Source organism: Erpetoichthys calabaricus, chromosome 12 (genome assembly GCF_900747795.2).
Source record: "Erpetoichthys calabaricus chromosome 12, fErpCal1.3, whole genome shotgun sequence".
NCBI classification, from domain to species: domain Eukaryota; kingdom Metazoa; phylum Chordata; class Cladistia; order Polypteriformes; family Polypteridae; genus Erpetoichthys; species Erpetoichthys calabaricus.
Window position 1 is genome coordinate 12,024,544 of NC_041405.2, and position 54,365 is coordinate 12,078,908.

Sequence of the window (54,365 nt, forward strand, 5' to 3'; positions counted from 1 at the left end):
AGAATCAACATACTGTAAGTCCTCTCTAAGACATCAGTCAAGGGAGTTTATCCTTTTAATTCTATTAGACTGCATTGTAATTCCATTTTCTTGCTTTTACTAATAGCTACAGCATCTCTAGAAATTAAAGAGCCACCAAATTAATTAGATAGATAGATAGATAGATAGATAGATAGATAGATAGATAGATAGATAGATAGATAGATAGATAGATAGATAGATAGATAGATAGATAGATAGATAGATAGATAGATAGATAGATAGATAGATAGATAGATAGATAGATAGGTGCTTTATTAATCCCCAAGGGGAAATTCACATACTCCAGCAGCAGCATACTGATAAAAACAATAAAAGCAATATTAATTAAAGAGTGATAAAAATGCAGTGCAAGTTAAAAAATGCAAGGTGCAGAGTGCAAGGCAGGTGTAACAGACAATAATCTTGTATAGTGTTAACGTTTAGCCCCCCCCCCCCCCCCCCCCCCCCGGGTGGCAATGAAGAGTCACATAGTGTGGTGGAGGAGCGATCTCCTCAGTCTGTCAGTGGAGCAGGATGGTGACAGCAGTCTGTTGCTGAAGCTGCTCCTCTGTCTGGAGATGATCCTGTTCAGTGGATGCAGTGGATTCTCCATGATTGGCAGGAGTCTGCTCAGTGCCCGTCGCTCTGCCACAGATGTCAAACTGTCCAGCTCTGTGCCTATAATACAGCCGGCCTTCCTCACCAGTTTGTCCAGGCGTGAGGCATCCCTCTTCTTTATGCTGCTTCCCCAGCACACCACCGCAGAGAAGAGGGCGCTCGCCACAACATGGGGATGGAGAATTATATTTTGTTCAAACTCACTTACAGATCATTTGTAAAACTCCAACATTACAATGTGGTCAGCATCCACAGGGTAATATTTACAGATGTTAAAGATGTTATTTTAAGTTGACAAAAAGGGTGCTGTTCTGAACCTATGTAATGAAAGACAGAATGTGCTTTGGTTATTTATGATTAGGGATTCTGCCAGGACACGTTCCTTCCAGATCAGACCTGCAGAGTGTTCACCTCTTTAATCTAATTTTCTTAATAGCTGACAGAAAGCCATGGCTCCAAAATAATTCACTTACCCAGAACACATTTTCATGAAAGATTAATATAAGCTCTGAACAAACAAGATAGCATGCAATGGAAAACCAGTCCCTTGGCACAAAATCTATGTGATTAGCGTTTCCAGGCACTAACAACCATCCCATAATAAATGACCAATATAGTCAAAACAACATGTAAATGCATTGTTTGCAAAACAAAAACAACCCTGAATCAGGCACTCAAGACCATACATGCAAATTAGAGAAGAAGACTGGACTCCTTTGGTACTGTGTCTCTCCAGAAAATCCTTGGGTACCACTGGTTTGATTTTGCACATTACCTGCATTGTGAGGGAGTGTCAGTTACGGCACTACGGCCATGTGGCGCGTTTCCTTGAGGGTGATTCAGCTCGTAAGATCCTCATTGTTGGGGACCCGAGTGGCTGGACCAGACCAAGGGGTCATTCACGTAACGCCTGGCTGCAGCAGATAGAGGGTCATTTCTGGAGGGTGGGACTGGACCACGTGTCTGCCTGGGGGGTTGCCAACCGGGATCCTAAGTTGCTTCGTCGTGTAGTGGGTGTGGCAACGTACTGTACCAGTGCATGCTCCCCAACTTGACTTGACTTGTGTTGAGAAGTGTGAGTTGATTAAGACAACAGTGAAACTCCACAGTGATGGAGACTGGACAGGGATTCAAATTTAGTGAACATAAGATTCCTGTCAACCGGCAGCACTCAGTGATGCGCCACCATGCCAGTCCAGAAAGAAAAAAAAAAGAAAAAAAAGCAACAGTATCATTAAAATGTGAAAAACATTTGATCAAATGGAAAGTCCATGCATAAACAAAAAAATTGACTATTTGCCCCCCCTTCTCTAATTTACTTGGATATCAGCAGTAATTACACCAAGCAAACCTACTGTTACTACTGTTTGTTAATAATTAACCAAGTCTTTGCAATTCATTAATTAAGTGTTTCATTTTGTACACTTTTGTATGTTGATTATTTATTTATTTATTGCAAACTTGGATCTTTCTGCAATTTTCTTTATCTTGCATGTGATTCGGATCCTGCCGACCTTTACCTGCTTTCTTTCACTTTTTGTTCTTGAACCAAATAAACATGCAAATGTGTTCTATGGTTCACATTATTGTCTGTAGTGGTTTGTTTGCTTTAACGGCCTAGTACTAGGGTGTTGTACCGTGTTAGCCATTATGAATGTAGAGACAAGCCAAGCAAAATGATACCTTTGATTGGCTAACTAAAAACAGCCTATAAACCATTGACACTAATGCCAGCACCATGAATATAAATAAATAGGTGAACAAACAAAGTGTTGGGTAACAGAATGGTCTGTGCCAAGTGAACTGATAATAGAACAGATGCTCTGTTGTCTGCTCTCAAACCAAACCAAAAACAGACATCAAAGAAGGCCACCTTAAACCTCACAATGTCTTCAAAAGCCGTCTCAACTCCGTGCCTTACAGGTCTTTTATGATCTAATTCAGAAAACCCCTTTTCAGGTGCTCAGGTTGTCAGTTTTTTTTTCCACCCCAAAGCTATTTTATTGTGCTTGATCGGCTTATCTTGTAACACTGGTAATACAAAGTTTTACAACAGATGGCATTTAGGATTTTTTTTCATTACTTGTAAGCACGCAAAGTACCCTAAATTCAGAGAAAAATGAATTTATATCTGCGATGGGCTGGCGCCCTGCCCGGGGTTTGTTTCCTGCCTTGCGCCCTGTGCTGGCTGGGATTGGGTCCAGCACACCCCCGTGATCCTGTAGGTAGGATATAGCGGGTTGGATAATGGATGGATGGGTTAATTTATGTATATGGTGGCTCAGCACTGAATTGAAAGTCTTTAAAATGTCCTAAATGTGTAGCAGCTGTGACATTTGGAAATGTTTTGGCACTTTCTGAGCTAAAAAAATGACAGGATCCTGTATGGCTGGGGTCTCCAACTCCAGTCCTGGAGAGCTACTGTGGCTGCAGGTTTTCTTAATTAGTGACCTGATTTTGCTGCTAATTAACTGTTTGCTTTAATTTTAATTGGTGCACATCTTAAGACTCAGGCCCCTTAATTATTTCTTTTTTCCTTAATTAGCAACCAAACAATATTAAGACACAAAATGAACCAACACATAAGCAACAACCTGCGTCCATAACTGAAAATAAAGAAAGGTGAAGACCTCCCTAATGTTGATCTGCTCAGGTCCACAACACATTTTGACAGCCAGCGCTCTTAAAAAAGAAAATCAATAGTTTTGGAAATGTCTGCCATGGCAGAATGAGCGCCATGGAATTAAATAACGGGTTTAATTAGCAACGAGAATTGGCTTCAATTTAAGAAACTGAATAAAGTGAATTTGGTTGGTGTTTGAGGCCCCAACTTAGTTGCTCATCTGTTGGCTCACTTCACATCAAATTTATGTTTAGGTGCTGCTTAAGGAAAAAATCAATTCAGCGATCAGAGTCTCAAGAAAAGTCAATTCAAATAAAGGGAAATAGTTAATTAGCAGCAAAAAATGATCACTAATTAAGAAAAGAGTTAGAATGAAAACTTGCAGCCACTGCGGCCATCCAGGACTGGAGTTGGAGACCCCTGCTGTATGGGTTACAAAGAAATAAGTTCCCGAAAATGTACTGGAGGATCCATTAAAGTCCATGGTGGGTCAAAACTGAACTAAAAGTCATTGAGAGGTAAAAATGATTTTGAAGCTGTAAAAATTCTTGGATGTTTACCTTTTTTGTTTACTGTTTGTAACTTTCCCTACAGATGGAACTTAGGGTGTTTTTACTGAATTCAGACACAAAACCGAGTTAAATGTGACCCGAGACATTGCAAGAGTTAAACTCTCCATCTGAATACAGTGATCCTCCGCCTATCATGGAAGTTACGTTCCAGACCCATCAGTGATAGGTGAAAATACGCAATATAGAAAGACCATATAAATAAACATTTTTTTTTTATAGTTTAAGCCTTAAAATACCCCTCCCACATGCTTTAAACTTATTAAAACACACTTTGTAAACACATATGATATGTGGATTTCGGGCTAAGGATATGAGTAACATAATAATAATAATAATAATAATAAATCTACGATATAGTGGGGGCGTGATAGCTGAACTGCGATATAGCGGGGGATCACTGTATATGCCAAAGGATATTCCAAACAGGATGTGCATACTATACAAATCCACACCTAAACTAGACAATTTGTCAAATGAATGCATTTGAGGATTTTCCAGAGAGACGCATTACCAAAGGAGTCCAGTCTTCATCTCAGGTCACTGGATAGCATCCATGTCTCGCAACCATATAGCAAGACAGGAAGCAGCAGGACTCTAAAGACTTGGACCTTCATCCTTTTGCATAGATATTGGGAGCACCACACACCCCTTTCCAGCGACCTCATGAACCCCCATGCTCTCCCAATCCATCTACTGACTTCATAGGTTCAAATCCCGTAAATGCCAAAAGAGACTCTGCTCTGTTGGGCCATTGAGCAAGGCCCTTAACCTGCAATTGCTGAGCGCTTTGAGTAGTGAGAAAAGCATCATATAAATGCAAAGAATTATCGGACGAGTCACCAGGGACATGAATGTCACTGCCAAGGTAAGTAAACCTCTTGACACCTGCAAAACAACTGAGGTGATTTCCAAGCACATAGTTACTCTTTTACTCTCTGTTTAATTCTATCTATCGCTCTGTCAAGCTGAAAATGAAAGAGAAAGGAACGCAGATCCAATTACAACGCTTGTGTATATTCAAAACCCGAAAAAAAATCTACTTCCTTTAAAGACTTGCTCAAAAATTCCCACAGAATTCCAAAAAAAAAAAAAAATTGTGAAATGCTTTGAATTGTTTATGGGCAGTTAAGGTGATTAAGGTGTAAATGGGATTTACAGTAAAGCAATTTGTGGAGAATAAAATGACGCTTAAAATGTTTAATGCAAGGGTGATAATTTGACTGCACTGCATTAGGGAATAATGAATTAGAGTTTTGAAAGGAATATTCTTCTGTTATTCATCTTTCAACATACAGTACATATCCAGTTGAGGGTCATAGAGAGTTGATGTTTCTCCCTACAGTACCAGGTGTAAGGAATGAACTAACCCTTAGACAGAGTGCCAGTTAATAACAGGGCACACATGCATGCACGCATGCACACACACCCAAACACACCCACACACGCCCACACACACACACACACACGCACACCCATACACGCACACGCACACACACACAATTTAAAGGAAAATGTGATATCATTGCGTTTCTTTTATTCTTAAGAAATCATCAAAAAGTTTTTCTTCAGTTTCGTCCCATCAGTTTTAGAGGTGGCCTCTGATATAAAGGAAGGCTGGATAATCCTCTAAAGACTCTCTCACAATGTGTGATATTTCCAGCTGTCTTATTCACAGACTTCAATTACATGATTTTAATGAGTCCTGGGCAGTTGTGACATACTCTTGTGACCATCTATCATGAAATTTGACATCCCCATAAATACAGTCTGACCAGTAAGCAACTCGCTCAGATCAATAAAACAGGTTTTGGACAGACTCTGTGTATGTGAGAGCTGACAATCAATGAGCATTTACCTGAGAATATAAAGCATGTAATGCACCAGCAAGGTAATAGGGGAAGAGTGGCTCATCTGTCTGATGTCTCACATTTTATGTACCATAACAGAATGGAAAACTGCAAAACAGGACAGAGACTGTGGCAGAACTCACCATACCTCAAATGCACTGGTAGAACACTGGTGGAGTGAAGCAGAACACTATAGGCTGTTAGAAAAAGGAGCAAGCTTCTAATATTTTGTAAATGTGAAACTGTGCTAGTTGTGTAGATTTTAAACAAATGCTTACCATAGAAATTTAAAAGATAACAGTTATTTCTATCCAAGCATGGATGATTTTGCACGAGCTTTTCAAATGGGAAGGGATTTTTTTTTGTAATCTTTTTCATGTACTTCTTGGTTTATGAGTTCAGAGGCTGATTTTATAGCCGATTACCGAATGTGATGTTTTTCCAGAAACAACAGCAGTTTGATGTTATTGGATAAACACACTTTGGAGTCATCACTGACACACTGGAGGGAAAACTGGAATAGAAAAAAATAATGCGAACACAGGGAAAATGAGAAAAGTTCACACAGACAAAGGCAGAGCTGGGGTTCAAATACAGGACTTGAGATGTGAGGTCTTCACATGTAATGAAGTGGATAAACTCCCAGAGGTAACAGGGACTACTAGGGAGTTATTGAGTGATTTGGAAATTGTAGAGGGGGAAGCACTGCTCAGATTAAATAGGCTGAAACCAAACAAATCAACAGGGTCAGGTAGCATTTATCCTCAAGTTCCTAAGGACTGACAAATCTCTCATCACTTGCTAACAAATGATATGCACATCAATATCTACTATTTATTAAATATTGAATTTAATAATATGGATCATTTTATAAAAGATACTTTAAAAGTCTTCACAAGGCAGTTTGTGCTTTTGTAATGGCATTCAATGTTCATTTGCAAATGACCAAGGCCATCCTTGCTGATGAATAAACTGGGGAGGATGTAGTTAAATGATGATGATTTTTTGATTGATTACACAGGGATTCGTTGAAAAAATTGTTTTGATGATTTCATGTGATTTTTGTATATTTTTTGGGCACAGAATTCAAAAATGATATCAGTTTTTCTCCAACACATATTATTTAGATGTCAAGTCAAGCAAAGTTTACTTATAAAGCACTCAGGATGCCAGTGTGTCCACTTCTGCATTGGCATCTTCTGCCACCCTACTGGCCAAGTCTTTTTTCCCATTTGCCACTGGGCCTTCCAGCCAGGTAAGAGAAGGGAGATGACCTTGGCCATCCATTACAATGCGAGCAAATTGTGTGATGTCTGTGTAGTGTTTCACCAGGCATTTTAGCAGAATCAAAGGATCAGCTACGTCAATTAAATCAGCTAGCTTTAAAAGAATGGCATGCTAATGAGAGCGAGATCAAAACAGACAGAATAAGGCGCTCATCATGTGCATATTGAATGTTTGATTTTTACCATACTGCAGAGCAAATGTTTAATATTAAATTAACATTGAAGTGTATACTGTATGTGTAAGGTTCTCATATATATATATACTTAAACTGATAAACTGTTGATTTTAATGTGTGAAATTATTCAAAGATTTAAATTGAATATGTGATTCTAGAGCTGGTTTGCAGTTACTTTAATGAAAAAGCAAAATTAGAAGGATTATTTTTGTATAGATAACACAACTGATGTTTAACGTGTGACTAATAAAGTGTGTCAAAACAAAGGCGGTGGTTTCCTCAGTTGGTGAGATCAATGATGGCTGACAGTTCCTCTGCACTTGAAGTGTTATTGCTGTGCAAAACGTTTCTGTTTGTGCATGACTTAGGAGGTTCATGCACCTGCAAACAAACACACAGGGATGACAATAACAGACGTTGAGAGGAGATGCATCCATTTGCAAAGCCGTAGCACCACACATCACCACAGGTCTAGACCAGCACTTCTACAGCTGCCCTTTTTTGGTTTATTTTTCAGTTTGTGGACGAGGTTTACCTTTTTATTAAAGAATGTGAGGTGTAATGTAAAGCAAAAGAAGGAATAAATCGTTCAACAAGGATAGGCACGATGTCTCTTCATACTCAAGTCCAACACAGAACTTATTTGCAATGTCTGGCTCCCGATTTATAAAGGCTTTCAGCAGAAAGGGGTTGGTCATGGCAGGAGGACAACAGAAGTGACATCAGCAGTGGAGTGGCCATTATTGTTAAGTTCTGCAGTAGGAAGGCATTAGAACACAGTGCCAACCTCTGGTTTCGGAGAGTAATTACCAATACTAGAGGACTTCATTTGTTTCCTGAGCACGCAGATGAGACAATGTTAGAGTCGACTGCACGTTTAATGGGATTTGAAGATCGCACTGTACAGAAGTTTCCTGTTGCTGTATAAATAACATTAGCTGCTTTCTGTGTAATGTCCTGTTGATTATAGTTTCAAATATTTTGATTTGTTGCTTTCTTTTGATTTTTATTAGTAGGTACTGTATTTTTGAAAGGATAAACAATTTAACCAGATGCCTTTTTTGAGTCTGCCTCTTATTTTGAAATATTGATATTACTTTTCATTAGTATTTTTAAAACTCCTTTACTGCTATCAAAAGGCTTTTGTAAAACCTTACCTAACAGAACAGATATAAATTGTTTGAAAAAAAATCTGGACTTTGAGGTTTTTGTTTGAGGGAGGAACAGAATCTATTTTGATACAATACTGAGAGATTTGTGGCCATCATGGAAATTATGAAGATGCTGCTCTCCAGTTTAGTATAATGTAATACTGTGTTTTTACTCACCAAACACATTACTCAAATATACTCAAAGATAGTTTTGGATAGCCTCCCACTTTTAACATTTGTCTTCGAGAAGCATGAAGATAATTTGGTTAATGTTGTATTCTACACAACTATCAATCACATGCCGCTATGATACTCATTGTTATTTCTGGTTTTCTCCCCACTTAATCACTTACTTTTAGAGCTGTAGTGTTTATTATAACTCTAGTATGTGTTGAAGAATAATCTTACTTAAAATGTAACCAGCAAATATTGAAAATGATAACCATAATGCAACATATGACACTATGCACCAAAAACGTTAGACGACGCACAATTGTTGAAAGTTTGTGAACTTCTGTCCAGAAACTGCTGGCCCAGACCTGGGTGACATCTCTGAAAATGGATGATACTAGTTTAGAGCAGAAAACAAAACTGATGTTTGACTGCACAGTTGTATAAGATGTGACCGTCTCCATCCAAAATGACTGGAAATTAATACATATAAGTATAGATGGAATGAACATTGAACTAATAAATCTGGAGTGATGATACTGCCTTAAAATAAATATTAAATTGTTTTCTTCCAGCTCTCTGTCTCTGACTCTCTCTGTTCTTTAGTCACAACTGCCACCTACTGTACAGATAAGAGAATAACAACAACACACTACGTTGTTGTAAAAGGGATCTAGAAATTCTAACAAGTATGGTAATTTTGAGGTGTCAACCAATTATGTTTAAATAACATGGGATATAGAAGGGCAACATAAAAATAAAACACTTTTGTTTATACATATATTTAATATGATGTTATTACTGTTGTTCTATTCAAGTAGACAATTCAATTCATTTACGGTCCTGTATTTTGCTTAGGTTAGATTAGGTAGACTTTTCAATGGTAGAGCGGATATAAAGATTTAGAGAATGTTACATCATTGTGGGGTAGCATAGTGGGTAGTGCTGCTGTATGACACCTCCAGAATCACATTGCTCCCAGTTTAGGAACTGCATGTTATCATCAGTCATGATATCTCCAGATTCATCCAGGCATAAAATAGGAGAAATCCTGGCCTACCAAAGGCAACCTTGACTTCAGCCAATCTCCAAGACAACCTGCCGGTTTCAGCTGGAACAGGCCTTAATAATAACACACTAGCAAGACAACTAGTAAAGTCCATAGAAAAAGTTTATGATCAAATATTTGAATATGCTGATCCCATCTCCACTTGAAGTTGACAGAAAACTGAGTAAACAATCCTTTAATGTTAAAATGTCTTGCTACTTCCTGTAGCAACCAATTCACACAGACGCACAACTCCATACCAACGAGAAAGGAGAATCAGACACCAAACAGAAATTCTGATATGCCCAGTGCGTGTGATTGCATGAGCATTTCTGTTCTACTTCTAAAAACTTCAAAGTTATCTGAATAAACTTCTAAAACATGCCATATAAAATGTAACACATCATGACTTTGACCAGACATTGATGTAAACCCTGTGCACTGCTTAGTTTTCTCATTATCACCAGCTTTCTCTACAACACTGGAGATGCTGAACATATCAGTAAAGCGACAGCAATGTAGGGTGAACACAAAAGTGTGCCAAGCTCTGTACAAATAATTTATGTTGTCTCTCTCAGATAGAAACCATCAACCACCATCTAAACGGAACTCCACAAAACTGTGGGCAGCTTAATCTCATTGAAACACAAAACTGTGGGCAGCTTAATCTCATTGAAACATCTGGCAATTCTGAGTAACAGTTACTAACAACAGACTCACTGGTGGGACAAGTTGCCAAACTTTATCCTTTCTGTAAAGTCCCTCACCAGATTAAAGAAACACCTCTGAAGACTCTTCTCTTCTGGAAATACTCGCATGCTAGTAACTACTTTCAATGCTACATTTTGTAATGGTACACGGTAACAATATTATTTCTATATTGCATTGTACATTATTTGGTTGATTGATTTTACTATTGTCTATAGCTCATATGACTACTAAGTTAGTCCCGCTCCCCAACACACATACTTTTACTAATTTAGGTAACTCGTTGTGTGGCACTTATAGCCATAATAACCATAACAGATGATTATTAATTATACTTTACCCCTTGCAAGTTACTTTAGATTAAAATGTCTTCTAAATGAAAACATCTATTTTAGAATTTCAAAATGTACATCTATGTACAACTGGAACACACATCTGGACCAAGCATAAATGAGGAAGACTGTATGAATCTTTTCAGAGTATCAATGTGCAGATAGAGAGAGTCCAAGTGTACAATGTCGATTTTAGGACATTCCCCTGCACTCAACGCAACTCTCAGAGTAAGTGACCAAAGAGTAGGAGCTGTTCCAAGTTTTCCTATTGCAGATTTGTATGTGAAAGTAATTAACCTTTGGTCTCTTGTGACTTATAACAACACAGGGCTCATTGTGGAGAGAATAACCAGCATCTCCCACAATACTACTATAATGATCAGAAAAACTGCCTGATTGAATACTTAACTTCATGGGTCAAGCACCTTTTCTGATTGACTTTATGGATTTTACACTTTTCTGATTGCATCTTCATTGCAATAAATATGTCCACGTGGGTTTCATCCCACAGTCCAAAGACATGCAGGTTAGGAGCACCGGAGGTGCTAAATTGGTCCTAGTGTGTGGTTAGTGTGTCCAGTTACTGTTCCTACGTTGAGGTCAATGTTGTCTGAGATAGGCTCCAGCTGCCACACCACCTTTCCCTGAATAAGGGGTTTAAGAATATGGATGGAAGAATGGAATCCAATGCTTGCTTGACTGCATATATCACTTCACGTAGGGTAACAATATCATCGGGGTACACTTTGCAAAATACAATCATTTGCTATGCAAACTTTACATGGATTTCAATTATTAAGATCTTACGTATTCACAATGTTAGTAATTACTCTCTATGCCAGTAGTTCCCAATGAAAGAGAAAGGAACGCAGATCCAATTACAAGGCTTGTGTATATTCAAAACCCCAAAAAAAATCTACTTCCTGTAAAGACTTGCTCAAAAATTTCCACAGAATTCCAAAAAAAAAAATTGTGAAATGCTTGAATTGTTTATGGGCAGTTAAGGTGATTACGGTGTAAATGGGATTTACAGTAAAGCAATTTGTGGAGAATAAAATGATGCTTAAAATGTTTAATGCAAGGGTGACCCAAGTTCAGGACTGAGGTTCCCTATGGCAACCGGTTTTCATTAACTCCAACTTTTGCTTTTAGAGAGATTCCTTAATTGAGCAAACTGCAGTTTTCCAGTTTCTGTTTTGATGGCAATATTGAAATTACAAAACTAGGTTTCCTAAACTTTTATTTGAAATTACCATGCTTTTTTTTTTAAATTACCATGCTTTTCTGTGTGTTGTATTTAGATTTTCAAAATTATTTTCATTTAAGATATTTATCATTGGGTGGCGCAGTGGTAGCACTGCTGCCTCACAGTTAGGAGCCATGGGTTCGCTTCCCAGGTCTTCCCTGCGTGGAATTTGCATGCTCTCTCCGTGTCTGCGTGCAGGCCCAGACTTAGGTATTATGGGGCCCTAGGCGAAAGGGGGGGTCCAGGGGCCCCCTGGAAGCTCTGTGAAATGCATGAAAATTAGACCAAGGAGTCGATCCGGGGCCCTAGGCGGTCGCCTACTTCGCCTATGCCTAAGGCCTTTCCTGATTGGGACAAATAATGCTGTAGTATATTTAAGTATATATGACATTTGCTCACTCGGACAAATTGTTTTGGGGTCCCCCAAGAAGGTGGGGGCCCTAAGCTATAGCTTGTGTAGCTTATATGTAAATCCTGCACTGTCTGCGTGGGTTTCCTCCCACAGTTCAAAGACATGCAGGTTAGGTGCATTGGCGATCCTAAATTGTCCCTAATGTGTGCTTGGTGTGTGCGTGCCCTGAAGTGTGTTGGCGCCCTGCCCGGGATTGGTTCCTGCCTTGTACCCTGTGCTGGCTGGGATTGGCTCCAGCAGACCCCGTGACCGTGACCCTGTGTTAGGATATAGCAGGTTGGAGAATGGCTGACTGACTGACTGTTTAATCGTCATCATGATTTTCATTCCACTTTTCTATGTGTTCTGCTAATTTAAGCCGTTATTTACTAATGTTAAGTGGGAACAACTTAACTGCCGCCTTCCAGTATTCAGTGATGTCAGCTCTGCTTGTCCTTAATTGTTATTATCGGGATACAAGTAAAGGAGGAGAAAAAGGTGACAAATGATATTTAGGCAGAATATCAAAAATACAAATATTTCTTCATTTGTTATAAATTATAATCTCACGTTTGTGTTCTTTCCGGCGCGCAGACTTAGATAAAAAAAAAATACCAGCTAAATGGACTATGAGATCAATTAGAAGTAAAATAACTGACGATTGTGAAAATGGTTGGAAGGAAAACATGCGGTCACCTGAGGCGCCGAGATCTGAACAGGGAAGCCGCTGCTCTGAGTCATCGTCATTTCCCTTTCAGCTGTAACTGTACAGCACTGCGCCTCGTTTGAGAGATTTGTCAACAATCTTCACGCTGTGCCTTCAGCTTCAAGAACATGTTATCCATGTCTGAGCTGCTCTTGAGTATTCAACTCCTGGATGATTTGAAAGTTTGCCATGATCGCACGTAATTCCGTATCACTATAGCCCTGTCTTTCTCCATGAACCTGCTCGGGATAAGCAGGTTTGTTGAATGGATGGTTGATTTCTCGTTTTTTGAGATAATTCCTACGCTTGAAAGTGCGCGATTGAAAACCGGAATTATTTTTGATAGTCAAGATTTTCCAATCTCTCCTTTTCTGGCATCGATTCCCCTGCAAATGTTTTGAACTTTCACGCATCAGGACTTCTACAAGCAATATGTAGCAGCAGACGTTGCTAGGAAACGCGGAGGAACTAAAAACGCAGGCAGGACGATTTGACTGAACAGACAGACAGGAGGGCATGTGATACGACAGAAACCAGATCTTAATTGTAAAAGTTGTACAAACGAAAGTATAAAACGTACAAATATAAATACATCACTGCGTTTTCGGAGCATTAAGTGGGATACCAAATGTAACGTATGTAGAGCGGGCATTAGAAAGTAAAGTTAGTCGAAAATAAAGGCGCTGACGACTTGAAAGTTCAAGTTCACTGTACAAAACACAAAATTGCTGTTAGGTGAGTGAGCTTTTTTTGTCCATGTAATATAAAGTATGTTGCGACTGCAGCGATTGCCATTTCCACCTCCCAACAAACCCCCACACCATGGAAACCTATAACCATTGTCACATTATAATTATCAAAACTTCGGTGTTCATACCTTTTATTTCCTAAGAATGGCGTAAAACACGATCGTCCTTCTCCCCACCTCTTAAAGTCTCATTCACGGTCTTTCTTCCTCTGTCTCAGCCGTAGTGATGATATGAGCATGTGCCTGTAGAAGGTCTTTCCGGTACTTTTTCCTTTTTTATTTCCCCCAAATGGCATTTTTATAATCCACCTACAGGCTCGGAAACACACCACAGTCGTTGCGCTCAGGTGGCCTCCCAAATGTTTTTCTTAGTTCATCCATAAAGTACACTTTTCCTCGAGACCCTTTGCCTTCTGCCTCCCGTATCTTTTGCTTCTTCGAATGCAGATGTTACGAACACCGCAAAGGATGCACTGTAAGTGTGGTTAAAGAACGTCACCAGCTATTCATTAAGTAAGTACTTACTGTTTTAAGTACACACCGCTGTATTGAATAGCGCGTCCTGTAGAGTTTGTACTTTTTTAGGCTACTCCAAGGTGTCTGAGTGGTCAGCGCAGATCCATCGTCGTGTGTTCCAGTCCCGCACCCGACTGGCGACTCCAGTTTATGTGCTATACTGTATTCGAGTGCATGTGGGCTCTGACTGTATGTGTCGAGCTGCTTCCTGCTTTGCTCTCCAAGTACTCTGACGAAAAACACGGCGACCACACACACATGAATTAACTGGGGCTGGCAATGCCAGTTATGTTTGCAAAGCCTAAATACACGTATTTCAATACAACACTGCCATCTACTGTCCAGATTAGATAACATAAATTAACTAAATGCACGTTTAAAGATTCACCTTAATCTCGGTTTCTGGGTACTGCAATTTATCGCAGGTAGTCGTTTGACATGGTCGCCTATCTCTACATACTCATATGAAAAAGATTGGGAACTCCTCTTAATTATTTGGATTTTTGTTTATCATTGGTTGTGCTTTCAAAGTAGCAACTTCCTTTTAATATCTGACATGCCTTATGGAAACAGTAGTATTTCAGCAGTGACATTAAGTTTATTGGATTAACAGAAAATATGCAATATGCATCACAACAAAATTAGACAGGTGAATAAATTTGGGCACCCCAACAGAAATATTACATCAATACTTAGTTGAGCCTCCTTTTGCTCCTTTGACCCTCTAGATGCCTCCTATAGTCTTTGATGAGTGTCTGGATTCTGGATTTATGACCATTCTTCCATACAAAATCTCTCCAGTTCAGTTCAATTTGATGGCTGCCGAGCATGGACAGCCTGCTTCAAATAATCCCAAAGATTTTCAATGATATTCAAGTCAGGGGACTGTGATGTCCATTCCAGAACATTGTACTTCTCCCTCTGCATGAATGCCTTTGTAGATTTCGAACTGTGTTTTGGGTCATTGTCTTGTTGGAATATCCAACCCCATGCATAACTTCAACTTTGTGACTGATGCTTGAACATTATCGTGAAGAATTTGTTGATATTGAGTTGAATTCATCTGACTCTCGACTTTAACAAGGGCCCCAGTTCCTGAACTAGCCACACAGCCCCACAGCATGATGGAACCTCCACCAAATTTGACTATGATATGATTGAATGGAACTACCTTTTCACTACATTAGAGAAATTGGGGTTTGGCTCAAACATTTGTGCATGGATCAAACTACTGTATACCAATGCAGAAGCTTCAGTTTGTATTAACAACATTAATTCAGACTACTTTAAATTAGAACGTGGTACCAGACAAGGATGCCCCCTGTCACCACTACTTTTTGCAATCACCATTGAACCACTGGCAGTTTACTGTTGAAATGCTTATCAGATAAAGGGGATTATCAGAGAAGGACTTGAACAGAAAATTTCTCTATTTGCAGATGATATGGTACTGTATATATCAGACCCACAAAATACTGTGCCTGCAGTCCTAACCGCATTTACAGAATTTCAAAAGATTTCTGGTCTCAGAATTAATTTGAATAAAAGTGTGCTCTTTCCAGTGAATTCTCAAGCACACAATATTAGATTGGACACCTTCCCTTTTATCATTGCAGATCAGTTTAAATACCTAGGGGTAAATATCACAAGTAAACATAAAGCTCTTTATCAACAAAATTTGGCCGTCTGTATGGAAAAAATAAAGCCAGACTTGTATAGATGGTCAACCCTTCATCTCAATTTAGCTGGAAGAATTAACATTGTTAAGATGAATATCCTTCCTAAGTTTCTCTTTTTATTTCAAAACATTCCAATATACATCAATAAATAACATTTTAAGCAATTAGATTCAAGCATAACCTCATTTATTTGGAACTTAAAACATCCACGTATCCAAACAGCAACCCTACAAAGACCTATGGCAGAAGGTGGCATGACTCTACCTAACTTTTAGTTTTATTACTGGGCAGCAAACATACAAGCTATAAAAACCTGGACATGGACACAAGTAGATGAATGTACACAGGCGTGGTCTGCAATAGAATAAAATCCTGCAGTACTTCTTTATATTCCCTGCTGTGTGCCCCTATAAATACAAATTATCGACAGTATACTAATAACCCAATTGTGCTTCACTCACTGAGATTATGGAACCAATGTAGGAAGCATTTTAAGATGGGGAATCTTTTAAGTGTGGCACCTCTGCATTAGAACCATCTTTTTCAACCCTCGCAAACATATGCAGTTTTTCATATCTGGAAAATATTTAGGATTAAATTACTTAGAGACCTTTACATAGACAATATCTTTGCATCCTATGAACAATTATATTCCAAATTGTACTTTCCAGCAACACATTTCTTTCACTATCTTCAAATTAGAAACTTTGTTAAACAGAACCTGGCCAATTTTCCTCACCTCCCACTTACCTCTATGCTGGAAAAAATATTGCTCAGTTTCGAGGACTCAGACAGCATTTCTGCAATATATAAAATTATTTTACAGTAAATGCCTTTCAAAGATCCAAGAGGACAGTGGGAAAAGGATCTCTCATTCAACATATCAGAAAAGGAGTGGAAGGTAGCAATGCAGATAATTCATTCAAGCTCCATATGTGCAAAGCATACAATTATTCAACTTAAAATTATATATCAAGCACATCTGTCTCGCTTAAAACTGTCCAAAATGTTTCCAGGGCAAAATCCAACCTGCGAACGTTGCAATCAAGCTCCGGCCTCACTGGGCCACATGTTTTTGGCCTGCACCAAATTAACATCATTCTGGACAAAAATTTTAAGTGCCTTTCAGACAGCCTTGGTGTCATAATCCCTCCTAACCCATTAACAGCTGTGTTTAGTACTCTTCCAGATGGGCTTAAAGTGGAGAAGGACAAACAAACTGTGATTGCATTCACTAAACTATTGGCAAACAGACTTATTTTGCTAAACTGGAAGAATTCAAACTCTCCTCAAGTTTTACTCCGTTGGCCATGCTCTCTTTCTCAGGGGTGGGGGTTGATTTGTTTTCAATCCTGTTTTTTGTAAAAATTGATCTATTTGTATGGAATGATTACAATAAAATCAATAAAATTTAAAAAAAAAGACTTGAGCTTATTAACATTTGAACTCATAAGAGCTGTGTTGTGCTGGCATCCTGCCCGGGGTTTGTTTCCTGCTTTGCACCCTGTGTTGGCTGGGATTGGCTCCAGCAGACCCCCGTGACCCTGTAGTTAGGATATAGCTGGTTGGATAATGGATGGATGGACTAATAAGAGTCCTGTAAATTTTTGTTTAGCTTTAGAAAACCAATTTCCCTACCAATTTGTTTTGTTTTTGTCTTTGAATTTTTGTTTTGACTAAAAGCTTGTACAACTCTAGAACAACTCTTGAAAAGAAATCCCTCAGAGTCTCTAAAGTTTGCAAAATTAAGATATTTGCATAAATTATATTCTCATTTCAGTACACAGCCCAAAGGCATGCATCACAGATTAACTTCATAAATGAGCATAAATTTGCCATGCAATGGATTTGATTCCTTCATTTTTGTCTATTGTATTAAATGTGTTTCTAAAATAAGTGAAAGCATATCCATCCATCCATCCATTTTCCAACCCGCTGAATCCGAACACAGGGTCACGGGGGTCTGCTGGAGCCAATCCCAGCCAACACAGGGCACAAGGCAGGGAACCAATCCCGGGCAGGGTGCCAACCCACCGCAGGACACACACAAACACACCCACACACCAAGCACACACTAGGGCCAATTTAGAATCACCAATCCACCTAACCTGCATGTCTTTGGACCGTGGGAGGAAACCGGAGCGCCCGGAGAAAACCCACGCAGACACGGGGAGAACATGCAAACTCCACGCAGGGTGGACCTGGGAAGCGAACCCAGGTCTCCTAACTGCGAGGCAGCAGCGCTACCACTGCGCCACCGTGCCGCCCTGAAAGCATATTATACTGCATATTTATTATTAAAGGAACATTTTCAGGAGTTTCTGAGCCCAATAGAGACACCCTCTGTAGAGGAGGTAGAGCCAGAAGCTGATGGGGGATCAATGCCCATTTCCCTGTGGGAGGTCACTGAGGTAGTTAAATAAGCAACTCTACAGTGGCAAAGCCCCCTGGGTGGATTGGGATGAGATCTGCAGTGTTGGGCTGTCATGGCTGACACACCTTTTCAACGTTGCATTGTCATCAGAAGCTGTGCCTTTGGAGTGGCAGGCCAGGGTGGTGGTCCCCATTTTTAAAAAGGGGGACAAGAAGGTATGCTCCAAAAATCAGGGGATTAAACTCCATCAGCCTCCATGAGAAATCTCATGACAGGGTACTAGAGCAATGTGGATTCCATTCAAGCTGTGGAATGGTGGACCAGCCCCTTTACCCTCATGAGGATTCTGGAGGGGGCATGGAACTATGATCAATTGCTCTAAATTTGTTTCATTGGACTTAAAGAAAGCATATGACCGTGTTCCTTGGGGGATTCAGAGGAGAGTGCTGGGAGAGTATGGGGTTCTGGGGCCCCTAATAAGGGTTATTCGGTCTCTGTATAATCACAGCGAGAGCGGTGTTCACATACTTGGAAAAACATCAGCATCATTTGTCTTCCAACCAATTTGTGATTTTCATGGACCGGATATCAAAGCACAGCTGGGAAGGGGACGGGGTCCTAAGAATTGCACCATTGCTTTTTGCAGATGATGTAGTCTTATTGGCTTTGTGGGGATGAGAACTCCAGCACAAATTGGCATGGATTGTGACAGTGTGTGAGGTGGCAGGGAGAAGGATCAGCACCTCCAAATATGAAGTCATGGTCATCAGTAGGAAAAAGGTGGACTGTCCTCTCTGAGTGGGAGGTGAGTTACTGCCTCAAGTGGAGAAGTTTAAGTAACCTGATCTTGTTTATGAGTGAGGGGAAAGAGATGATGAGATTGAAGGATGGATAGTGGTGGTGATCAGTTATACCGTCACTATAGCAATCTCTAGTGGTGAAGAAGGAGCAGAGTCAGAAGGCGAGGTTTTTTATTTACTTATTTTACATCCCTACACTCACCTATGGTCATGAGCTTCATGTAATGACCAAAAGAAAGATTGTGGGTGAAATCGGCCAAAATGGGTTTTCTCTAAAGGGTGTCTAGGTTCTCCCTTGAGACAATGTGAGAAGACCAGATATCCAGGAGAGGCTTAGAGCTGACCCTATTGAGAGGAGCCAATTGAGGTGGTTCAAGCATCAGATACAGATGCCATCTGGACACCTCCCTAGCTTGCTGAGAGGATAATATCTTAAGATGATCTGGGAATACCTTTGGGTCCCACAATATGAGTTGGCAAGTGTGGCTGAGGAAACAGATGTTTGGGTATCACTGCTAAGACTTTGGCCCCCGTGAGCCAGCTTTGGATAAGCGGTGGAAAATGGATGGATGGATGGATATTTATCATAATGACTGGTGTTAGAATTTCAAACAAAAATTCACACTGAACGAAGAAACAGCACAAAGTTCAGATAATTTCACCCATTAAATTATAAGAAGCCTGTGCCTTCCTAAAAACAATGTGGGAAACAATTTTAGACAGACACGAGTACATCAGATGTCAAAGTTAAGCACCCCCAGACTAGATCAGTTTGCAAGTGACAATTAATCTAAACATATTTGGGATATGGAAAGAAAATCAGAGTAAACAGAGGAGAATCTCTACAGACCCAGGGAGAATGCAGGCTTGAATGCTATAAAATAAGCAGAGAAAATTCTAAACTTTGTTTTTTTCATTGTGGAACTTATTTACTGTTTGGAAATGCACGGCATGGTCTCATTACACAGGTGCTATACGTGGGCATATTTTAATGTTCTAATAAACATGGCATTGCTTATTCGGCTGAGCCTTAATCCAAGGTAATGCAGTTCAGTTGTTTATGTCACATTTTGCTGTTGCAGCGCAGGCAGGACTAATGATTTTCTCAGGGGCAGACAGCGAGCTGAAGATATTAAATGAACTGGCAACCCTGTGGTTTAAAGTAGAACGTCTTAGCACACGTAAGTGCAAAATTCACTGCTTATCTTTAAGAGTTGATGCTTCCACTGCTTTGCTGGATTGTTAGAGTGAGATTATATTAAATGTAGCGCTGCCATTTTTACAAGTATAACTGGGCTAATGGTTTTTACTCACTTGACTTGTCCATAAATGTTTGACCTAGAACTCGTGAAGCAAACCTTAGAGGTCAAAGGAGGATCCTTTATGATTTAATTGAAAATGGAGCTCCTTATTGTTATTGTGGCAAAGGCGATATATAGGCATCAACCCGACACAGACTGACAACGGAGGCATGTGTAGAAATAAATGAAAAGGTTTTTAATTTTTCTTCCGCCGTTGGGCACATCTTCCCCATGTCCCACAGGCCCAACACAGTTCCAAAACAACACACAAAGTAAATCACCCCACACCACACTCTTCTTCCTCCACTACTTCTCCCAGGCAGCTTCGTCCTTCTCCTCCTCCCGACTCTGGCACCCGGACTGGTGACTGTCGGCCTCTTTTATAGCCCACCCGGAAGTGCTGCAGGTGCTCGTTGACCTACTTCTGGCTGTGTTCCCACCCAGAGGGGCTCGTTAGGCCGTGCAGCTCCCCCTGGTGGTGACCACGGAGCTCAACAGGAATGAGCTCCGGTGTTCCAAACTATTGGCCCCGATGCAACCCAGGGGGTTGCCAACAAGTGTACCGGAGGACGTAGTGTGCATCCCATGACTGCTCCCTCTGATCCAGTGTCAAAGTGGCGTCCCATCTGTCCACCACATTATATACCTCCTTCCTTGTTCTTTTGTTCACAGCCTCCATTTTCTTTTTAAATCTTCAGAGCTTCTCCCTTCTTTTCAGGAACCTGCCCATCTGCTAAATGCCTTTCACTGACTATCAGGTAATCTGCTTATTCCCTTCTTCAAAATCTGGGCTACCTTTAATTGGAGTCCCATTTTAATAAACATATGTTTTAGATATCCACCTCTTCATGTAATTGCAATTTGCTCACAGGTTATACTTAACCCTACCTTGGTAGTTTTTCATGGGAATTGCTCCAAATGTTTCCCACTATCATGGTTCTCCTAAAAATTAAATCATACTTTCTTGGCATGTTTTGGTCTGGTTTTTTTTTTTTTTGTCTTTTTCTTTTTGCTCTTTGAGGTAGGAACTGTGTTATCTTGTTTGACTTTGTCTTCATTTTCACGTTAGTAGCTGTGTTTGAGGAGGAGTTTTTCTGCATTTAATGTTTGTGTGTATAATCTCTATATATAATCTTCATTTGGATCTTGATCTTTGTTTGTCCGCGAATGAATTAGAAGAAGCAGCACTAGATGGCAGTAGAGAGACAGCTAAAACATAGGCATTGCATTAAGAATCTCCTCCAGGCTTATACTACTGAAGACTGTAGTACTCCAGTCACACCTCAAAACACAGACATTCAAACTAAACAAATTGTTGTGCTTTAAAGTAACTAATCTTTATATATAATCTTCATTTGGATCTTGATCTTTGTTTGTCCGTGAATTCCACGCATACGTAGAACACCTTCCAGTTTAGTACGCTGTTGTTACTCACGGATGTCAACAATGTGCCGGAATAATGAAAGGGGTGGTGGACAGTGTTACGCTGGTTAGCTCCTGAGGCCTTGTTAGAGAATGAGATTGCCGAAGATAAAAGGTACGTGCCTACGTAACATATGAATGAAAGAAAGGCAGTGGGTAAAATGAATGACAACGTAACAGCATGTTCCGGAAATTATTATTGTTACGTTGCAGCCGGCGAGTGCTGCGCGTCTCACAGTTGTACCGTGACTTGCTCACATGTCAGTGAAGTGATCCCTATTTATGCTTTAAAGAGCCTGGATACCTATGTGTCCCCCTTTTATAACCATTGCTCCGTGTATATTGCCTTACTCTTTGGATTGCCACAAAGCAACCTGCGAGATTGGAGAAAGGTTGAGAAGAGATCGTGAGAGGAAATGACAGCGTCGTGAAAATGAGACGGACTGTGAACGGAGAGAAGCAGAAATGCTCCTACACCACCACATAATTACTATTCGGACAGTGATTCCGAGTAGGCCGTTCCTATCGAATCAATGTCCAAGGGTTTTGTTTTGTAATTTTGTTTCCTTTATAAAAAATCATAATGCTGTGCGACGAAGGGCCCACTTCACGACTGGCAGCCGCATTTAAACAGGGAGCCCTTCACAGACAACTTTAACACACGCAACGTAGTTGGGCGCACATGGCTAGTTTGATATATAGTGAGGGAATTAGGTGTTTGAAGAGTTCATAGTTGTTGTTTGTAATAGTGTTTTTTTAAGTGGAGCAGGACAGTAGACTCAAACCGATGTGTTTTAGGATTCCAATGAAAAAATAGACTTAGCTTAACTAAAATGAGCCTTTACACTGATCTATTGTTCTTCATCAGAATATGATTCTTATAAAAGTTCACCACGTTAACTCTCTGTGATGATCCACACTGGTTCAAACTGGATACCAGTTCCATTACACCAATTTTGTTTCTCAACTGAGTGTGGAAATCTAAGTTAAATGAGGAAGACTACCTGCTTAAGCAAAGGTAGAAAGGCACCCATATGATAAATCAAACCAGTTTCTAAAAACTTTAATCAAAAATATACACATATTTCTTATTGTTTTAAAAACTTTTGAAGAGCATTGAAGCATAGATTGTAAAATAATTAGCGAAGGGGCCCACATGTAATATACAATGGTCATTGTGTTAGGTTCACTTATCTAGCAATACGTACAAACCCCATTTACCCTTACAATAGCGTTAATTCTCAGAGGCATGGATTCAGTAAGGTGTGGGAAAACATATTTTGGGGGATTTTGATCCATGCCTCACAATCGCATCAAGCGAGACTGGTGGATTTGCTATCACTAAACCATTTATTCCACCTCTTCCCAAAATGTCTCTATCAGATTGAGAAGTGCAATGATGCAGGCCATTAGTGCAAACTGCAACCCTGACCAAAACAAGCTGGTAGCAAGGTTTGGCAATATTCTAGAATAAGATAATCCTTTCTGTCTCATTCTTGTTAACAGTCGAAGATCTGCAGCTCTCCGGTCATTCCTCCTTTTTTCTTCTGCCCAGTTCAACAAGATACTTACTTGAACCTGTGCCTCATGATACCTTGCAGTACTTGGGTCTTGATAACAGCAAGTGTAAATGTCTTTTGTGTAGACGTTATTTTGGATTAATCTTCTAGTTTTAGCCAGACCCAGGAGTCCATGTAGCGATGGTGTAGCTGAGAAGGAATGTGGAGAGCTTCATGCTACTTCTGTCCAGTCATGTTTTAGACTTTTTTAATCAGCTCAGACTTGGAAGAAACTGAGCCTATAGAGATATTATCTTCTACATCACCAGAGTATGGTAATTTCATTTCCTTGTAATAGTAACTGCATCCTAAAGACAAAAAAAATATAAGTAGATCTGTATTCAAAATAAGTCATAGAAGAAAAGTTATTTTGAATTAAAATAGGAACTGTTGATCAAATTCACGAAATTCTACAAAAATTGGTAATAAATTTTTTTTTTTTTTTAACATGTGGACTTACCTAACTTTTTTTTCCAAAGTACACAGGCCAACACGGGTAATACAATAGCCAAGATAACAACCAAGACTTTACCAATAAACCTTATAGTCCCTAAAACTAAATGAGAAAACCAGCATTAATACATTTGTCTACAAAGACAATAGTTCTCTAAGTGCATTGTCACATAATTGAACATTTTCATAAAAATTGAAATGTACTACTAGTGTCAATATTTCAAAAGCTATAGGATAATTTCATGACATAACCCTGCCCTGTATTCATTTTTTCCTAGGATCAGTGGTTTAAGTATTAGTTGTGGGTTACAAAGACAAATGAGACTTAGATAACATAATCAAATAAGAACTGATGGTCCTGTGTCCTTTAAAACGTTTTGCCATCTACATACATTCTTGGGTGGCATGGTGGCACAGTGTTAATGCTGCTGCTTAGTGGTAAGAAGTCCAGGGTGTGTGTCCTTGAGCCTCCCCGAGTGGAGTTTGAATGTTCTCCCCGTGTCTGTGTGGGTTTTCTCCAGGTGCTCCAGTTTCATCCCACAGTCTGCAGACATGCAATTTAGGTGGATTGTCAAAGCTAAACTGGCCCTAATGTGTGTTTGGTGTGTGTTTGCAATGCCATGGACTGGCACACTGTCCAGGATTTGCCTTGTCACCTTGTGCTGGTTGGGGTAGGCTCCAGCACATTGACAGTCTGTTCAGGATTAGGTTTTAGAAAATGACGTGATATACATTCTTACAATGAAACAATAATTTGTTTTCCTAACCAATAATAAAACTGCAAAGCAAAATAGTCTACGTGTGTTTATTGAGACTTCAGACCATAAGGTTAGCACCATTCCAAACTTACTAACTTTACATTTTTATCTCTGTTTTGTCTTTGCAACAAGGGCACCAGGCTAGAATCTACTGAGCCATCAGTTTCTATAAGAAGACAATTCCTTGATAGATTTCCATTTAAAATGACTACTATAATTCTGCAGGTGTTCCTTCTGTATTGGCATGAAGACATATGCCATCCTTAACAGTGCAGGTTTCACTTCTCTTTCTTGAGCCTTGTTGATCCCTATCCCTGTCCTGTGCCAACTTTCCTGCATGTTCTGATCACACCATTTATTACTTTTTTTTTTTTTACACACAACACACACATACACATACCTACAAAATAATATTTAATGTGCCTAAAGTAAGAATTTATTGACATAGGGGTGTTTGAAAGGTTTCATTACAGGGAAAAATATTATTAAGACATGCAATACAACACTGCCTTCAACTACAAGCATTAATATGTTTACCCTCTCCATAGTTTCAAGCACAATCATGGAACTCGATCTCCATTTTACGAAAGTGTTTTTCAGACATCTGAATCATTGCTTCAAGCAACCTGGAAAAATCTGTTTAGATGTGTTACCTAACCAGAAGGAGATCTTTAGGAAAAGTTGTCCAGAATTAAGAAAGGGCCCAAATTTTCCTGTCCTGTCACTACTTACCAAGATGCCTAAAATTAATTTCCTGTTTTTCATCTGGATTCACAAGAGCTACAAAATCTTCATGTAAAAAAAATAAAAAAATAAAAACTATTTCACTAGGATAAGCAGTGAGAAGTCAAGCAAAATGACACCTTTTATTAGCTAACTAAAAAGATTACGATATGCAAACTTTCGAGGCAACTCAGGCACCTTCTTACCTTGCCTGAAGAAGGGGCCTGAGTTGCTTCGAAAGCTTGCATATTGTAATCTTTTTAGTTAGCCAATAAAAGGTGTCATTTTGCTTGACTTCTCACTACATCCATGATGGCTAACATGGTACACCACCCTAGTACTACTAGGATCAGCAGAATTTCAAAGGAAGCTTCCCATGCATACTGCTTGCTCCCTAACATAACGAGTCCATGTTCTGCTTTTTTCGGAGATATGAAAATAAAGAGGAAGAAAGCGGTCTCCCTACCCCCTTGTCACTTTCTAAGTGTGATTCCTTAACAGTGTAGAGAATGTGTAATGCTACCTTGCTTATTATAGCCAAGAGGAGGCAAATTAAATACTATTCAATTTAATTCATTTCTTTATATGCCTATATTTTATATCAGATGGTTGTGGTGAGCGCCCTCTTCTATGCGGTGGTGTGCTGGGGAGGCAGCATTAAGAAGAAGGACGCCTAATGCCTGGACAAACTAGTGAGGAAGGCAGGCTCTATTGTTGGCATGGAGCTGGACAGCTTGACATCTGTGGCAGAGCGACGGGCGCTCAGCAGGCTCCTATCAATTATGGAGAATCCACTGCATCCATTGAACAGGATCATCTCCAGACAGAAGAGCAGCTTCAGCGACAGACTGCTGTCACCGTCCTGCTCTACTGACACACTGAGGAGATCGTTCCTCCCCCAAAGTATGTGACTCTTCACTTCCACCCGGAGGGTAAACGTTTACATTATACAAAGTTATTGTCTGTCTGTATACCTGCATTGTTATCAATCTTTAATTTAATATTGTTTTTTGTATCAGTATGCTGCTGCTGGAGTATGTGAATTTCCCATTGGGATTAATAAAGTATCTATCTATCTATCTATCTATCTATCTATCTATCTATCTATCTATCTATCTATCTATCTATCTATCTATCTATCTATCTATCTATCTATCTATCTATCTATCTATCTATCTATCTATCTATCTATCTATCTATCTATCTATCTATCTATCTACTAGGGGGCTTCGCTCGCCAACCCCTGTGTTTGGTTAATTTCTTTGGAATTGTTTCAATTTCATTATTTGCACTTTTACTTTAAAGCTTCATTAAAAACAATTTTTTTTGGAGACACATTGTGACAATGCCCGTAAGTTTCTGTTTCTCTAATAAATAATCTGACTTTTTCTAATGTTTGTCTCAGTGATTTATCGATTGTCATAGCAAATGCTATTCTCACGGTAAACTGTAAACATTTTAATATGAATGGCATGTCAAGATCTCCTCTGGTGTGTAATGTTATTTGCGGAATATATACATTACCTTTCTTTTTGCCTGTTAAAATTTGCATCGCTTCTCTGTGATCATCAATATACACCTGACCGAATTGTGTATTCTTTGAAATTTAACTTGTTGTTGCTTTAACTGTTCCGGGACCACAGATTCTCATAGCGTATGGTCCATTATTGTGTAAATCCACGTTTTGTGCATTGAATGAGGCAAATGCGAAAAGACTTTGTTGTTTACTCTTTGCCTTTTATTTCTGACCTTGATTTGTCCTGCTATTTTTTCAATTACACCTGGCTCTGATGATTAATCACCTTCTGTTTGCGGTAATGCGATCGTTTCTATCTTTTCTTTGATACTGTAGCGACTGACATGATAAAGTGTCACAAAAGTTTTACTTGAACAATCGCCGACTTCCTAACCCCAAACACAACTTTCTAGCACCCTCTCCAACACCCCCCCCCCCCCCCCCCTTACCGCATCAATCAATATCCCGCTATCAGTCCTCCGTGCTGTACTCCGCTCTCCCTCCATCGGACCTAACAGTCACTTAAAACCAAACAGCCCTCAACCTGGCTGGGACGCTACAATACTTTTGGATTTCACTGCTTTCATATTCTGTACCTTTGTCTGCATGTGTATCGCGCCATTGTTTGTTGGAGCCTTTCGAATTCATAATCTCTTATCTGCCTTTTTTTCTCTCCAACGCCTTTGGGTCTCTACTCTCCGTATTGTCCTTATACGCTTTATATGTGCTGAGAGCACATGATCTGTGTGTACTACATGACTGAGTGTTTTTTGATGGGTGAGCTCTTATATGATATCTTTTGTAAGTAAGGCGTGTCTTGCAAGAATCTCGTGTTCCACGATTCACATATGCTGTGGAGTCCGTTGCTTTATTTTGTATTTCCGTTAGTTGAGCTTTTGCCGCCTGCGCACTATGTCTCCTGCGTCCATGGGCATGCCATGTACCTGTGTCCATATCCGGTTTACCATTCTCGGTTAGTAATATGAATCTATCTATCTATCTATCTATCTTCTAGGTTATTCATACATACTCAAGCCTGCTTAATCCATTTAAGGGCTGGTGGCCTGGAGTCTACCTGGGCAGCACTGGGAGCAAGACAAGAAACAGCCCTGGATGTCGTGCTAGTCCATAGCAGACAAACGAGAGCATGTTTCTATGGTCCTGTCCATTCTGTAAATCATTTGAGTGCCCAAGCCTAACTTCAGCCAACTGAAAAACTGAAAATGGACTTTTCAATTAGATTTCCAAAATCATAGGAACAGAATAAGGATACTGGTGATGTATAGCAGCAAACAGCAAATGAATTACAAGGATTTAAGGATTATTCTTGACTTACAATCATAACAAATCGCCACTTCAAATTTCTGGTTTGGATCTACAAGAAAATAAATACATAAACAAAAAAATACATAAATAAAATGAAGTGAAATATGTTGAAGCTTCAAAAAACAACATGATAACCTTGAGCCCTTCATTTTCATTACCACACAGTAATTCTGTATTTTTGCACCTACTAATTTCGATCAGTTACATTTTATTTGTTTTTTTTTTTCTTTAATGTTGAAAGTGGTATCATTATCACCACCATGTAAATAAACTAATGTAACAAATGGGTTTACACAACTGCCTGAAATGAAAATTCTTATTAGTATCTACCAGGTTGTTCTGTAACATTCTTGCTGTGTTTTTCATCTGGATCTAAAGGGGATAAAAATGTTCAATAATAATATATTGGTGCTTTTTATTTTCATTTATTAAAAGAAAAAAAAATAAGTAAATGTATGGTACAAAGGAACACTAGTAATATATTGGCAATAAAACTGTCCTAGGAAAACAATGGAGGACAAACATTTATGCTGTAGAAATATAGCCACTATAATAAAAATATAATAAAGTGGTTCTTATATACAGTGGATACAGAAAGTATTCAAACCCCTATCAGCTATTCACCCAGTGCAAAAAAGATGGGAGGAAAGATATAATGTTCCCCAATGACACAATGGGATTCAAAGACCTGAATGCATTAATGAGGGAGTGTGCCGTCCTTCAGAAGCAAAGTGCCTCAGGGGCTTCAATGGAGTCCTAGTCCTGGCCCTTTAAAGCCCATAGTAGCTCTAAGGCTAGAAAGACTCCAGCAGGCACCAAGTGGAGTTCAAGGCTAGTGTGTGTGGTCCAAATTAAGACCAGTCATTGAACTGGATATCAATCCTGTCAGGACTGTAAGCAATTCTCAAAGGTAAAATGATGCTTCCATCCAAATAAAAGAAGCTTTGAGTTGTGAGGGACATGTGCGGGAAATGCCTGAAATGCTGGGAGGAAGATTGACCAGTGATGGGCCAAGAGAGGTATGGGATGTATTATAAAGGAGTACTCTTTTAGAACTGTAGTGGGGTTAGATTGTCTTGTCACATTATTTAGAGAGGGGACTAACCAATGTACCGCAGCTAGGCCCAGATGGGAAAATGCTTTGTTATTTGCCCTTTGCTTTGTACTCTGTGTTTGTCTTATTTTGAATGATCCTTCCTTTATGTTTTATACATAAAAAAAAAGATTTTTGTGTGCTCGGTCTCATTCTAGGTTTGGAGCGCTGCAACGATAAATGGAAATAAAGAAGAGTTTGATCTCTCTCAGGCATGAACTTAGCTGAAGTACAGCAAAATGTTAACAATGCCTGTGAAACAAAGTACACAGTGTATAACGCAATGACTCCTTTGGAAGTTGATGCATTTTCTTGTTATACAACATTAAATACCATATATTTTGGCCTTTTTGACAATGAACAACAGAAAGAGTCTTTAATGTTAAAAGTAAAAACAGATCTCTGCAAAGTGGTCTCTGGCTTTTGCATTCCTTCTCTCTTCTCAGAAATTCAGTTATGTTTTACAAATCTACAGCAAAATTAGCCCCTTAAATAAATTACTCAAATCTTATGTCAAGAAAAAGCAAAAATCAAACTGGCTGATAAAGAACCAGAGTCATTTTTACAGGGAGAAGCAGAACAACAAAAGGGAATAAATATCCAGTCTAGGAAACCAATAAACTTGAGCTGGTGTCAAACCTCTGCCATGTTTTAAATAAAGTTTGCCTTTTTGGGCTTAATATTGGAATTACTACAAATGTTTCTTTTTTGTTTTTATTAAAGCTGCCACTTTACCTGACACTTGCAAATATATGTTCCCCTCATGATGGTCTCCATCGCTGATAAGCGTACACTCATAGGTTCCTGTATCTGACATTTGAAGATGTTCAATGTTCAGAACAAAATTCCCATTTTCTATATTCTGGTACATAAACTGAAATCGGTCATCTGCTGTTGTATTATTCTGATTTTCAAGTGGTGGATATGCCTGAAGTATGCGGTTATCTTTTGACCAGATGATTCTTTCTGCAGCACATTTACTCTCACATTTCCAGAAGCATCTAAGTGATGTATTGTACCCAACAGGCGTTTGAAGGTACTTTGGCTTGCAGATCACCTCAAAGGCCACTGACAGGTGCAAATAAATAAATAAAAAAAGTAAATAAAGAGTAATGAGCAGAGTTAAGAAAGTGTATTACATATGAAAGATGTTAACATTTAAAGTGGCAGTGGGAATGCCTTGCTAAAACTTACAAACTGGAGAGACGTAGGACAAAATGACCGGTACCAGTATCCAAGTGTGCATCCTGCAAAACAAACAGAAGCCAATTAAGGTAATTTTTTTTAGGGCAGCGACTCCTCTACCTGGTAACTGGGTCCTTCATGCACCCCATGCTTTTTTGTCTCTTTTGAACTTCTAACTTAATTTATTGGTTCATCCTAGCTTTTAGTGTATAACCATACATAGTGCTATTATAACACATCAAATAGGAGAACATGCTAACTCCATCCACACATTTGTATTTACACAGCTTACTTGTTGTGGGTTTGAAGGTGGCTGTGGAGCCCAAGTCATACATCTTCAGCCATAATGAACATTGACAGTGGGGGTAAATAAATCGTCTTCACTCTGCTGATAGAACCATTTCTCTGAGGCAGCTATCGGGTCTTCATGGAGACTCTCTTCAAGGTTTTTGGGGGACTTGTCTTATCACAGTCTGCTGAAGAAACTGGCCTTGTCCACTTTGCTCCAGCTGCAAGCCCGGCATGTGCAATGTTGGCTTTCATGCAGTGTTATAATAGGTCATTATAAAGGTAATAGGTCATTAGTTTTTCCAAAACATAGTCCCATAACACTCCATTCCAGGTTTGCTGACTCTAGTACTAAAGATGGTCAGTGCAAGAAGTTTGTCTCCAGTACGGTTTGCTTTCACTATGCAATCAAAATCGCTATAAAACCTTACTTTGGCTGCATCACCGAAGGCCATGGTAGGTGTAGAAGGATGTATCCTCAGGCACATAACACGACAAGAGGTGCTTAAGTGCTCATTAATGCAAAATGGAAGGTCTGATAGCTGATGAAGATATGAGGCTCTGAAGATGGGTTAAGCCTCATTCTCAGATTTGCTTTTACACTAAATGGTGTAACCTTCTATTAGTTCAGAAATGGATAGTACTTTTTAAAATTCTTAATGTCTGAGATGTGTTTTAGGGACATTCCCTTAATACAAGTCACTATATACTGATGCCTACATATCACACACATATTCATACACTCATTCTGTGCAGTCCTGGCCTGAACTATACAGTGGTGTGAAAAACTATTTGCCTCCTTCCTGATTTCTTATTCTTTTGCATGTTTGTCACACAAAATGTTTCTGATCATCAAACACATTTAACCATTACTCAAATATAACACAAGTAAACACAAAATGCAGTTTTTAAATGATGGTTTTTATTATTTAGGGAGAAAAAAAATCCAAACCTACATGGCCCTGTGTGAAAAAGTAATTGCCCCCTTGTTAAAAAATAACCTAACTGTGGTGTATCACACCTGAGTTCAATTTCCGTAGCCACCCCCAGGCCTGATTACTGCCACACCTGTTTCAATCAAGAAATCACTTAAATAGGAGCTGCCTGACACAGAGAAGTAGACCAAAAGCACCTCAAAAGCTAGACATCATGCCAAGATCCAAAGAAATTCAGGAACAAATGAGAACAGAAGTAATTGAGATCTATCAGTCTGGTAAAGGTTATAAAGCCATTTCTAAAGCTTTGGGACTCCAGCGAACCACAGTGAGAGCCATTATCCACAAATGGCAAAAACATGGAACAGTGGTGAACCTTCCCAGGAGTGGCCGGCCGACCAAAATTACCCCAAGAGCGCAGAGACGACTCATCCGAGAGGTCACAAAAGACCCCAGGACAACGTCTAAAGAACTGCAGGCCTCACCTGCCTCAATTAAGGTCAGTGTTCACGACTCCACCATAAGAAAGAGACTGGGCAAAAACGGCCTGCATGGCAGATTTCCAAGACGCAAACCACTGTTAAGCAAAAAGAACATTAGGGCTCGTCTCAATTTTGCTAAGAAACATCTCAATGATTGCCAAGACTTTTGGGAAAATACCTTGTGGACTGATGAGACAAAAGTTGAACTTTTTGGAAGGCAAATATCCCGTTACATCTGGCGTAAAAGGAACACAGCATTTCAGAAAAAGAACATCATACCAACAGTAAAATATGGTGGTGGTAGTGTGATGGTCTGGGGTTGTTTTGCTGCTTCAGGACCTGGAAGGCTTGCTGTGATAGATGGAACCATGAATTCTACTGTCTACCAAAAAATCCTGAAGGAGAATGTCCCGGCCATCTGTTCGTCAACTCAAGCTGAAGCGATCTTGGGTGCTGCAACAGGACAATGACCCAAAACACACCAGCAAATCCACCTCTGAATGGCTGAAGAAAAACAAAATGAAGACTTTGGAGTGGCCTAGTCAAAGTCCTGACCTGAATCCAATTGAGATGCTATGGCATGACCTTAAAAAGGCGGTTCATGCTAGAAAACCCTCAAATAAAGCTGAATTACAACAATTTTGCAAAGATGAGTGGGCCCAAAATTCCTCCAGAGCGCTGTAAAAGACTCATTGCAAGTTATCGCAAACGCTTGATTGCAGTTATTGCTGCTAAGGGTGGCCCAACCAGTTATTAGGTTCAGGGGGCAATTACTTTTTCACACAGGGCCATGTAGGTTTGGATTTTTTTTTCTCCCTAAATAATAAAAACCACCATTTACAAACTGCATTTTGTGTTTACTTGTGTTATATTTGACTAATGGTTAAATGTGTTTGATGATCAGAAACATTTTGTGTGACAAACATGCAAAAGAATAAGAAATCAGGAAGGGGGCAAATAGTTTTTCACACCACTGTATATGTTAAAGGCCCCATGTTAGTATATGACCTGGAATGGAGCACCTTCAAACCACACATTTCTACATGTGAATGTCTCTCTGACAATGCACCTGGTGGCACAACTTGACAAAAGTGTAAAACAGGAAGTTCTAAGGCTATATTAAAGGATAAGGCCTCGAGATGATGCAAATTTAAAATGGGAATAGTTTGTGCCTGAAAGACTGCCTGCATTGTTACCAATAATTAAATGAACACAGAAATAAAGTCAATGATCTAGAAAACAAAGATCAGAATATTGAGGAAGTCAAATGTACCTAACCAAACAGTGGTATGGGGTACATTATCAAACAATTCATTGTAGGTTGCATCAGAGTCATAAAGTCAATCTAAGGGTATAGGACTACTGCAATTAACTAGGTAGAAGTACATAAACAGGACATACTGGAGAAAATGCTCATTAAAGCCCTTGAAAAATTGACACCACAAGATCAAACAAACAGAACAGTCCTCAAATATCTGCCTTAACATAAATGTGAAGAAAACAGGGGCTGTAGTTATAAAGTTTAAAACGAATAAAAAAATATAATCCTTGATATTTAAATAAATTAAATAGCTGTGCGAGTCAAATCCTGAAACTTTTTGGAAATCCATGTTGATGATAATGGATATTTTCCGAATATGTCCTACAACGTTTAGGGAAATTTCTCAGAGTATTAAAATAAACAATGAGAAGTGACACTAAATAGCCACACGATGGCAGCACACCCATACCTTAAGAGCTCCACTCCATTGCGGAGGTTGTCGCTTTGCGTTGTACGTCACTGATGACACGTGCTTACACTTTGGTTATTATAATATTTGGGGGAGGAGTTATCGGCCCCATAAACCAAGTGACAAAAACATGCAGTCCAACTGGCTGTTCAGCGAAGCTACCGAATCAGGAAACTGCGGAGACGAGCAGCTTGACCATCTCAAAAATGCAGCAATTGCTGATTGGAACCTCGATTTTGTAAAACAGGGTGGAAACCTGGATTTGCTGTCCTAATTGATAGACTCGGTGTCTTTGATGTGAATTCTGCGCTCAGACATTGTCCATGTGGCAGATCAGCATAGTTCGTATTTAAACCAGTACTATACATAGTTCAAACACAAATCAATATTATACGCAAACAGTCAATATAGTTTATGTGCATTAAACCGTTATGATAAGCAGGCAATCAATTAAGTACGCATGAAAACAGTATTGAATAGACTGCACCGTGCGGTTCTTGAAGGAAGACACAGCAGAACAAGGAAGAGAATGCAAATCTGTTGACTCAGAACCATCTCAGAAGAATACACCAATGTAAACCAAAACGAACGCAATGCTTTTGAACTAGAACTATTTACAGTGATCTGTGAACTTGATTGCATTGCCATGAGATACGCTTTAAACCCAATTAAAAAAAAAAAAAAAAACCTGCCAATCCCGCCCAGAATCTCCAGTACCTCACTCGTCCCCTTCTCCTCCAATTCTTTACTTTGTTAACAGGAACCATCTGGAAATCCCCGCCTCTGTTTTCAGCTCCTTCGTTCAGGGCACCATCCCTTTTCTTCTTTACTGCGCCAGTAAATTGGATTGCAGCCCTCCCCGCTAGGAGTAGGTTGAACAGTCCTTAAGACGACCGAGATGTTACAGTATACCAACGTACACCAATAGATTATGCACACAAATAGATGAATTATGGCCTGTTTGGCCCCTCATGGTTTTAGCAAGCAGACGCTGCTTTTGAATTCCGTTGAATATCCATACTTTATTATCCGGCCTACTCTTCCAACATCTGATGGTGTTTTACGTAAGGATCGTAATGAATACACCATCCTCCGAAGCAGTCAAATGTTTAAAAATATATAAAATATCAGTGCCATAATTCTACACTTAGGAAGTAACAGTTAACGCGAAGCAAACAAAGTAAAACACTAATGCGCACAGTCAATTGTATAAAATAATCAGCACATCTGAAAGTTGCTTAATTTTCCTATGCGCCTGAAATAATAAAGCTGAAAAATGTCCTTACATGTTTAAAGTTTTGTTTGTGCCAGGTTCCTTTATCGCTGCGACGATTTTGAACAAAGAGGCAAGTCGGAAAGGGATTGCTGGTAAATCAACAGAAAAACCAGAAGGAGTGGTTCTGAATCAAATGACAGAAACTTCAACTGGAGCCAAACTATGGGGTGCCGTTTAGACCAGAAATCATTCTTAGCAGTACATACACTCTATACTGAAATGCATACTCTCTATAATGAAATACATACACTGTATACTGAAATGTATACATTCCAGAGTGAAATGCATACACTATACAGTAAAACGAGTACACTGTATATTGAAACACCTACAGTCGATAGATAGATAGATAGATAGATAGATAGATAGATAGATAGATAGATAGATAGATAGATAGATAGATAGATAGATACTTTATTAATCCCAAGGGGAAATTCACATACTCCAGCAGCAGCATACTGATAAAGAAACAATATTAAATTAAAGAGTGATAAAAAAATGCAGGTAAAACAGACAATAACTTTGTAGAATTTTAATGGTAACAAGATTTATGTATAAGGCAAGAGTTGGTTATGTTTTTACAAAATCTCTATAGTTCAATTTTTCAGTTTTTCTAACTACATGTAGTTGCCACTATCTTACAAATGAAGATATCTGTAATTGTAACTCAAGTGTTCTGGAGTTAATATAATCTGGAATGTGTGGAAGACCTACATTTGCAATAACAGCTGAGCAAATCCGTTATTTTTTGTCATTAGGACTGAGTTGGCAAAGAATTTCAAGGATTTTTGGTGTTAACAGAAAGACACCTATCGTTATAGAATACAAACTGGTGTACATTCTCAGTGGTTTTCTGAAGTTTCTGGTATCCATTTATGTAATATTATTAGAGAGATCCTGACTCGAACCCCAAATGCAGGTGAAACTTATGTAACAGGTAGCCTAAGATCTCATGGTTTTCATGTGCAACGTTGGCGCATTCGTCAATGTCTTCAGCATTTTGATCCAGTTGGGAGAGCATTTCGGGGAAGGCAAGCAATTAGAAGAAGAGCTTACAACGTGTTATGACCAAATGCATTGGTAAATATGTAATACATTTTAACATTTTTGCAAAACATCTCTTCCAGAAATGCCCAGACCCAACACCTAATCAGTTTCACTTCTTCTTCTTCTTTCAGCTGCTCCCATTAGGGGTTGTCACAGCGGATCATCTTCTTCCATATCTTTCTGTCCTCTGCATCTTGTTCTGCTACACCCATCACCTTCATGTCCTCTCTCAGTTTAATTAATGACTAATCAGTTTGTTTGTTTGTTTGTGGCATCTGATGCCGGCAGTAATATTGGTAATGTGGAATTAGGAGTTCAATGTTTTAATGACCATTGTACTGATATTTTGAATAAGATTGCTCCTCTTAAAATTAGGCAGCGTCCTGTTACCCACTCAGTTCCTTGGATGAATGACTCCATTCGTAATCTTAGGCGTTTCTGCCGAAAAGCGGAGCGCCTATGGAAGTCTACTAATCTGGAAGTTCATCATTCATACTTAAAGGATTTAATTGCTTCTTTTAATTCTTTGGTTAGGGATGCTAGAACAGCTTATTTTTCTAATCTTATTCAGACTCGCAAGCGTAATCCCAAAGTGCTATTTGATACTATTCACAATATTATTTCTCCATCTCAATCTATTACTCAGGTTTTTTCTGATAGTGATTGTAATAATTTTCTTACATTTTTTTGGGCAAGGTTAATGTTGTTTGGGCTAATATTGTTCCAGCTGTCTTACCTAGTGATCTCATTCACTCTGGTTCTGAGTCTTTTGTGTTCTCAGAAGTTTCACTTTCGGATCTTTCTGACTTGCTCAGGAAGATGAAACCTTCAACATGTCCTTCTGACCTGTTGCCAACATAATTAATGTTAAAATCTTTGAGTTGTTTAGGTCCGTGCCTTTTGAATATCATAAATTGCTCCTTGAGATCTGGTGTGGTTCCATCGTATTTTAAACATGCTGTAATTCAACCGTTGTTGAAAAAATCTAATTCTGATCCCTCTATTTTGAGTAATTACAGGCCAATTTCAAAACTACCTTTTATTGCCAAAGTTTTGGAAAAGGTGGTTGAACAGCAACTTTGTGCCTTCTTAGAAAAGCAGTGGTTCTTTGACTCTTTTCAATCTGGTTTTCGGGGGCGACATTCTACAGAAACAGCTCTTCTAAAAGTTTTTAATGATCTTTTAATTGCTGCTGATGCAGGCAGGTGCTCTGTGCTTGTGCTATTAGATCTTACTGCAGCTTTTGATACGGTGGACCATCGGATCTTAATTAATAGATCAGAGCTGTTAGGTGTCTCTGGCTCTGCTTTGGACTGGTTCTCCTCTTATTTGTCAAATAGGAGTTTTTCAGTCGGTGTGGCTGGCTTTTCATCTGACTCTGCTCCTTTGACATGTGGAGTGCCACAGGGCTCGGTTCTTGGACCTGGACTTTTCTCATTATATATTCTTCCCCTATCACAGATTCTTAACTCTTTTAAGGACATCTCGTATCATCTTTATGCAGATGATATACAGCTTTATTTTTCATTTAAGCCTAACCAAATTAATACTTTGGTCACTTTGGTTGATTGTCTGTCTCAGGTTAACGACTGGCTCAGTAGTAATTACCTGCAGTTGAATTCAGGAAAAACTGAGGTACTAATTGTTGCTCCTCCTGTTCTTCATTCTGAGATCAGTTTAAAATTATCTTCTGTCTCTTCTGTTATTAAGTCAAGTCTACGTAACCTTGGGGTTATTTTTGACCAGTCCCTGACACTTGATGAATATATAAGGTCAGTCAGCCGTTCGTGTTTCTTTCATTTAAGAAATCTCTCAAAACTAAGAAATGTTGTTTCAAAATCAGATTTGGAAATGCTTGTTCATTCTGTTATTTCTTCACGGCTTGATTATTGTAATGCTCTCTTTACAGGTTTGAGCAAGTCCTCTCTCTCACGCCTTCAGTTAGTTCAAAATGCAGCTGCCAGACTCATAACTCGTGCCAGCTGGAGTGATCATATCTCCCCCATTTTGCACACACTGCACTGTCTCCCAGTGTTTCATAGAATTCATTTTAAAGTTTTGGTACTTACTTTCAGAGCTTTGCATGGACAAGCTCCTGAGTACCTAACCAGCCTGCTCCAACACCATACAGCTTGCCGGACTTTAAGATCTGGGCAACAGGGCCTTCTCATTGTCCCACACACTCAGCTAAAAACCCGTGGGGATCATGCCTTTCAGTCTGTGGCACCAAGACTATGGAATAGCCTGCCTTGTGGTCTGCGTGGAGTCGAGTCTCTTAATTCTTTTAAAAAACAACTAAAAACATTTCTTTTTAAACAAGCTTTTAATCAGTGCTGAATAGTCCCATTGTTTTTAATAGTTTTGTTTATGTTTTGTTTTTAACTGTTGTATTTGTACTATATTTGCTGTTCAGCGCTCTGTGACCTTTTGTCTGTGAAGGGCACTATATAAATAAATAAACTAACTGACTAACTAGCTAACTCTCTCACCACATCCATAAACCTTCTCTTAGGCCTTCCTCTTCTGCTATTACCTGGTAGCTCTATCCTTAGCACCCTTTTCCCAATATACCCAGCATCTCTCCCCTGCACATGTCCAAACAAGGGCAATCTCACCTCTCTGACTTTGTCTTCCAACCGTCCAACTTCAGCTGACCCTCTAATGTCCTCATTTCTAATCCTATTCATCCTCGTCACAACCAATGCAAATCTTAGCATCTTTAACTCTTCCACCTCCAGCTCTGTCTCCTGCTTTCTGTTCAGTGCCACCATCTCCAGTCCATGTAACATAGCTGGTCTCACTACCATCCTGTAGACCTTCCCTTTCACTCTTGCTGATCGTCTGTCACAAATCACTTCTGATGCTCTTTTCCACCCATTCCACCCTGCCTACACTTTCTTTTTCACCTCTCTTCCACAATCCCCATTACTCTGTACTGTTGATTCCAAGTATTTAAACTCATTCACCTTCGCCAACTCTACTCCTTGCATCCTTACCATTCCACTGACCTCCTTCTTATTCACACACATGTATTCTGTCTTGTTCCTACAGACCTTCATTCCTCTCCTCTCTAGAGCATATCTCCACCTCTCCAGGGTCTCCTCAACCTGCTCCCTACTATTGCTACAGATGACAATGTCATCAGCAAACATCATAGTCCACAGGGACTAATGTCTAATCTCGTCTGTCAACCTGTCCATCACCATTGCAAATAAGAAAGGGCTCAGAGCCGATCCCTGATGTAATCCCACCTCCACTTTGAATGCATCCGTCGCTGCTACCGCAGACGTCACCACTGTCACACTTCCCTCGTCCATATCCTGTACAACTCTTGTGTACTTCTCTGCCACTCCCGACGTCCTTATACAATACCACAGCTCCTCTCGAGGCACCCTGTCATATGCTTTCTCCAGGTCCACAAAGACGCAATGCACCTCCTTCTGGCCTTCTCTAAACTTCTCCATCAACATCCTCAGAGCAAACATTGCATCTGTGGTGCTCTTTCTTGGCATGAAACCATACTGCTGTTCACTAATCATCACCTCACTTCTTAACCTAGCTTCCACTACTCTTTCCCATAACTTCATGCTGTGGCTCATCAATTTTATTCCCCTGTTGTTTCTGCAGTCCTTAGCTTTCACGTCCCTCAGCCTCCACAAGCCTCCAATGTTCAAGTATAGCTGCAGCAAATATTAATAAAACAAAGTTGCAATGCTTATATAAATTATTTAAATTAAGTTTATCTTTAAAATATAATCAATCCTATACCATGATGCAATAGATTTCACAGCTTTGCTCAAATTGGTAATTGAGGGGCTTGACACGGAAGTCTATTCTTACTGGCCGTGGTAAAGTCATTCGAGAAATTGGCTTTGTATTCTGAACAGTTATACAGCTTAATACTTCATATTAATGTCATTGTATGCTGTAGCAGATGTAGCGTTTGTCCATCTCTCGAACCCTCAGGTACCACTCTTGACACGAGGTAAAAGTACAACTATAATTCTTTTTATTATTGTACAGTGCACCAAGCACTCTCCTCACCACACTCATATACACAATAATCCTCTCTACAATAAACAATCCTCCACTCCCAGACACTTAGCCCACCTTCCTCCCAGCTCAGCTCAGTGTCTGGGCTTACCCAGAGTCCTTTTATAGCCCCTGACCCGGAAATGGTTCCATAGCCAAACCCACAAGTCCGTTTTCCTTCCGGGTCAGGGCAAACAGTCCTTTTCTTCATCCCGGGAGCACGTCACTTCCTTGAGTCACGTGACTGACATGCACTCCCGGGTTATAGGGCATGTAAGAGTTCACTAGCCCCTTCACAGCGACTCCTGGCGGCCCCCAAGGTATCCAGCAGGGCTGTGTATAGAAACTACAGAGTCCATGAGGCCCTGCTGGAACTCGGGGCACCAATATGCTGTCCGGAGGGCTCCTCCTAGCGGCCTGGGGGTGAGGGCCGGACTGGAAAGCCGGCAATCCTCCACAGTTCCCCCCTCTCAGCGAAGCCAACTGGGGCGGAGCGTTGATCCCCGCGAGGGACGTTCTCCTCCAAGAGAACGTGTCGTCCGGACCCTGGCGACGATGTCAAGACCCCCCAGCGAACCTTGGGGGAACAGTGTAACGGTTAACCCACCACTCCCCTGTCCTCCGGGGACAACTTCGCCATAGGTGGCCCGGTTGACGGCAGTTGTAACCCCGCCGCCGTCCTCCTGGTCGCCTCTCTTCTTGGGACCTAAAACACCTTGGAAACTCCGTTAGGGTTAGCTCCGACCTGTCCTCCACCAAGGAGGGAATTATAGCCGCTTTGCTGCTCTTTGCCCTTTTTTTTATTGTGTTAGGAGACCCTCGTTTTAATTCGGGGATCTCCTGCTTTTTCTGGGGCTTGAGCACAGCGTGAGGCTCTCTATGGAAAAGAGAGAGCCTCTTTGCTGTTTGCACACCCGTTGTCCTACGTAAACTCGGAGGCGGCGTCATTGGTACCGTATCGCTCCGGGTAACAGCACTATTCAGCTGCCCCAGGACGATCGGTACTTCCCCCGCCCCTTCAGTAACCAACGGTAAGCCTTTCATCAGACCGATCGGGGTCTGGAGTGGCGTCTCGTTCTGGGGACCTGCGTCAAACGCAAGCCCCGGATGGATCGCTTCCACCCCTGTCCAGTCAATCATCACGCCACACTCGACTGTCGGGCACACAACGCTTTGGCAACCGCAACTTATTAAACGCGGTGCCGATTCACACTGCGTCCCCTTATCATATACGGCGCAGATTTCACTCACCTGCACCGCCGAATCAATCGAGGCCGGGGCTTCACGGCCTAACCGCCGAAGGTATTCATGTAGTCTCCTCAGCGGCGCTTCGACCGTGGCTCCCAGCTCCTCCAGCCGTTTCCTCAGGTCATTTAGTCCCTGGAAGACAATATTTAGGGGCTCGAGATACTCATCGAGCTCCCCTAAGTTTATAAAGTTATTTGTCTCGGCCGGCAGTAAGGCTACTTCCTTATTTTGGTCACCTGCCGACCGGGAACCAATGAGCACGTCCACTCCTGGCACGTGCTCTGCTGGGCTTCGCAAGGCCACCTGGGATTTGGAGTCTTTAGAGGAACGGGTAGCCTCCCGCAGCTGGCTGCGGTCTGCCTTTTTAATTTTGCCGGCAGACACTACAGTCACTTCCCGCTCCTCTTTACCTTCAGTTACTGTTGGCGCTGCTTCGCTCGCCGCCCCCTTCCCCTTCAGGGAGCGCAGACGCGTTGGGGAATTATTGACCTCACCGACGGCTCCAAACCGACCTTCTTCCTGGTTGCCATCGCGTGAGGTCACGTGGACGCATCCCACGAATGGGTTGACCGCTTCCATCCGACTTCCAACCCGACTTGCCTTCTGGGTATCGCGGCCATCTTGCCACAGTACGAGGCAGGTATCCGATCCAGCGGTTGTTTTCCGAAGGCAGGCCTCTGCAAAATAGGAATTAAATATCCCCTGCCCATCGGGCGTTGCCCCGGCACATACCTCCGGATTTTCCCGCTGTATCCCCGATTCGTTCAGGGCTGTTGACGCAGCCAATTGCTGGCAGCCTACTTGCAACTGCGCCCTTCGGACTTGCTCAGCCTTTATCGGCTGCCGGTCCCCCTCACACCCAGTTAGGTAAGTCCAGTACAGCTCGGCGTCGGTCGCGGTCTTCACCCAGTTGGTGCTGGCCTTCTTTTTACCAGACCTTTTCCCCATTGCAGCTGACTGCGTGTCACGGCTCACAATAGCAACGCTCTTGGTCGCGGGTGGAGTTTTCACCTCCGCGGTTACTTGAGGGACCTTCTTAGGGTTCTCTGCCACAACAAATTTACTGTTATATGCAGATCCTCTGCCTCCAGACGGCCAGAGTATCCTGCCAACTACGCCAGTGTAGCAGATGTAGCGTTTGTCCACCTCTCGAACCCTCAGGTACCACTCTTGACACGAGGTAAAAGTACAACTATAATTCTTTTTATTATTGTACAGTGCACCAAGCACTCTCCTCACCACACTCATATACACAATAATCCTCTCTACAATAAACAATCCTCCACTCCCAGACACTTAGCCCACCTTCCTCCCAGCTCAGCTCAGTGTCTGGGCTTACCCAGAGTCCTTTTATAGCCCCTGACCCGGAAATGGTTCCATAGCCAAACCCACAAGTCCGTTTTCCTTCCGGGTCAGGGCAAACAGTCCTTTTCTTCATCCCGGGAGCACGTCACTTCCTTGAGTCACGTGACTGACATGCACTCCCGGGTTATAGGGCATGTAAGAGTCCACTAGCCCCTTCACAGCGACTCCTGGCGGCCCCCAAGGTATCCAGCAGGGCTGTGTATAGAAACTACAGAGTCCATGAGGCCCTGCTGGAACTCGGGGCACCAATATGCTGTCCGGAGGGCTCCTCCTAGCGGCCTGGGGGTGAGGGCCGGACTGGAAAGCCGGCAATCCTCCACAATGCGTTTATCTGTATTTGCAAATATATTTTTATGTAGTGTTAATAAAAATACGTAGAACAATATAATAACTAAAATTAACCACAATTTCCAGCCAAGTCTGTCTGTGATGTTTGCTCGAATAAAGACGTCCACATTTGTATAAACCACACAAACCACTGCTAAACAAGACAAGAGAGTCGGGGTCATCAGGCGCTATTGGTGAATACAGTTGTGTGTCGTTGCATAGCTGTAGTAACTCACATTATGCTTTAAGATAATCTGACCTAATGGAAGCATGGAGATCGAAAAGAGTAGTGGGCCCAGGATAGATAGAGAGGCCCACCCACTGGCTAAGGTGATTTATAATAATATTGTGATCAGTGTGGTATTAAATGCGGCACTCAGATCTAAGAGGATAAGAACAGATACACAGCCTCTGTCTGCATTTACCCGCAAGTCATTTACTACTTTAACGAGTGCAGTTTCTGTGCTGTGATTTGTTCTAAAACCTGACTGAAACTTGTCAAGAACAGAATGTTTATTCAGGTGATCATTTAGCTGCTTAATGACTGCCTTTTATAGGATTTTACTTAAGAAATGCAAGTTAGAAATACAGTGGTACCTCTGTATGCATCCTTAATCCATTCCAGATCCTTTGACTTATACCAAACAGGACATATACCAAACAAATTTTTCCCATAATAAATAAAGGGAAAATGATTAATCCGTTCCCATGAAAAAAAATCCTATTGTTATTGGCATATTATACATTGATGGGGTTGTATAAAATAATTTAAATAACCTGCTTAATACTAAAATACATAGCATACAAAAGCAATTAAATGAAATAAATGAAAATTTAATCTTACTTTACTTTTTAATAACGTCGTTTGTTTTTCACAATTGTAGATACCGTCGTACTCGGCATACGGTATGCAGCAGCCATGTCCCGGATACGAATGCCACCTTCATACTTTTCAACTTTCAAATTCAAATTTACGCAAAAAAACACAAAATCACGTGAAAATTCACAGAGTTATAGCACGGTTTGTTCACTGAATGCTAGCAACTGTCATACCGATGCTCGTTGGTAGTCGTAGCTTTGTCTCAAGAGAAGTAAACAAGGGTAGCGCGCAGTGTTATAGCACGCGAGTCGTATTCCAAACAAAGGTCATATACCAAGCAAAATTTTTCACTTCCAAACAGGACGTATACCAATTTGGTTACTGATACCAAAACGGACGTATACCGAGGTACCACTGTAGGTCTAAAATTTTCAAAAACAGAGCTGTCGAGTTATTTTTCTTGAGCAGGGGTTTAACAACAGCAGTCTTAACACAGTCTGGGAAGACCCCCATATCTAATGATGAATATCTCATAGTGGATAATCAATTTAGTGTTCTCTATTTACACTCAACTCTATGTGTTTATGTTTTCTTTAAATTAGACACTCTTGAGGTCTTCCATGGTATAACAATGCTGGAGGATTTTTAACTGTGTTTTCAGGAGTGACTATGTCAGTAGCAGCTCTCACTTTAGTATTCAAATTTTCCACCTTACTATTTACATTATCACTACTATTGTAGTAATCATTACAAATGGACTGGTTGCTTAAAATGTTTGTAAACTTTGAAGCTGCAGATAAATCAAAGAAGCATTTTTTTAGCAATATGCTTCTCATTAATTTAATCTATCAGTATTTCTATATTGTCTCACATCTACTTTTAGTCCTTTAGTAATCATTAAATCCAACGTGTGTCCTCCTTTGTGTCCTGGCTGACTAGCATGCTGGCTCAGATCAAAAGAGTTCAGGAGGTTCATGAATTCTTTTGTTTTCAGGTCACACTGATTATCGGTATGAAAATTAAAGTCACCAACTATTAGGAACCTGTCATATTTGGTAATTATAATCGACACTAAATCTGAGAATTCCTCAAAGAAAGACACATTATATTTAGAGATCTATACACAGACAATACTAGAGACTAAGAAATTCCATGAATAACAATGGCAAGATACTCAGACTTGAATGTACCATAGCCAACATCTTTATACTTTAACTGGCTTGAGCAAATATTTGTTAAACTGCCGCCTTTCTTACCTTGTGATAAGTAAAGCTGTAATTCGGAGGTGCAAATTTCTTTTTCCTTATGATTACAGTGGTTTTGTTTGGTTTTAATTTTTAGATTTTCTGATGTTTTAAGTTGTTTATAATTGTGTCTATTATTTATTAATTCATTTTTTGTTCGGTGTCCTTGAGTTCTCTGAAAGGTGCCTTGTATAAATAAAATGTATTATTATTATTATTATTATTAAAACTGCCGCACCATCAGAGCTAAGCCACGTTTCACTTAATGCAATAAAACTGATTTTCTGATTACTAAATAAGATCATTGATGGAAAACATCTTGTTGGTTAATGCTCTAACATTTAATAAGGCCATATTTAAGGTCTCAGAAGAGTAGAACTGAATTGTCAGAGCATTATGGCTGTTCGAAATGGTCATTAAGTTATTCATATTAGCACCGCTTTGTGCGGATTTGTTATTTAATCTATAATCTGTTTTTATCATTTTAATAAAGTGCACATCAAGAGGTGAAATGGTAATTAAATTATTCACATTTATGCCGCACTGTCCGGATTTTTTACATGAACTGAGGTTGGTTGTTAAAGTATTGATGCAGTGAACATTTGAGGAAGAGTTCACTACAGAGTTATTATGTCCTAGCAAGGCATTATGGAAAGAACTAGAATTAAAAGTACATAGTCAGCGGTAGAATGTGTAAGTGGTGCAGTGCTACAAGTACCTTGGGGTCCACATAGATGCCAAAATGAACTGAAGAGCCAGAGCAGACTGAACTTCCTGATGTGACTCGGGTCTTTTAATGCATACAGTGATCTAATGGAAAGTAAGTCTGCAGGGGGAACTATTTAAAAGTGTGAATTTATTTAAATAATCGAGGATCAGTGGTAGCCCAAGATGGACAATTTGACAAAGAGAGAATCTCCACGGAGTGCAATGTGGATAGAACAATTGGAAGAAGGTATCAGGAGCATTGTGTAACTGAAGAATTAAGGTGAAGGTTAAAGGTAAGGTTTTTAAGACAGTCGTAAGGCTAGCAATTATGTATGGAGCTGAGACACGGACAGTGAAGGGAGCACAGGAGAAAAAGTTGGATGTGGCAGAAATGAGAATGTGGAGATTGATGTGTGGAGTTACAAAAGAGGACAGAATAAGAAATGAGACTATCAGAGGCACAACAAAAGTGGGAGATATAATTAAGAAAGGACAGGAAAAGTAGGTTGAAGTGGTATGGAAATGTGATGAGGAGAGACAATGAATACATGGTCAAAAAGAATGGTGGGAATGGAAGAACAGAAGAGAAAGCAAGGGAGGGCAAAGTGGAGGTGGATGGATAAAGTAAAATAAGATCTGAAGGAAAAGGGCCTGACTGGCAAGGAAGTGCAGGTCCAAGCTGTTTGGATTAGGTTGATCAAGTTCATAGACTCTTGATAGCAGCAGTAGAAGAAGAATCAAGCTAATGTCAATGTTCTATCAGTCCATAGTAATCTGTGGGTTGTTCTATGCTATGGTGACCTTGGGAAGCAATTTGAGTTTAAAAAATGCACAACACCTAAACAAACTTAACTGGAGAGCTTGGTCCATCACAGGGCTAACCCTGGACATACTGGAAGCTGTTGTAGAAAAGAGGATGGTGCCAAAATAGGTGTTATCATGAAAAATCCCATCTGTCCTGTCCAGGTGGTGCTGTCTTGGAGCACTTTTAACCACAGGCTCATCCCACCACAGTGTCTTAAGCAAGCACCACTTGGGGTCTCTTCTCATCACTGCTCTCAGGCAATTAAATGCTTCCTCCTGAAATACCAAACTAAATCCGTATACTCTTAAGTTTCTTTTGTAATATCTGCACAATGAATATTTATATGCATTTGGTGATTGATTGATTGTATTTGTCGTGTGAATTTGTACCTTTATTTTTTTATGTTTTTGCTTCTGTATGCATCTAAATTTCCACATTTGGCATTAATAAAGTAAATCTAATCTAATTTCATTTCATTAATTCTCTTTGAAATATTTTTGACTTTTTGCATATGAAAATCAAACCTTATTTCAATTAACATAATATGTTGTCACAATAACAGTCCACAAACATTAAAAAGGTTTGGGGAAGCCATCCATATATTATGCCCTGACTACAAATGGGTAATTTTGGTTGAGATGTTGACAGGCTGGAGTCCAAAACAGAACTGATTTAAGAGTGAAAATATGGTGGCTTTAAAGGCTGGAACAGGAATTGAAGTCCTCGGGACCAGAAGTGATGTCATCAATAGCACCAGAACAGGAAGTAACATCATCAATGGTGGTGGTACCGGGAGTGATGTCATCAATGGTGTTGGTACTGGAAGTGACATCATCAGTGGTGCCGGGATCTAGCGGGATTTCCCTTGAATGGTCTGCAGAGGATTGAGAGAGAAAGTCCGTGCAGTTCACCACCCCCTGGTCTCCTCCAAATCGCACGTGTGTGACATGTTCATAAGTGTGATTGTGATAAGACTTGAACTCATTAACATTTGAACTGAAAGAAGTTCAGTAAATTTTTGTTTAACTTTAGAAAACTAATTTCCCTAGCAATTTGTTTTATTTTTTTCTTTGACTTTTTGTTTTGACTAAAAGCTTTTACAACTCTAGAACAACTCTAGGAAAGAAAGTTCTCAGAGTTTCCAAAGTTTGCAAACTTGCATGACTTATACTATGGTTTCAGCATAAAAGAGACTAAATGGAAGGGGAGTAAGGCCAGGTGAATCAGAGGTGGATTCAAATTGTTCTATCATGGTGTGGATGGGAGGAGAAATGGGGTAGGAGTTTTTCTGAAGGAGCAGTATGTCAAGAGTGTTTTGGAGGTGAAAAGAGTGTCAGGCAGAGTAATGATTATGAAGCTGGAAATTGGAGGTGTGATGATGAATGTTGTTAGTGCATATGCACCGCAAGTTGGGTGTGCAATGAGTAAGAAAGAAGATTTTTGGAGTGAGTTGATGAAGTGATGAACAGTGTACTCAAGGGACAGAAAGTGGTGAATCTGGAAAGAGGAAGGAGGAAAAGGAAACCTGGTGGTGGAATGAGGAAATACAGGAAAATATACAGAGGAAGAGGATGGCAAAGAAGAAGTGGGATAGTCAGAGAGATGCAGAAAGTAGACAAGAGTACATGGAGATAAGGCACAAGGTGAAGAGAGATGTGGCAAAGGCTAAAGAAAAGGCATATGATGAGTTGTATGAGAGGCTGGACACTAAGGATGGAGAAAAGGACCTGTACCAATTGGCTACACAGAGGGACCGAGCTGGGAAAGATGTGCAGCAGGTTAGGGTGATAAAGGATAAAGATGGAAACGTACTCACAAGCGAGGAGAGTGTGTTGAGCAGATGGAACGAGTACTTTGAGAGGCTGATGAATGAAGAGAACGAGAAAGAGAAGAGGTTGGATGATGTGGAGATAGTGAATCAGGAAGTCCAACAGATTAGCAAGGAGGAAGTAAGGACAGCTATGAAGAGAATGAGAAATGGAAAGGCCGTTGGTCCAGATGACATACCTATGGAGGCATGGAGGTGTTTAGGAGAGATGGCAGTGGAGTTTTTAACCAGATTGTTTAATGGAATCTTCGAAAGTGAGAGGATGCCTGAGGAGTGGAGAAGAAGTGTACAGGTGCCGATATTTAAGAATAAGGGGGATGTGCAGGACTGCAGAAACTACAGGTGAATGAAATTGATGAGCCACAGCATGAAGTTATGGGAAAGAGTAGTGGAAGCTAGGTTAGGAAGTGAGGTGATGATTAGTGAGTAGCAGTATGGTTTCATGCCAAGAACGATGTTGATGGAGAAGTTTAGAGAAGGCCAGAAGGAGTTGCATTGCGTCTTTGTGGACCTGGAGAAAGCATATGACAGGGTGCCTCGAGAGGAGCTGTGGTATTGTATGAGGAAGTCTGGAGTGGCAGAGAAGTACGCAAGAGTTGTACAGGATATGTACGAGGGAAGAGTGACAGTGGTGAGGTCTGCGGTAGGAGTGACAGATGCATTCAAGTTGGAGGTGGGATTACATCAGGGATCGGCTCTGAGCCCTTTTTTATTTGCATTGGTGATGGACAGGTTGACAGATGAGATTAGACAGGAGTCCCCGTGGACTGTGATGTTTGCTGATGACATTGTGATCTGTAGCGATAGAGGGGAGCAGGTTGAGGAGACCCTGGAGAGGTGGAGATATGTTCTAGAGAAGAGAGGAATGGAACAGGAACAAGACAGAATACATGTGTATAAATGGTGGAATGGTGAGGATGCTGGGAGTAGAGTTGGCGAAGGTGGATGAGTTTACATACTTGGGATCAACAGTATAGAGTAATGAGGATTGTGGAAGAGAGGTGAAAAAGATAGTGCAGGCAGGGTGGAATGGGTGAAGAAGAATGTCAGGAGTAATTTGTGACAGACGGGTATCAGCAAGGGAAAGCAAGTGAAAGGGAAGGTCTACAGGACGATAGTGAGACCAGCTATGTTATATGGGTTGGAGACGGTGGCACTGACCAGAAAGCAGGAGACAGAGCTGGAGGTAGCAGAGTTAAAGATGCTAAGATTTGCACTGGGTGTGACGAGGATGGATAGGATTAGAAATGAGTACAGTAGAGGGTCACCTCATGTTGGACAGTTGGGAGACAAAGTCAGAGAGGCAAGATTGCATTGGTTTGGACATGTGCAGAGGAGAGATGAGGGGTATATTGCGAGAAGGATGCTAAGGATAGAGCTGCCAGGGAAGAGGAGAAGAGGAAGACCTAAGCAAAGGTTTATGGATGTGGTGAGAGAGGACATGCAGGGGATGGCTGTAACAGAGTAAGATGCAGAGGACAGAAAGATATGGAAAAAGATGATCTGCTGTGGCAACCCCTAACGGGAGCAGCTGAAAGAAGAAGAAGATTAAATGTGTTTAGAATATAAGTGAAAGAATTTCAAACAAAAATTCACATTGAGTGAAGTAACACCACCAAGTTTTGATAATTTCATCCGTCCTGTTTCTATCCCTTTTCATTAATTTAAAATTTTAGGGAGCCAGTGCCCATCCAAAAAACAGTGTGGGAAACAATTCTAGAAAGACATGAGGCCATTAAAGGACAAAGTCAAGTATTGACACCTCCCAGACCCCTCCCCCCATCATCTGGGATCAGTTTGGAGTTGATAATTAATCTAAACATATTTGGGATATGGAAAGATAATTGGACTAAACAGAGGATAGTCTACACAGAGTCTGGGAGAATACAGCCACCATATGTTATAAAATACATTGGGCAGAGATTAAACTGTTTATTTCCACGTGGTACTTACAGTATTTACTGTTTGGAAATGCACAATGAGGTCTTGCCACAGGTGTAGTATGTGGACATACAGTATATTAATGTGCTTATAAACCTGTTATTGCTTATTTGGCTCATCCATAATCCAAGGTAATGCAGTTCAATTGTTTATGCCAGATTTTTCTGTTGCAGGACAGACAAGATTAATGATTTACGGGACAAAAGGCAAATTGAGGATGTTAAATCAACTGGCAAACCCTGTAGTTTAAAATAGAATGTCTTAGTCATTTTACCTCAATACCTGCGACATAGCATACACACTGCAAAATTCATAGCTGATCTTGAAAAGTTGATGTTTCCACTGCTGTGCTGGATTGTTAGACTGAGGTTCTATTAAATGAAATGCTGCCATTGTTCCAAGTATAACTGGGCTAATGCCTTTCAGTTTTTACTTACCTGTCCATTGATGGCCATAGATGTTTGTCACAGAACTCAAGAGGCAAACTTTAGAGCTTAATGGAAGGTTCTTTATGATTTAATTGAAACCGTGGCTCCTTCTTCTTATGTAAGTTTTAACTTGGATCTCCTTCCCTGTTCTTCTGCCCACAGCTCCATTTTCTCTTTAAATCTTATAGGCTTCCTTCTCCATTTCAGGAACCTGCCCATCTGGTCAATGCCTTTTAGCCTCTTATACTACTATTAGATAATGTGCTTGTTCCACTCTTCGAAATCTTGGATACCTATAGTTGGAGTCCCATTTTAAGAAACATTATGCTTTAGAAATCTACCTATTCATGCAATTTGTTCACAGGTTATACCTAACCCCATCTTGGCATTTTTCCATGGGAGTGCTCCATTTTCTGTTACTGTTCTCCTAAAAATGTGGTACTTGTTTGGTATGTTTTTTGACTACTTATTCTTTGTGGAAGGTACAGATTTAAATTTTCTGGCTTTGTCTTCATTTCACTATAGTAGGAGTGGTTGAGTAGGTTTTTCTTTTTTACCTTTAATGCTTCTAGAGTGAGGGAATTGGGTGTTGTTCGGAGTGTTAATGGCTGGTGTCTGTAATATTGTTTTTGTCTGTTTTAAATTAAAAAAAGAACAAAATGGAAAATAAAATTCTTGTACTTCAGAAGATTTTGGCAAGTAAACTTAAGTGTATGCAGTTCTGACTGTGGTTCAGTGGAGACCTCCAGCTTGAGGAATTACTCTATTGCCATTTTCCAAACTTATAGAAATCATTCATTTTTTCTTCAATTTTTTTTAGGGTTTGATTGTGGATAGGTGAACTTATTTTGAACTTATTATTATTATTATTATTATTATTATTTATTTCTTCCTTTTTTCTGAGTCTAAATATCCATTACAGGGTTATGCTAAGCCATAATATATCCTGACAGAACTGGCCTCAAATAAGAAGCCAATCTGGAATAGGATGCCATCCATCCATCCATCCATCCATCCATACATCCATTTCCACTTCCACTTATCTGAGGTCGGGTCGCGGGGGCAGCAGCTTGAGCAGAGATGCCCAGACTTCCCTCTCCCCGGCCACTTCTTCTAGCTCTTCCGGGGGAATCCCAAGGCGTTCCCAGGCCAGCCGGGAGACATAGTCCCTCCAGCGTGTCCTGGGTCTTCCCCGGGGCTTTCTGCCGGTTAGACGTGCCCGGAACACCTCACCAGGGAGGCATCCAAGAGGCATCCTGATCAGATGCCCGAGCCACCTCATCTGACTCCTCTCGATGCGGAGAAGCAGCAGCTCTACTCTGAGCTCCTCCCGGATGACTGAGCTTCTCACCCTATCTTTAAGGGAAAGCCCAGACACCCTGCGGAGGAAACTCATTTCAGTCGCTTGTATTCGCGATCTCGTTCTTTCGGTCACTACCCATAGCTCATGATCATAGGTGAGGGTAGGAATGTAGATCGACTGGTAAATTGAGAGCTTTGCCTTACGGCTCAGCTCCTTTTTCACCACGACAGACCGATGCAGAGCCCGCATCATTGTGGATGCCACACCGATCCGCCTGTCGATGAAGCAAACAGAACAACATCATCTGCAAAAAGCAGAGACCCAATCCTGAGTCCACCAAACCGGACCCCCTCAACATCCTGGCTGCACCTAGAAATTCTGCCATAACAGTTATGAACAGAATCGGTGACAAAGGGCAGCCCTGCCAGAGTCCAACTCTCTCCAGAAACGGATTTGACTTACTGCCGGCAATGCGGACCAAGCTCTGACACCGGTTGTACAGGGATCGAACAGCCCTTATCTTTGGGTCCGGTACCCCATACTCTTGGAGCACCCCCCATAGGATTTCCCAAGGGACACGGTCGAATGCCTTTTCCAAGTCCACAAAACACATATAGACTGGTTGGGCAAACTCCCATGCACCCTCAAGGACCCTGCCAAGGGTGTAGAGCTGGTCCACTGTTTCCCGACCAGGACGAAAACCACACTGTTCCTCCTGAAATTAAAGTTCGACTATCCGACAGACCCTCCTCTCCAGGACCCCCGAATAGACTTTTCCAGGGAGGCTGAGGAGTGTGATCCCTCTGTAGTTGGAACACACCCTCTGGTCCCCTTTCTTAAAGAGGGGGACCACCGCACCGGTCTGCCAATCCAGAGGCACTGTCCCCGATATCCATGCGATGTTGCAGATGCGTGTCAACCAAGACAGCCCTACAACCAGAGCCTTGAGGAAATCCGGGCGTATCTCATCCACCCCCGGGGCCCTGCCACCAAGGAGTTTTTTGACCACCTCGGTGACCTCAGTCCCAGAGATTGGAGAGCCCACCTCCAAGTCCCCAGGCTCTGCTTCCTTCTTGGAAGGCATGTTAGTGGGATTGAGGAGGTCTTCGAAGTACTCCCCCCACCGACCCACAACATCCTGAGTCGAGGTCAGCAGTGCACCATCCCCACCATACACAGTGTTGACACTGCACTGCTTCCCCGATCCTGAGAGGCCGGATGGTGGACCAGAATCTTCTCGAAGCCGTCAGGAAGTCGTTCTCCATGGCCTCACCAAACTCCTCCCATGCCGGAGTTTTTGCCTCAGCAACCACCGAAGCCGCATTCCGCTTGGCCTGCCAGTATCTATTAGCTGCTTCCAGAGTCCCACAGGACAAAAGGGTCCTGTAGGACTCCTTCTTCAGCTTGATGGCATCCCTCACCGCTGGTGTCCACCAATGGGTTCGGGGATTGCCGCCACGACAGGCACCGACCACCTTACGGCCACAGCTCCGGTCATCCGCCTCAACAATAGAGGCACGGAACATGGCCCATTCGGACTCAATGTCCCCCACCTCCCTCGGGACATGATCAAAGTTCTGCTGGAGGTGGGAGTTGAAGCTACATCTGACAGGGGACTCTGCCAGATGTTCCCAGCAGACCCTCACAATAAGTTTGGGCCTACCAGGCAAGATCAGCATCCTCCCCCACCATCGAAGCCAACTCACCACCAGGTGGCGATCAGTTGACAGCTCCGCCCCTCTCTTCACCCGAGTATCTAAGACATGTGGCCGTAAGTCTGATGACACGACCACAAAGTCGATTACTGAACTGGGGCCTAGGGTGTCCCGGTCAGTGGCGTAGTGTTTGGGGGGGTAAGGGGGCCACAGTATCCAGGGGGCGCCAAATTGATCTTACAAACAGGCAAACAGGAGAGGGCGCGAAATCTTCAGTTGTCCCCAGGTGCTGAAAACCCTAGCTACACCTCTGGTCCTGGTGCCAGGTGCACATATGAAAACCCCTTTGCTTGAACATGGTGTTCATTATGGACAATCCGTGATGAGCACAGAAGTCCAACAACAAAACACCGCTCAGGTTCAGATTGGGGGGGCCATTCCTCCCAATCACGTCCTTCCAGGTCTCACTGTCATTGCCCATGTGAGCATTGAAGTCTCCCAGCAGAACGAGGGAGTCTCCAGAAGGTATGCCCTCTAGCACCCCCTTGAGGGAC

The 54,365-nt window shown here is 40.9% G+C and overlaps 1 protein-coding gene across 2 annotated transcripts; it reads right to left on the minus strand.

Annotated features, from left to right (window-relative positions):
- Nucleotides 1-22,783: 22,783 nt before the first annotated feature.
- On the minus strand, nucleotides 22,784-35,199 carry LOC114661875 (uncharacterized). 2 transcript variants are annotated; one of them, XM_028815099.1, is made up of 6 exons: nucleotides 35,071-35,199; nucleotides 30,359-30,411; nucleotides 29,900-30,232; nucleotides 28,082-28,120; nucleotides 23,756-23,851; nucleotides 22,784-23,603 (listed from the first exon to the last, which is right to left on the minus strand). In XM_028815099.1, coding segments are annotated over exons 1-6 (633 nt in total). In that variant the 5' UTR covers nucleotides 35,073-35,199; the 3' UTR covers nucleotides 22,784-23,493. The 2 variants fall into 2 exon arrangements, with proteins under 2 accessions (XP_028670932.1, XP_028670931.1); XM_028815098.2 differs by lacking the exon at nucleotides 35,071-35,199 and adding an exon at nucleotides 34,502-34,631.
- Nucleotides 35,200-54,365: the final 19,166 nt, after the last annotated feature.

Excerpts from the sequence above, each read along its gene's own strand:
- LOC114661875 (XM_028815098.2), bottom strand. The coding sequence starts at position 34,551 with ATGGTTCCTGTTAACAAAGTAAAGAATTGGAGGAGAAGGGGACGAGTG. Across the intron at positions 30,412-34,501 it reads AGGAGAAGGGGACGAGTGAG|GATGCACACTTGGATACTGG; the intron begins GTACTGGAGATT and ends TTTGTTTTGCAG. Across the intron at positions 28,121-29,899 it reads CATATATTTGCAAGTGTCAG|ATCCAAACCAGAAATTTGAA; the intron begins GTAAAGTGGCAG and ends ATTTTCTTGTAG.